Below are 71,229 nucleotides of genomic sequence, written 5' to 3'. Positions count from 1 at the left end.
ATCCTCTCTGCAAGCTGACACCGAATGTGTTTTGGAGATGTGCGCTGCTGCTTTCCCCAGGGCTCCTGTCCGCTTTACAAAGCCCTTGACCTTGGGCTGTCTCTCTGTTAGGGGTCTAGCCCCCCAGGGCTCCACCCAGAGGGTCCAAGTTGAACAAATAAGTAACCTAGCGGGCAGCTTTGCAATTCGTTTCAACCGAACTTGAGGAGAGTGAATCATAAATTTCCACTGAAATTTTGCTTTCCACTTATCAAGATATGTCCCATTGATTTAAAAAAAATTTGGGGGCTGGCGCTGTGGCACAGTGGGCTAACACCCTGGCCTGGGGCGCTGGCATTCCATATGGGCACCGGTTTGAGACCCGGCTGCTCCACTTCTGATCCAGCTCTCTGCTATGGTCTGGGAAGGCAGTAGAGGATGGCCCACGTCCTTGGGCCCATGCACCCAAGTGGGAGACCCGGAGGAAGCTCCTGGCTTCGGATAGGCGCAGCTCCGGCTGTTGCGACCATCTGGGGAGTGAACCAACGGAAGAAAGACTTATCTCTCTGCCTCTCCTCTCTGTGTAACTCTGACTTTCAAATAAGCAAATAAATCTTTAAAAAAAAATTTGCAAGGCAGAGTGACAGAGGAGAGAGAAGAGCGAGCAAGCTTTTATCTGTTGGTTCATTCCTCAAATGGCCATAATAGTTGCGGCTAGACCAAGCTGAAGCTGGGAGCCGAGAACTCCACCTGGGTCTCCCATGTGGGTGGCAGGAACAAGAACTTGAGCCGTCATCTTAGGCTTTGCAGCTGCTTTAGCAGGGAGCTAGATTGCAAGTGGAGTAGCTGGGACTGCAGTCGGGATTCCAGTATGTGATGCTGGCATCCCAAGTTGAAGCTTAACCTGCGGCAAACAATGCTTGCCCTGTGTGCTGATAAGTTTCCTGCTAAGTCTACCAAAAGAATTTTTTTTTAAACACTTAGAGCCTTAAGGTCAAAAGAAGTTTTTGGTTTTTGTTTTTGCTTTAAATAGTCACCTATTTGAAAGGCAGAGTTACGGGGGGGGGGGGGGGGGGAGAGATTTTCCATCTGCTGGTTCACTCCCCAAATGGCTGTAACAGCTGGGGTTGGGCCAGGCTGAAGCCAGAAGCCAGCCTGGAACTCTGTCTGAAGACAGCAATTCAACATGCTGTGCCACAATGCTGTCCCCAGGAAGTGAAGTTTAAAATTTTCAAATTTAAATACTTAATAGTTCATAAATGAGATGATCAGTAATATATTTTCAAGCATAAAAATATATCACAGTTCAATAAATTTCTCTGCCGGGGGCCAGCATTGTGGCATAGCAAGTTAAGCCACCACCTGCAGTGCTGGCCCCCATATGGATGCCAGTTCAAGTCCCCAACAGCTGCACATCTGATCTAGCTCCCTGCCACCGTGCCTGGGAGAGCAGCAGAGGATGACTGAAATGCTTGGGCCCCTGTGCCCACTTGGGAGACCCAGAAGAAGCTCCTGATTCCTGGCTTCCACCTGGCCCAGCTCTTATCACTGTGTCCATTTGGGGAGTGAACCAGCAGATGGAAGATTCTCTCTCTCTCTTTAACTCTACCTTTCTAATAAATAATCTTAAGAAAAATTCTCTGAAGGAAGGGTGAAAGTGTAATTCCCAAAAGAAAAAAAAAGAATATTGCCACATTTATGAGTATTAAAAGCTAGTTTTGTATATATATATTAAAGATTTTATTTGTTTACTTGAAAGTCAGAGTTAGAGAGAAGCAGAGGCAGAGACAGAGAGAGAGGGAGAGAGAGGGGTCCTCCATCTGCTGGTTCACTCCCCAGTTGACTTCAACGGCCAGAGCTGCGCTGATCTGAAACCAGGAGCCAGGAGCTTCTTCCGGGTCTGCCACCTGTGTGCAGGGGCCCAAGGACTTGGGCCATCTTCTACTGCCCTCCCAGGCCATAGCAGAGAGCTGGATTGGAAGTGGAGCAGCCGGGACTCAAACTGATGCCCATATGGGATGCTGGCACTGCAGGTAGCGGCTTTACCTGCTATGCCACAGCACTGGCCCCACTAGTTTATATTTTTTCAATGAATAATGGGAGGTATCACTTACTGTGGTATTTAGATTCCACTGCATTCATTTTAGAAAGTAATGTTTTATTGCAAGATGTCAAGATTGAGACTATTTTGGAAATCACACTTTTGCAAAGACGTAAACTTATGATGAGCCATTATAGATGGAACTGACAAATGTGCCAGGGACAACATACATAAAAATATTCCTGTAAGGTGAAATGGGAAAAGTGTGAGAACTGGCCTGGCTGGATTGCTTGCTTCTCTCTGGTAGGCTAAGGTGATTTATTTTAAACTCTGTCCTTGTTTTCCCTAGGCTTTTCTAATGAGAGAATGCAATGAAACAGAAGTTAATCCATACTCTGATCTGTTTTCAGATACATAAATAATAAATTCTGCAAAACCTTCGATGGTGCTTATGGCAATTGTGTGGGTGTGTTTCCTGTGGTATTTTCTACTGGCTGTCAGAGAAGGAGAAGCAATATGTTTCTATGACACAAAGCCACTTCTGCTGTTAAAGTGGATTAATACAGCTTTATTCTAGTAGTTGTAATTAAATTGTTCCATTCTGATACCTGTATATACTGATACTAGTATAGCTAGTTACTCTTACTGAATTGTCTAACCTAACTCCACAATCTATTTCTTTTTATTTTTTTTTAAGATTTATTTATTTATTTGGAAGTCAGAGTTACACAGAGAAAGGAGAGGCAGAGAGAGAGAGAGGGAGAAGTCTTCCATCTGATGGTTCGCTCCCCAATTGGCCGCAACAGCTGGAGCTGTGCCGATCCGAAGCCAGGAGCCAGGAGCTTCTTCCAGGTCTCCCATGTGGGTGCAAAGGCCCAAGCAGTTGGGCCATCTTCTACTGCTTTCCCAGGCCACAGCAGAGAGCTGGACTGGAAGAGGAACAGCCGGGACTAGAACCAGTGCCCATGTGGGATGCCAGCACTACAGGCCAGGGCGTAAAACCGCTGAGCCACAGCGTTGGCCCCTCCACAATCTATTTCTAACCCTATTAATCCTCAGTTAAAAAAAAAAGTTGGCCGGCGCCGGGGCTCACTAGCTAATCCTCCGCCTGCGGCGCCAGCACCCCAGATTCTAGTCCCGGTCTGGGCGCCGGATTCTGTCCCAGTTGCTTCTCTTCCAGTCCAGCTCTCTACAATGGCCCGGGAAGGCAGTGGAGGATGGACCAGGTCCTTGGACCCTGCACCCGCATGGGAGACCAGGAGAAGCACTTGGTTCCTGGCTTCGGATCAGCGCAGCGCACCATCCGTAGCAGCCATTTGTGGGGTGAACCAGCGAAAGGAAGACCTTTCTCTGTCTTTCTCTCTCTCTCTAACTCTGCCTGTCCAAAAAAAAAAAAAAAAAAAAAAAAAAAGTTGCGAGTTGGTTCCCTGGTGGCTGAGAGGGCTGTGTCAGCGAGAGGCTGCCGCCGGGCGCGAGCCTTGCTTGTTCTCTGTTCTGATTACCGTGGCTCCCATCACTGAGCACCGCCCTCAGCAGCCCAGCGTGTTATGGCCTGTCTGTTTCTGTCTCACGCCAAATTTACGGGCTGAAATCCTCACCCCCAACATGGTAGTATGCGGAGCTGACGGCTTTGAGAGGGGACGAGGGGCTGAGCGTGCAGCATGCATACGTGGGGTTAATGCGTGTGTCAAAGGAAACCGAGAGAGGTCCCCAGCTCCTTCTGCAACAGTTTAGCTGGGTACAGTTCAAGTTGGAAGTAGAGGGTGCTCGCAGAACCCAGCTCTGCTGTTACCCTGATCTTGGGTTTCTGGCCTTGGGAGGTGTTCGTTGTTTAAACCATGCACTTTATGGTAGTTTGTTACAGCAGCCCAAACTGACTGAGATACCAGAACCATCAGAAGTTGATTTTACCTTTTTCAGTTTATAAAGGTAGGGCGAGTAACGTGGCCAAGGACACAAAGTTGGTGGAGAGCTGGATCTTGCCCCTGGAAAGTCTGCCTGGATGCTGTTTTCTGCACGCCACCAGCTGTGGTTTGAGCCTGATGTGGCTCCTCAACTCATGCGGGTGCTTAAACCCCAGAGTCCTATGTTAATGGTCCCAAGGGTGAAGATTCGATCCAGTTACAGAGTCTGGGCGGGTGTCTAGTGGGCAGCCCTTAGGTCTTCAAAGGTAATTCCTGTGCAAGGCTTCGTTAGGAAGCCTGAGTCGCACCTGCTGCCATCTCCGCTCCCGGCCTGCCCTGTGGTAACTCCTCTCCCATCTGCTGGCCCACTAGGGGCCGAACCCATGGGGCTTCTTGCTCTTGGACTGGGAACCTCTACACCTGTGAGCAGAAATAAACCCTCTTTCTTCATAATTTGCCTGCGTCGGGTATTTGATACAGTGATGGAAGGCTGACTGTTACAGAACTAGTACAGACGTGCTGAGCAGCAGTCTAGCTATACTCCACGTAGAGGAGCCTTGGGAATTGGTTAATGGCAAGAGCTTGGAAGACTTTGGAGGAGCGGGCTGGAGAAAGCCTAGAATGCTGTAGGTTGAGAGGGTAATTTTGATGAGGGCTTAGAAGCCCAGAATACTGATTTAAACGTGGACAGTAGGAGCTGGCATCGTGGCACAGAAGGTCAAGCACCTTGTTGTAGTCCTGGATGCTCCACTTCTAATCCAGCTCCCTGCTAATGCACTTGGGAAAGCAGCCGAAGATGGCCCAAGTGTTTGGTTGATTGGGTCCCTGCCACCCACATGGCAGATCTGGAAGAAGCTCCTGGCTCCTGGCTTCAGCCTGGCCCAGCCCCGGCCATTGTGGCTATTTCAGAAATAAACCAGCAGATGGAAGATTCTCTCTCTCTCTCTCTGTAACTGTCTTTCAAATAAATAAAATCTTTTAAAAAATGTTTTGGGGCATCCTGTGCACACTGTGGCAGCCAAGAGAGTGGAGCTGCCAAGGAGACCCCAGAGAGGTAGAGCTGCCAGCAACACGAGATCACGAGATGCCCGCCAAGGAAAGCTGGAAGCAGTGGGCCGGGGAAGCCTGGAGAAGCCACCAGTATCCGCAGTGCAGCTTCAGAGAGCGGCCAGGTGGAGAGACCAGCGGAGGTAGGGAGGCTTCCGCCTCGATTTCAAAGGACAATCTGGGGGGTGGGGCTTAGGCAGAGGCGATCACAGGGGTGGAGTCTGCAGAGCTCCCACTAGGGCTGTGTCAAGTGGGAAGGTGGGCTCAGAGCTGCCTCCCAGAGTGCCCGCCAGGGCGACAGCTAGCGGACCTGCAGAGAGGAGACTGAGAACCGTGAGAACTGAAGCACGGGCTGTGAGCAGCAAAAGCCCAGGTGCAGGGCTGCCCTTGCCCTTGCCCTTGGCCACTGCGGTGTGCCCAGGATGCAGATGCAGAACTTTGGGATGTAGTCTTTGCCCTGCTGGTTTGGGAGCTTGGTTTGCTCCAGTGCATTCTTTCTACCTGTTGGCCCTTTTTGGGAACAGAAATGTGTAACTGGTGCCTGTCTCGCCATTGTATCTTGGAAGTGTCTAACTTTTGATTTCATGGTGGCCTAAGCTAAGGGAGTTAGTTTGCTTTGAGTCTCAGATGAGGCTTGGGAGTTTTGACTAAGTTAAGACTTTGGAATTTGGGGGATGGAGTGATTCTGTGTTGCATGTGAGAAAAACATGAATTTTGGGGAGCCAAAGTCAGGAGGCTATAAAGCCTGAGCACTATTGAAAGCCCCGAGTCCTGGGGTGGTGCTAGGAGGGGTGCTAGGGGAAGTGCCTTAGGTCATTAAAGGCCTGCCCTGGGGAGGTAGTTCTTGGGAGAGTGGTGTTTGTGCAGCCTGCTTGGCCTGGCGTCCCTGTCTCTGCTTCCTGGCTCGCTGTGTGATTGCTCCTCTGTGCTTCACTGGCTTCATTAGAGAGCTGAAACAGCGGGGCCACCCAGGCTCGGACGGTGAGCCTCCAAAACCGTGCAGTGGAAAATAAACCTCCTTCCTTCATATGTGGCCTGTGTGGGGTATTCGTTATAGGGACAAAAAGCCGACTAGTACAGTGCCCCTCCGTGCTCTAGCCCTTGTCAGAGTGTCCCGGAGGGAAGCAAGGAGAGAACATTCAATGGGGTGGGAAGTGTTGTGCTCACTTTCTCACTCCACTTCCTGGTAGCTGTGAGACCTGAGTATCACTTACCAATAGTCTTTCAGTCCTTACTATCTTTGTTGGAAATTTGTAGGATTATGGGGAGACTCAGTCTGTAGGCAATGTTTGAGTATGAAGAAATATGATTTTGTCCTACCTCTTGCTCTTTTGTTCATAGAATAGATGGAAAACTATCACCTTTTGGTCATAGAAGAATTCCCAAAGCATCATTGGATTCTGTGGAATTGGGAACTGAGTTAGTATTTCTATCTGTTGAATGCTAAAGCACATGAATTGTCAAATGTTAGAAGCGTAGTATCCCTGCTTGACCCTGCAGTTGGGGGAAGAACTCATGTAGGTGGTGTGGACACAGGAAAAGTGCAACACACATTTTTAGACAGAGATTCATCCCCGTGTGCATTCCAGATAAGCCATGAAGTGAGTGAGATTGGGTAGAGAATTTCTAGGTTGTTCATGTTAAGTTCTGAATCTAGGCTCCATTGGAGAATTACGTAAGGATAGAGTTCTTAAAAATGACTACATGGGGCCGGCACTGTGGTGTAGTAGGTTAAACTGCTGCCTACAACGCCGGTATCCCATATAGGCACCGGTTCAAGTCCCAGCTGCTCCACTTCCAATCCAGCTCCCTCCTGATGTGCCTGGGTAAGCAGTGGAGGATGGCCCAAGTGCTTGGGACCCTGCACCCACATAGGGGACCCAGAGGAAGTTCCTGGTTCCTGGCTTTGGCCTGACCCCGCTCCATCTCTTCCTTTCTCTCTATAATTCTGCCTTTAATTTTTTAAAAAAGATTTATTATTTGAAAGGCAAATTACACACACACACACAGAGAGAGAGAGAGAGAGAGAGAGAGAGAGAGAGAAAGCTCTTCTGTCTGCTGGTTAACTCCCTAAATGGCCGCAACAGCTGGAGTTGGGCTGACCCAATGCAAGGAGCCAGGAGCTTCTTCCAGGTCTCTCATGTGGGTGCAGGAGCCCAAATACTCGCACCATCTAATGCTGATTTCCCAGGCCATCAGCAGGGATCTGGATTGGAAGTGGAGCAGCCAGGACTTGAACTGGCTCATATGGGATGCAGACACCACAGGCAGTGGCTTTACCCACTAGGCCATAGCACTGGCTCCCGTAACTCTCCCTTTCAAATAAACTAAGCATAAAAAAAAAAAAAAGAAGAAGAAGAAATTTTGTACTAAAAGAAGCTCACTATTTTTTGGATAAAGCGCAAAGAAATTCTAATTCCCAACTTGGTGATCGATTCCCTACCCTGGAGAACTGCGCCACAGCCTGTGCTGACTCAGAATTGTTTGCTGCTCTGTGTATGCCTTGTATGCTTGCCTGCTTGTGTCTGCTTAGTCTTTTTAAAAAAGGAATAAAGAAAATTTCCCATACTAAACATATATAAAGAATAATTAATGAAGTCTCATGAAGGTACTGCTTTGCTTAAGTCAAAGATCTCGACCACAGGGGAAGTGTTTGGCACCATGGTTAAGTTGCTGCTTGGGATACCCCCATTTCATATCAGAGTGCCTGGTTCGGGTCCTAGCTCCTCTACTCCCAATCCAGCTCGCTAATGCGTGCCCCGGTGGGTAACGGATGATGGCTCAAGTAGTTGGGTCTCTACCATCCACATGGGAGACCTGGGTTGAGTTCTAGGCTTGTAGCATGGAGCTAGCCCAGCCCTGGCTGTTGTGGGCATTTGGGTACTGAACCGGTGGATGGACGATATCTCTCTCTCTCTCTCTCTCTCTCTGCCTTTTCAATACAAATGAAAATAAATAAAATTTGAAACATGAATGTAAAAAACACTTTTAGCAATGAGCACCAGTCCAAAGCTTGACATCAAGCACTTCTATCTATTTCTTTATGTGTGGGGGCTTCAAAACATTCATAGAAATTCGAATTAATTGTTTTTCCTATGAACTTTTTGAAGCCTCCACACACTTTTCCTATGCAGATATGTCTCCCTAAATGATGTGTGGAGTAATTTTGCATGGGTTAAAACTTTATATAAGTGGAATAGTACTGAGTGTGTTTCTTTGCCCTCTTGCTTCCTTCAAGGTGAGAATATTTTACATAGCTCTTCATATTGATTCAGATGGTTCTGGTTCATTCATTTTCACGCTGTTTTGGAATTCCACTGTATGAATGAATACGCCCTGACTTTGTTCTCCTGTGGATGGACCCATTTTGTTGTTGCCTTGCTGTCACAGTGTCTGCTCTGAACAAGCTTGCTTTTGGCTGCTGTGTAAATGTAGGTTTCTCTCGGATGTATCTGTTTAGGAATGGGACTTCCATGTCTTGGGGATGCACATCTTCAGCTTTGCTAGGTAATGTGAATTTCTCTCCAAAGGGAGAGTACCAATTTACATGTGGTCCAAAGGTTTTGCACATTCCCACTGCCTTCCATCTTCTCTCCCAGCTAACAGTTACTAGATAAGACAGAGTAGCAATATATGTGGTCAACAGATCAACTTTGCAGGCTTTTGAAGTTGGTGCCCTTTGATGCAAAGGAGCTGCAGCTGTGGAATAAAATCCCAAGCGCTTCCAGTGGCACAACAGCCCTGGGCCTTATGTGACTTCCTCCTCTCTTGCCAGCCTCCCCCTTACACCACGTTCCTCCTCTCTCCCCGTGGCCTCCCTGCTACCACTGGGACATGCAGATAAATGCGTTCCCGTCTCAGAATGTGGTGTCCCTCTGGCCAGAACACTTTTCCCAGCTCGCTGCTCAGGTGGTTTCTTCTCAACATTCGTGTTTTGGCTCCTGCCACCTTCTCTGACCACATAACATTAAATAGTCTGCTACTTATTCCATGATGCTCAGTCACATACGCTTTTTAATTTTTTTTCATTGCACTTATCATAATTTGAAATTACTTGCATAACTGTTTGTTGTGTCTCTCACTGGAATATAAACTATATGAGAGCCATGCGCAGTGGCTGGCACGGGCTAAATGTGTATTGAATGAATGAACGTACACAATGATGCCTTCTCTGCTATTGAGCCTGTTCCTCTTTCCTGTCGCTTCTCCAACATTAACCATCCCAGCATGTTGCCAGCCACTGGTGTATAAATTAGGGTAAGTGCAGAGGATGCTGCTAGTGTCCCAAAGAGAGGCTTTATCCAGGGCTGTGTTTTTCCTTCTGAGATGTCTCCCAGCCTCATGCATTGCCTCGGTCCACAGTTGGACCTCAGAGGCAGGCCACCCTCCTCGCCCCTCAATGCCTGGGATGAAATCTTCGCCTCCATTTCTAACCCTTTTACACTAACCTTATGGTGTGAGCAACTGTTAAAGGAATCGAGCACATACTCACCTGCTCATCATCTGGGCATTTGATTTTATGGCCATCACTTGGGTTGTCTGTGATTCCTCCATCCAGCTGACTTACTCAAGGGTTAATTGTTGCTTCATGGAGACAATTCTGGGATTATGCTGAGAATGGTCATTTGCAACCTCCTCCTTCCCCCCCTGCAGGGGCACCGGGCTCCCAGGCTGCGGCAGATGCTGTCTTTCTGGTACTCCCTGTACTTTTCTGTCACTCCATTTACCATTTCGTCATGGTCTCTTCTTCCCCAAGAACAAGGAGCTATGACTTCTTACTTTGTATCACTAAGTACTTGGTCCAAAGCAGGCACTGAATAAATGTTTACTAAACAGGTGGACAAATGAGTGTATGGAATGAACACGGACCTTGGATGGAAACTTGACTTATTAACGTATTCAGTACATTAAAAAAAAAAAAAAAAAGGAGTACCTGTCATGGTTCTGGTAGAAGTTTGTTACCAGTGGCAGCTCAACTCCAGAGAACAACAGATTTACTATAAAAAGATTGAAGTAAGAATAAGGCTTTGAGATGAGTAGATTTCGGTCTATTTCTTTTTTATTTTAAAAAGATTTAGCTATTTAATTTGAAAGGCAGAGTTAGAGAAAGTGAGAGTGAGAGAGAAAAAGAGAGAGAGAGAGAGAGAGAGATCATCCATCCGCTGGTTCACTCCCCAGATGGCCACAATGGCTGGAGCTGAGCTGATCTGAAGCCAGGAGCTTCTTCTGGATTTCCCATGTGGGTGCAGGGGATCAAATAGTTGGGCCATCTTTTGCTGCTTTCCCAGGTGCAATAGCAGGGACTTGAACTGGTGCCATATGGGATGTCGACACTGCAGGCAGCAGCTTTACCCGCTAGCACCGGCCCCCATTTCAGTCTGTTCTTAACCCACACTGTCATGCGCTGAAGAGAGCAGCGAAGAGAAACTCAGAATTTTGCTCCATGGCCATGTATGAGGATACTCCAAAACATTCATGGCAGAATAGAATTAGAAGTTTATTTTGACAAAAAAAGAATTTTGAAATCCATGCATAGTTTTTTTGTAATACACATTTTCCATGCACTTTTGAATATTGCTTGTGAATCCATAGTAGATTTTTTCCCTTTATTTGTTCATGCATTCATTCGTTCAACACTTGTCATGAGCTCATAGATTTTTCATGTGAGTCAGAGAGCAAGATGTTGATTGCTTTTCCGGTGTATGTTTCCTTTGCTTAATAGCTTATTCATTTAATTTTTAAAACATTTATGTTATCCATTTGAAAGGCCAAGTTACAGAGAGAGAGGGAGAGAGAGAGACAGAGATAGAGAGAGAGCTTTCATCTGCTGGTTTGCTCCCCAAATGGCTGCAATGGCCAGGTCTGGGCCAGACTGAAACCAGGATCCAGGAGCTTCTTCCAGGTCTCTCACATGGGTGCAGGGGCCCAAGCGCTTGGGCCATCCTCCGCTGCCCTCCCAAGTGCACTAGCAGGGAGCTGGATTGGAAGTGGAGCAGCTAGGACTTGAACAGGTGTCCATATGGGATGCCAACATCATAGGTGATGGCCTTTACCTGCTATGCCATAGTGCCCAGACCTGATTAATAGTTTAACACAACGGGAATCCTCTGTGCAACTGGGCATCATTGGAGAGCCTGGGAAGGCATTGCACTGTCATTTTCATTTCCCAGGGCCAGTCCTGTAGAGCCAGTGTGGAAAGAATGGATGCAACTGGAAGGTTGGTTCTTCCCTGTCGTTGTCTGAGACTGAGTTGTGCCCCACAAGCTGTGATATGGACACTTTAGTGGTTGTCCACCTGGCTGTGGACACACAGACAAAATGTTCATGGATGATGGAATTGAGTGATGAGGGTTTTTTTTGCAGGGGTGGGGAACAAAATTTTTTTAAACCCATGCATATGAAATATCTTTTAAAAGTTTTTGAAAAATGTGCATTATGAAAAAACTATGCATGGATTTAAAAACTTTTTGGTATCAAAATATAAGAACTTACCTTTGATTCCAATTGCCCACCAAGTTTTTGAAGAATGCTCTTGTATTTTATAACACCTGCTTTAATTTGCCAGCTTGGCTCAAAACAAGGTGTTCCTAATTCCTGGGTTTCATGCTTTATTATAGAGGAAAAATTGACACAGACACTTCCTCTAGGGAAACACATACTTTGAGGAGGCTGTGATATTGCTTATTGGGACCTGCACTGTGGTGTAGTGGGTAAAGCCATCACCTGCAGTGCCAGAATCCCATGTGGGTGCCAGTTCGAGACCCGGCTGCTCCTCTTCCTATCCAGCTCTCTGCTATGGTCTGGGAAAGCAGTAGAAGATGGCCCAAGTCCTTGAGCCCCTGTGCCCACATGGGAGACCAGGAAGAAGCTTCAGGCTCCTGGCTTCAGATCTGCCCAGCTCTGGCCATTGTGGCCATTTGGGGAGTGAACCAGCAGATAGAAGACCTCTCTCTCTCTCTCTCTCTCTCTCTCTCTCTCACTTTGCCTTTCAAATAAATAAATCTTAACAAAAAAAGATATTGCTTGTCAGTTACCTTTTCATTAGAGATTGTGTTGCCCCAACTGAAACAGGGCATTAGGCATTATGGGATGCATTTTGAAAATAATCTTGTTTCTCGTTTCATATTATGAAAAATTTTAAAAACTTCATTTGAGTGAGAGAGACAGGTCGATCTTCCATCCGTTGTTTCACTCCCCAAATGGCTGCAACAACTAGGTCTGGCCCAGGCTAAAGCCAGGAGGCATAGCCTCCTCCTGGTCTCTTACGTGGGGGCAGGGCCCCAAGGACTTGGGTCATCTTCTACTGCTTTCCCAGGCACATTAGCAGGGAGCTGGATCAGAAGTGGAGCAGCCAGGACTTCAACCAACACTCATGTGGGATGCTGGCACACTGCATGCAGGTAGAGGTTTAACCCACTGTGCCACGAAGCTGGCTCCTAAATTATTTTAATTTTCTGTGTTGAAAATATTTCTAAAGTGTGGCTTCTGTTATTTCTGGAATAAGGCAAAGGATAAGCAAAAAATAAGACATTATATATATATATATATATATATAGTCATTTTCCCATTCAATTATTGCCTATATTCCTGCTAAGCTAGAGTCTTTTTGCTTGGTAAACTTCTTATTTGCTGAGGTATTAGGCCTTTTTACTATAATGTGAATTTAAAATATGTTACCTCAAAAACTCAGTAAAAAAAAAAAGGACCGGGAATATCATTCTATTCTTAGAATTGTATCTATGAACCATACTGACTGTGAGAAATTAATTAAAATTTTAAAAATAAGAAAAGCAGTGTCTTGCAGGGAAATTGAATAATCAAATGAGGAGAAAATTACTTATTTTGAAGTAAAATCTATTTTTGTAATTGCTCTTGGTTCACTTTTTAACATAATTGGAAAAAAATACAATTAGTTTCTGTGTTTTAAAATATCTTTATAATTTTTTGTGACCTCTAAAATTTCTACAGTAAGTTGGCAGTACTTCTGGTAGCAGTGTGAGCCACCAATAAGCATCCTCTAAATATTTTGCTTCTGTGTTCTAAGGTTTGTGTAGGCTCATGCACGGGGCGTTCTTTTGTCTCACTCTCTGCAGAGCTTTGCCAAATACACTTTGTTGCCAACTTATCCTGGAGCAAAATATTTTAATTTCTTTTCTTTTTAACCAATGCATAAAAGATTGTACATGTTTATGGGCACGATGTAAAGTGTCTATATGTGTATGTCAGGTGTAATGTCCAATCAGAGGAAGCGTATCTGTCTCCTCAAACATTTCACATTTCTTATAGTGAAAACAATCAGAATCCTGTCTTCTAGGTTTTCCTTTTAGAGAGACATACAGTACATTGTCATTATTTGTAGTCAGTCTGCTGTGTGACAGAAGCACAGAACTCACTCATAGCACACTGTAATAGAGCTATGGGGCCCGGTGCCGTGGCGCAGTGGGTTAAAGCCCCGGACTACAGTGCTGGCAGCCCCATGTGGGTGTCAGTTTGAGTCCCGGCTGCTCCCCTTCCGATCCAGCTCTCTGCTGTGGCCTGGGAAAGCAGTAGAAGATGGCCCAAGTCCTTGGGCCCCTGCACCCGCGTGGGAGACCCAGAAGAATTTCCTGGCTCCTGGCGTCAGATCAGCCCAGCTCTGGCTGTGGCAGCCATTTGGGGAGTGAACCAGCGGATGGAAGGCCCCCCCCTACCCACTTCTCTCTGTAACTCTTTCAAATAAATAAAATAAATCTTTAAAAAAAAAAATGAAGCTATGCCCATCTCTCTCTCGCCACTAATACCTCCTGTCTCATGGTGATCATTATACTCTTCTGTGAGGTTGGCGTTTTAGGCTCCTTGTATAACGTGAGGTCCTGCGGTGCTTGACATTCACCAGTGGGTGGACGGTTACGTTGTTTCCCCTTTCTCGGCTGTTGTGGCTGGTGGTGCGATTCCTGCGGCAGTGGGGATGTCTGAAAGGGAGCTCATAGCCTTCGACACACACCCAGCACTGGCACTGCAGGGTGGGCTGGCAGTTCCCCGAGGTTTTTGAGCAACCTGCATGCTGTTTGTCACGATGACTGTGCTAATTTCCATTCCCTCCAGCGGAGTACAAGGGCTCCTTTTTCTTACACCCTCAGCGGCACGTGTTACCTTTAGTCTTTTTGATAATAGCCAGTCTAACTGGAGTGAGCTGGTGTCTCACTGTGGTTTTGCCTTATATTTTCCTTATGAGTATGATGTCGAACATTATTTCATGTGGCCCTTCTGACGTCTTCCTTTGAGAACGGTCTGTTTAAGTTAGGCGCGTTTTTAAACTGTTGTTTTTTTTTTTCTATTAAGTTATTGGAGTTCCTTAAATATTCTAGTTACTAACTTCTTTTTTAAAAAATTTTTTGACAGGCAGAGTTATACAGTGAGAGAGAGAGAGAGAGAGACAGAGACAAAGGTCTTCCTTCCATTGGTTGGTTCACTCCCCAAAATGGCCGCTACACTGATCCGAAGGCAGGAACCAGGTGCCTCCTCCTGGTTTCCCATGCGGGTGGCAGGGCCCAAGCACTCCCGGGCTACAGCAACCGGGACAGAACCGGCACCCCAACTGGGACTAGAACCCGGGGTGCTGGTGCCGCAGTCAGAGGATTAGCCTAGTGAGCCACCTCGCCGGCCTAGTTACCAACTTCTTGTCAGAAGTATAACCTGCAAGTATTTTCTCTTTACTCTGTTGATTCTTTCCTTTTGCTGTGCAGAAGCTCTCTAGTTTGATGCAGTCCCATTTGTCTGTTATTTTGTTTTCTGCGTTTTTGTGTCTAATCTTACAAAAAAAAAAAAAATCCTTGCCCATTCCGATGTCTAAAGCCTCTCTCCATGATTTCTTATAGTAGTTTCAAAATTTTAGGTCTTACATTTGGGTTTTTAGTTCACTTTGAGTTTATCTTTGTGTATGGTGAGAGGTAGGTGTCTGGTTTTTTTCTTTAGTGTGTTTTTTCAGCACCATTTATTGAAAAGATGATCCTTCTTCAATGCATGTTCTTAGCACCTTTCTCAAAGGTCACTGGCTGTAGATACATGAGTTTAATTGTAGGGCCTCTATTCTGTTCCATTGGTCTGAGTGTCTTCTTATACCAATACCATGCTATTTTTATTACTATAGCTTTGTAATACCTTTTAATTTCAAGTAATGTAATGCTTTCTGCTTTGTTCTTTTTGCTTAAGATTGCTTTGGATATTTGGGGACTTTTGTGGTTCTGCACAAATGTTAGCAGTGGTTTTTTTTCTAGTTCTATTAAAAATGTCACTAGTATTTTTATAAGAAGTTGCATTGAACCTATAAATCACTTTTGGTGGTATGGACAGTCTGACAGTGTTCATTCTTCAGTTCATAACATGGCATGTCTTTTCATTGCTTTCTGTCCTCTTCAACTTCCTTTATTAGAGTTTTCTAGTTTTCTTTGTAGGAATCTTTTACATTTTTGGTTAAATTTATTCCTAGTTTTAAAATTTTATTTTTTTTAGCTATTGCAGATGGAATTCCTTTATTGATTGCTTTTTCAGATGATTTGCTATTCTTATATAACAACACTGCTGATTTTTGACTTTATATCCTGTAACTGCTGAAATTTTTTCTAATAAATTCTGATGGAGTCTTTGGGTTTTTTTAAACTTTTATTTAATAAATATAAATTTCGAAAGTGCTTTTGGATTATTGGAGTTTTTTAATATATAAGATCATGTCATCTGCAAAGAGTGACAATTTGACTTATTTCCAATTTGGATACCCTTTCACCCCTCCCCCATTACTATTATTTGAGACAGACACATACCCAGAGAAAGAGAGAGAGCGCACACTCTCATCTGCTGATTCACTCCCCAAATGCTGACAGCCACTGGGACTGGAGAGCTTGGAACTCAATCCCAGACTTGCATGTAGGTTGCAGGAACCCAGCTACTTGGGTCACCACCTGTTGCTTTTAGACATTGGCAGGTGGCAGGAATTGGGAATCAGCTGGGATTGAACCCAGGCACTTAGATGTGGGATGCAAGGCCAAATGCCTGCCCCCGGATGTCCTAGATTTCTTACTTTTGCCTAAATGCTCTGGCAAGGATTTCCAATCCTGTGTTGAGTAAAAGTGGTGAACGTGGGCATCCTTATCTTGTTTCACATCTCCAAGAGAAAGCCTTCAGCATTTCCCCGTTCGGTGTATTGGTTGCTGGTTTGTCATGTATGCCTTTATTATGTTGAGATGCATTTCTCAACATTTTTTTTCAGTTTTTTTAAAAAAAGATTTATTTATTTATTTGAAGGCAGAGTTACAGAGAGAGGGGGAGGGAAAGAGAGACAGAGAGAGAAATAGAGATCTTCCATCTGCTGGTACACTCGTTAGATGGCTGCAATGGCCAGAGCTGGGTAGGTCCAAAGCCAGGAGCCAGGAACTTCTTCCAGGTCTCCCACATGGATAACAAGGGCCCAAACACTTGGGCTATCTTCTGCTGTTTTCCCAGGCACATTAGCAGGGAGCTGGATTGAAAGTGGAGCAGCCAGGACTGGAACCAATGCCCGTATGGGGTGGTGGTGCTATAGAGACTGCACCACAACACCAGCCCCTTGTTCAGAATTTTTAATGTGAAGAGGTTTTAGACTTTATCAGTGCCTCTTCTGAATTGATCATATGGTTCTTTATCCTTCATTCTGTTGATGTGGTATATCATGTTTATTGATTTGTGTATGTTCAACCATACTTGCATCCCTGAAATGAATTTCATTAGGTCATGGTGAATATTTTTAATGTACTATGGGATTTTGTTTGCTAGTATTTTGTTGAGAATTTTTTACATCTCTGTTCATAAAGGATATTGGCCTGAAGCTTTCTTTTTTTAATTGTCTCCTTTTGTGGTTTTGGTGTCAAGGTAATGCTGGCCTTATAAAATGAGTTTGGAAGAATTCCCTTCTCTCCTATTTTTGGGATTAATTTAGAGGAATTAGTGTTAATTCTTTAAATGTTTGGTAACATTCACCAGTGAAGCCATCTGGTCCTGGGTTTCTTTTTGTTGGGAGATTTTTTTTTTATGGACTTGATCTTACTATTTTTTATTGCTCTGTTTTGATATTCTATTTCCTCTTGCTTCAATCTTGGCAAGTTGTATAAGACCAGGAATTTGTCCATGTTTTCTAGATTATCGAATCTGTTGTTGTATAATTGTTCATAATAGTCTCTAATCATCCTTACCCACAACAGCTGGGGCTGGGCCAGGCTGAAGCCGGGAGCCAGCAACTCAATCTGTGTCTCCCACATGGGTGACCGAGACCCAACACTTGAGATGTCACCTGCTGTCTCTCAGGATAAGAATTAGCAGGAAGCTACAGTGGAGCCATGACTTGTGCTTAGGCGCTCCAATATAGAATGCAGGTGTCCCAGCCGGCATCTACCCTGCTCCTACGTGCCCACACCACCAGTGAGTTTTCTACCCTCTGATATTTATTCTTAACTTATTAGCATCCCTTTCTTTGATTTTGAAGAACTCCTTTAGCATTTAAGAGAGGTCTCATTCTCTAAACTTTTGTCTGAGAACACCATTGTCTTTCCTCGATAGCTAAAGGATAGCTTTTCTGGGTGCCATATTCTTGGGTGCAGATGGCAGCTTTACGCAATACGCCACAGCATCGGCCTCTCTGTTTGATTTTAAAAATAACTTTCAACTCTTTGTCATATCTCTCTATTAGACTAATAAGTGTTTCTTTGTGTTGTCTTGAAGTTCATTGAGTTTTAAGAAAATAGCTATTTTAGAGGCTGGTGTTGGGGTACATGAGTTAAGCCACTACTTGCGACCCTGGGATCCCATATTGTTCAAGTCTCATCTGCTCTGCTTCCAAGCCATCTCTCTGCTAATGTCCCTGGGAAAGCAGCAGAAGATGGCCTGAGTACTTGAGCTCTGCTACCCGTGTGGGAGACTTAATGTGGTGTTCTAGGCTCCTCGCCTTGGCCTGGACTACTCCCAGCTGTTGCAGCCAACTGGGGAGTGAACTAGCAGATGGAAGATTTCTCTCTGTTTCTCCCTCTGTCTGTCACCCTGCCTTTCAATAAGTGAAACAAATCTTATTTTTAACCAAAACTCAACTACCTAAAATTTATTTGACAATGTCAGATCCTAGGTAGTTAGTTTGTTCTTTGGGTGATGTCATGGTTCCCTAAGCTGAGTCCTAAGACAGTCCTGCGATTCCTTGCTGTTTGCATAAGGATGGGGAAGGGTGACAAATACAATCTCTTGGCCACGTAGACTGCCATTAAATTGGGTCATACCTGGCTCTCAGTCTTCAGGCCCTGCAAAGCCTCAGGGGTGCGCAGCAGGCCCCTGGGAGGCAGTGTGGCACGCTCAGGCTTCCCGACTGGTGCAGGTGTCTTCCTGATGCCGAAGCCAGGCTAGAAGCTCCACCTGCAGGCATGGCCTTCAGGATCTGTCCAGCGTCGGCTTTTACCAGCTCGACACTGAGTGCCAGGTCCTGAGGTTCCTTGCTGCCTACTCAAGATTGGGGGTGGGGGGTGATAGAACACCCCACCTGTCACTGCCCAAGGCGACCCTGAGCGGCATTTCACACTCACCAGGCTCTGTGCAGTCTCAGTACACACAGTGCCCAATTGCACTGATACATGTCTCAACATGGCTGTCCCACGGGGCCACAGATCTCTGTGGCAAGGGCCACTCCAGAGGCTCCATCTGGGAGCATTGGCCCAGGCGGTAGAGGCCTCCGGGTTTCCCCAGGCTCCGAGTCTCACCGTGCTGGTCCAGGCCTGAGCTCCAAGGCAAGTGTCTGAGCGTCCTTTCTTGCCCTACTCCCCGGCAGCTGGAGTCTGGCTCTGCTGTCTGTCAGAGGTTGGGAGGGGGCAGGTGGAGGCAGTTTCTTAGCCACCTGGTTAAGGAAGTCCAAAACCTCAGTCTGCAAATGGGAGCCTGGAGGGAAGGAAGGGGGGGCACAGGGCCCTGCTGAGCCCTGGTTTATATCATGGCAGGCCTGGTGCTGGATTCCAAGTCTAAGGGCAGGTCTTGGTTCCCTCTTCCTCCCTCAAGCTTGGAACTGGAGAGGGGTGACACAGGCAACCCCTTCCTCCCTGCCTTCTCCAGCGGGTCTCATCTTATTGTTTCAGTAAAACCGGACACTGGCTTCCAGATCTCTTGTGCAGGTGACTTAAAGTGCAAATAGCTGTTCCGATTGGTGTCTGTGGGCCAGGTGGTCACCCAAGCATCCCTCTCAGCCGCTATCTTGGTCCTTCTCTCCAAAAGGTTTAATTTCTTGACCTGTCAGTTACAAGGGAGTGCATTTATCTATGTTCTTGACAGGTGATCATTTTATCTGTCTAAAAATAGACACATAGAATCTAAAATATGTGTAAGCAAAATAAAACCAGGGATGCGCGTTGGGGCACACAGGGCTCTGCTGCCTCTTGGGGTGACTGCATCCCATAGCAGAGTGTGGTTTGAGTCCCGCTTATTCTGTGCTTCTGATCTATCTTCCTGCTAATTGCACTTGGGAGGATGACGATGATGGATGGCTCAACTGCTTGGCTGCTTGGGCCCCTGCCCCTCCACGGGACTGACTTCAGGGCTCCCTGGGATTCCTTCAGTTCCGGCAGGTGGTCAGGGTTTTACTTCCCCAGCCCTCCCAGTGGCTCAGTGAAGCCTCTAACCCCGCCCTGCTTTCTCCTTCCCTCGTACTTTGGCTGAGTGGCTGGTTTCCTGGTGTCAGGCAATTGAGTTGTAGTTTTCTGACCCAGAGTGTTTAAACCAGAAACGACCTCAGATGCGGGTTCTGAGTTTATAATGTCCCATATTTCTGCGTAGTTCCTGGTTACACTGTTAACTGTTTTGTTAACCTCCCAACTCCCTCCCTTCCTCCCTTCCCTTTCCTCCCTCCCCCTCCCCCCGCCAATAAAAAGTAAAATTCCAACAAAACAACGAAAGCGCCGTCGTTCTTAAACATTTTCATTGATTATGTTTCGTATGGCCGTCATGATCTCCCGCTTTATGCCCGAATTGTGACAGAGGGCAATTAGTTTTAGAGAAAGCGAAGACAGGTAGGAAGGTTGCTTTAGTTTTCCCAAAACCTGGCTTGAGGGAAAATTCATACATCCTTCAAGTTTATGAAACAGGCGTCGGATCTTTATTAACTTGGCCAGCAGAAGCAGGTCGTCTCCGTTCAGGTACCGGAAGATCGGAATCTCCTCGGGGTGCAGCAGCTTTTCAGCAAAGAGAAGGAGAAGGGGTAGCTCAGAGACGGGAGTGGCACTGGGGAGATGGGAGGAGCCAAATGGTGGCACTCATTTGGGTTTCGGTTCCCTAGGTTCCCTACCGAGGAGCGAGGAGCGGCAGTCTAGTCATCTGTAACCAGGGGCGATGGTGTTATTCTAACCTAAGAAGGAGCTGAAATGCTGTGGAGACCTGAGAAATCACCCAGAGCTTGAAATGTAATCAAGTAAGGTAACCGGCATCTACTGAGGGAAGAACACAGATGCTTCAAATAGCCGCTTTCCCGGGAAGCACCTGCCGGGGATGGTGTGAGGAGTGCCCACTGGGAAGGCGCTGAGGGGGGCAGTCTTCTCAGAGAAGGTAGGACCAGGGGTCGTTTAAACTCCCTTTCCAAGGCAGGCGTTTGGTCAAGCAGTGGAGACCCCAGTTGGGATGCCTGCATCTCCTATCTCAGTGCATGGGTTCACATCCCAGCCCGGCTCCTGATTCCAGCCTAGGGAGCTAAGCACAGCCTGTGATGTGGTGGGGAGCGAGGGAGAGCAGGATCCTGGAGGTAAGGGAAGGTAGGCTTCCAGGCAGAGGAAGTGGTGGACTGAGAACAATGTGCCGAGAGCTCATTTGGTTTAGCATAGATCAGCTCCAGGACACGTGAAATATTATGTAACAATTTAAAAAAGATTTTCAGTGTGCCAGAAAATGCAGACATGGAGAAACCTTCTGTATTTAAGTTGAAAGCAAAAGTAAATAGAACTGCCTCCAACTATACAGTCAGTATAGTCTGATCTAATTCTTATTTTTTAAAAATGTATATGAATAATTTATAAATACCCAGCAAGCGTGGGATGGCGATTACTTTGGGAAAGGGAGTTAAAATAGAAGAAGGTATGAAAGGGAGTCTCATTTTTTAAAAAGATTTATTTATTTATTTGAAAGTCAGAGTTACACAGAGAGAGGAGAGGCAGAGAGGGGGAGAGTTCTTCCATCCACTGGTTCACTACCTAATTGGCCGCAAGGGCCAGAGCTGCACTGATTTGAAGCCAGGAGCCAGGAGCTTCCGGGTGCAGGGGCCCAAGGACTTGGGCCATTTTCTACTGCTTTCCCAGCTATGCCACAGCATTGGCCCTGAGGGAGTCTCATTTTTATCCTCTATATATTATTTGAATAATCTTCAAATATGAGGATATATTCACATTTTATTCATTTTCAGAAACCCAAAGAAAGGGTGATTGTGACAACAGTGCATAAAGTAAAACATTTTAACATCAAATTCTTCTTTTTGCATCAAAATGACTTAAGTTGGTTAAAAGTTCATTTCTAGTGGGGAGGGATCAGGAAGAAGGAATCCCAAGCATCAGACTGAGAACACTGTTACGTTTCAGGTCAGGATGTATTTACTATGAGTGTAATGTGTCACGGGAGGCTATGGTCCACGCTTCTAATCAGGAAAGAAACTTGTCTGGAGCCCAAGCATCTGACTGCCCTAGCTAGACCAACAGAACATAGCTAGAATAGTGCTTGGCACATCGCGGACCATCACTTCATGTTAGCTGCATCTGGAACTTCCTTTTGTTTGATATTCATAAGATAGTCCTGCTCGTGCTGAACATTGAGATCGTCTTTCTATGCACGTAAAAGTACGGGCTTTTCAGAAGTTGAAGACACTTCTGAAGTTGGAGCTACATCTTCCTTTAAAAATCGGTTACACTGGGGCCAGTGCTTGGCGCAGTAGATTAATACTCCACTTGTGGCAATGGCATCCCATATGGGCGTTGGTTCTAATCCCGCCTGCTCCTCTTCCAATCCAGCACTCTGCTATGGCCTGAGAAAGCAGTGGAAGATGGCCCAAGAGCTTGGGCTCCTGCACCCATGTGGGAGATCCGGAAAAAGCTCCTGGCTTTGGATCAGTAAAGCTCTGGGCATTGCAGCCATTTGGGGAGTGAACCAGCAGAGGGATGACCTTTCTCTTTGTCTGTCCCTCTCACTGTCTATAACTCTACCTCCCAAATAAATAAATAAAATATTTTTTAAAAATTGTTACACAAAGGTCTTTAGAGTTCCAGGGACTTGTCCAAAGTCACACACTATATCATTATAAATGTAGATACATACACATCAATCTCTATTTATGGCCGTCTCTGTATCTGTGTTGAGTTACCATTTACTAAGTGCTTATTCAGTGCCAGGTACCACATCTGGTGGTTTGCATTCTCATTGAATCTTCACAGCAATCTATAAGTTAGGAATCAGCCCATTTTATGAACGAGGGACTGAAGTGCTAGTTCATTCACTTTAGCCAAGTGGCGGAGCTGGGGTCTGAACTAGAGACTCTGTAAGTAGCCTGAAGTCCATATTCATGCTGGTGCACTCTTGCCGGTGGCTGAGAGTGTGTTCTGGGCCATGCCCTGCGCAAGGCACTAGCGACAGAGCAGTCAGTAAGACAGGGATTCCATGCTTCAGGAACTCACCGGCCAGGAGGAGAGGCAGCCATGGGGCCAAGTGAGGCAGCATGGCTCAGCAAGCACATGGGTAAAGGCAGGTTCTTGGACAACCCTGAGGATGTGGTCAGTGCTAACTGGGCAGAGGACTAGGAGAATCAGGAAGTGTCTTTAGCAGGGTGAGCCCCATGTTGGGTCTTGAACATGATTAGAAGAACCCCGGTCTCCTGGAACAGTCCAGGACTTTCTACGACAGCCTGGAACAGTAGCAAATCCTAAGACAAAGCCCCCAAAGCGACACCACTACCGGTCCCAGAGTAAACACTCATTAAGTGTTACTTGGATCCAAGTCTGAACTAAGGAATTTCAGAAGAGGAAAATTAGCAGTGTTGGCCCAATCCCACATGAAGCTTTCACTGTGTTTTTTCTTGAATTCCAAAATTCTTAAGGGATAGTAGGGTATATATATGTAAAATATATCAGTAATAGTATGAACAGAAGTTACTTCACTCATACTGTAAATGCTTTAGAATGTTTTCCAAAATGTGCTTACCTTCACTTTGGTTCCAGCATTGATTCTTGCTTGTCGGCCCATTGCTAGAAAAGTGATAGAAATCTTGTCCTGTTCTAAGATGCGAATTCCAACGTAACAGTTCAAGGCCAGAAAGACAGGTTTAAATGAAACAAAGGATGCGGAAGCAAGGACGCTTGACCAATTCCAAGCTCTCACTCTGTTGCCGGCTTGGTCTGAATATTGACCTCCCAAGATATTGATGTACACCCTGGGGAGGAAGAAAATAAAAAAATCACAAGCAGTAACTACAATTCCATGCTGAGATGAATCCTGTCCCTGGCTAGACAAGGAGAGTGACAGTTCTGCTAGCTAATGGCATATGAGCAGTGGGAACATCAGGGGTTCTCAGGAGTGATAATCCCAGCACTGCGTCCCACACGCATCTGAAGTGCTGAGTCCAATGTAAAGCCCTACTGATAAATTGAGTCCAAAAGATGGAACCAAGATGGGTAAGCATTCTGCAAGGAGGAAGAGGGAGCAGGAAAAGTTTTGGTCTGGGAAAGAAGAGATGTAGGAGAGTAGACCATTTCTGAAGGCAGGAGGCCAGAGCTCAGATTTTTGCCCATGGGTGTAAGTTCCGGAGAAGTCTGAGCCAGCCTCAGTACAGGAGAGCTGTTTCTAACAGCCCACCAATTCCAACTGAGGACCAGGAGGCCTCCCCCGAGGGCTGGGTGAGAGCACCTGTGATCATTTGGAGGGAAGAGCTCTGTGAGGGAGCAGAAACTGGAAGAATGCAGACCAGCTGGGGCTCCCCAGTCTCCAGGACTATGGATGCCCCACATTTTATTACCCTGCATACAGAGGTAGCCCTGTACACGCTGAGATCTGGTGGCACTAACTGTGCCATTCTCCTCAGTTATCTCAGCAGACTCTCCAATCTGGATCACAGGCCCTACCTTGAAGAGAGAACAGGTACAATTCTAGAGACTTAGAAAGTTGGCTGGGGCGCCGCTGTGGCGGGTTAACGCCCTGGCCTGACGCACATATGGGTGCCGGTTCTAGTCCCGGCTGCTCCTCTTCCAATCCAGCTCTCTGCTATGCCCTGGGATAGCAGTAGAGATGGCCCAAGTGCTTGGGCCCCTGCACCCATGTGGGAGACCCAGAGGAAGCTCCTGGCTCCTGGCCTCAGATCAGCGCAGCTCCAGCTGTTGTGGCCATCTGGAGAGTGAACCAGCAGATGGAAGACCTCTCTCTCTGTCTCTACCTCTCTCTATAACTCTTTTCAAATAAATAAAATAAATCTTAAAAAAAAGAAAATTGGCTTAATTTGCTAGTGAATTATTTTGTTAGGCAAGTTGGCTGAGCGTTTGGTGCAATGGTTAATTAGCCACTGGGATGCCTGTGTCCCATGCTGGAGTACTAGGTTCTCAAGGCCTGGCTACTTCACTTCTAATCCAGCTTCCTACTGATGTGCGCCCTGAGAGGTGGCAGGCGATAGCTAAAGTGCTTGCGCTCCCTAATGGGAGGCCTGGATGGAATTCCAGGCTCCTGGCTTCAGCCTGGCCCAGCCCTGGCTGTTACAGACCTTTGGTGAGTCAGTGAGTGGTTGGAAAATCTCTGTCTGCCTTTCAAATAAAATAGAAAGAAACAGAGAAAAGAAAGAGACAGACTTGGTCATGTGGGTTCCCCAAAAATAAGATTAAAAAAATCTTATCTTGCCAGTATTGATTAGTGATAGGAACCTTTTAGCAAAGACACAAAGGAGGAATTGAGATGATTATCTTAGCAGACCTAGGAAAGGAGAAATTTAGTTTTATCTTGAAATATGAGTGAAAATCATACGTGGCTGACATGATCTGGGTAAGCTGGTCGTTTTTTAATTTAATATACATTCTTTGCCATGCACAGACACATTGCCAGGTGGTGGCACAGGTTCAGGGTGTTTTTTCAAGGGACTTGGCGTCCTGCAGGAGAGGGAATGTACTTGCTGCTCAAGAGGCAGATACAGGGGGTGATGAGCGGATCAAGGAGCCGCCAGCCTGCCAGAAGTGTGGTTTGTGGGCCAGGGGGCTTCATGCAGTCAGTCTAGAATCTGTAGTCCAGCTCTCAGTGACTTCGGGTGACAGTCAGTAAAGCACTCCACCAAATGTAGCATAGAATTGCTACAGAATTCTGAACGTTAAGTCGAAATTTTTCCAGTATGTTTGGTGGTAATGGACTGACTGCTGGGTAAACATAAATAAGTCACTGTATCTCAAGTACTGGCAGGGGCCCAACTGGCCAATTATTGGCAAGATGAGACTCTTGACACCTGTAACTAATTTAGAGGGACAAATATCTCTTGCTGAAAAGCTCAAAAGGTGTTAATCATAGTGAATCCAAATTTCACTTTGTTAGGCTACACGATATAATATGAACCCATAGAGTATGTATGTTAGTTGATCAAAATGGGATCAGGAACTTAATTCTTTTAGAGATTTTGTGTATATGTTACTATTGTTGATTGTGGCTAAAGGAAGCTTACAAGTTAGGAATGTATCTTGGGGCTGGCACTGGGGCATAGCAGGTTAAGCTGCCATCTGCAGTGCTGGCATCCCATGTTCTAGTCCTAGCTGCTCTAATTCTGATACAATTCTCTGCTAATGTGCCTGGGAAAGCAACAGAGATGTCCTGAGTGCTTGGGCCCCTGCACCCACATGGGAGACCCAGATGAAGCTCCTTGCTCCTGGCTTCAGCCTGGCCCAGCCCTGGCCATTGTAGCCATTTGGGGAATGAACCAGTGGATGGAAGATTTCTGTGTCTCTCCCTCTCTTTCTGTAATTCTGACTTTCAAATAAATAAATAAATCTTTTTAAAAAGAAGATTTAAAGGAGGGAATGTATCTCAATAACAATTGCGCCATTATATAGTTCATATTTTCTTTTTCTTTTTTTTAAAAGATTTTTTTTATTTGAAAGAGTTACAGAAAGAAGTAGAGACAGAGAGAGAGAGAGAGAGAGAGAGAGAGAGGTCTTCCATCTGTTGGTTTACTCCCCAAATAGCTGCAATGGCCAGAGGTGAGCCAATCTGGAGCTAGGAGCTTCTTCCGGATCTCCCACAGGAGTACAGGGACCCAAGTGCTTGGGCCATCCTCTGCTGTTTTCCCAGGTGCATTAGCAGGGAGCTGGATTAAAGGGGGAGCAGCAGGACTTGAACCAGTGCCTGTTTGGGATGCTGATCCTTCAGACTGGGGCTTTAACCCGCTGCACCACAATGCCGGCCCCAGTTCATATTTTCTTACTACCTTTATAGAAAGAATATGATGAGCCTTGTTTTGTGTAGTTGCTTGGAATTTTCCCATTGAGTTGCATATGGAATGGCAAAAGCCAGAGAAGCTTCTGGAGCCAGCGTTGTGGCGCATTGGGTTAAGATGCTGCATGTAACACCAACATGGCCATATGGGCTGGTTGGAATCCCCATTGCTCCACCTCCGCCCCTGCTCCCTGCTAAAGCATCTGGGAAAGCAGTGGAAGATGGTCTAAGTACTTGATTCCCTCCCACCCACATGAGAGACCCAGGTGGAGCTCCTGGCTCCTGACTTTGGCCTGGTCCAGTCCCCTAGACAGTGTGGCCATTTGGAGAGTGAACTAGTGGATGGAAGATCTCCCTCCCCATCCCTCTGACTCTCTCTCTCTCTCTTTCTTACTTTGCCTTTCAAATAAATAAACAAATCTTTAGAAAATGCTTCTTAGTTGACTATTTCTACCTAATGACCCTAACTTAAATAGATCACTTAAAGCCATTCTTATCATTTTTAATTTTTTTCCCACAAAATAAAAAATAAAGTGGAGGTTGGCATTAGCCTAGTGGTTAAGGATCCTGCATCCCATGTCAGAGAGCCTGGGTTTGATTTCTGGTTCAAGCTCTTGACTCCAGCTTCCTGCTGATGTGGACAAATGGCTCACGTAATTGGGCTCCTGCTACCCCTGGGAGATCTTGATTCACTTCCTGGTTCCCAGCTCCTAGTTTCAGCCCCAGCCCAGCCCTGGCCATTACCAGCACTTGGGGAGTGAACCAGCTGGTGGTGGCTCTCTCTCTCTCTCTAATAAAATAAAATACAAGAAACTAAAAATGGCAGCAGGAGGAACCTAGACACCTACCAGACATTTCCATTGGGATGATAGCACGAACTTTTGCCAGAGGAGTCCAACACTGCCAGGATGGAGGCGTTAGTAGACATATCTTCTTGAACTATACTAGTGAAACCATTTATCCTGTTGGGCACTCGGACGATGGCTAGGTTTCCAGATGGATAGCTGAACTCAGATAAGGTTGTATGAGTTGTTCTAATGGTCCTCGACTGTTCTGGGAATAAATTCAGTTTATGAAAGAGTACTTTCTAACTATATAGCATTCTGAAAATAAGAGATACTATTATTAACCATTTTTATGCTTTTTATGTGGATTAAAATGTATTTATTTGTGTGTGTGTGGGGGGGCTGTTCTGTGGTGTAGTGGGTTAAACTGCAGCCCGTAGTGCTGGTATCCTATTTGGGCGCTGGTTCCAGTCCTGACTGCTCTACTTCCAATCCAGCTCTCTGCCATGACCTGGGAAAGCAGTGGAAGATGGCCCAGGTTCTTGGGTCCCAGCACCTGCGTGGGAGACTTGGAGGAAGCTCCTGGCTCCTGGCTTCAGATCAGCCCAGCTCCAGCCATTGTGGCTATTTGGGGAATGAACCAGCAGTTGGAAGACCTTTCTCTCTCTCTCTCTCTCTCTCTCTCTCTCTCTCCCTCTCTCTCTCTCCCTCTCTCTCTCTCTCTCTCTCTCTCTCTCTCTCTTTCTGCCTCTGCATCTCTGTAATTCTACCTTTTAAATAAATAATATATATATATATAAATATTTATGAGATACAAGAATACTCAAAAAGCACCAGCAAATGGAATCTAACAATATTAAAAAGAATTATGTACCATGATGAAGTGGGATTCATCTCAAGAATGCAATGTTAGTTTAATATCTGAAAATCAATTAATGTAATATATCAATAAAGAGCAAAAACACATGATCATCTCAATAATCACAGAAAAAGCATTTGGAAAAACCCCAACACACTTTTGTCAAAAAGACTCAGTAGACTTCAAATAGAAGGGACTGTCTTCAACCTGATAAAGGCATCCATGAAAAACCTACGGCTAAAATCATACTTAATGATGAATGATTGGATGCTTTTCCCCAAAGATCAGACACTAAACAGAGATGTCCCCTCTTTCCACTTCTAGTCAAGATTGTTCTGGTCACAGAAAGTCCAGGGAAGAAAACGAAGCGAAAGGCATCAGCTTGGGAAGGGAAGTACAGTGGTGTCTCTGCAGATGACATGCTCTCGTATACAGAAAATCCTAAGGAATTCAGAAAACAATAAATGACTTCAGAGTGGTAGGCTCCAAGATATAAATAGTATTTCTATACATGAGCACTGAACATTCTGAGAATGAAATTTAGAAAACAGTTCTGGGATGGGTGTTTGGTGCAGCATTGTAAAGAAGCTGTTTAAGGACACCTCCATCTCACATCAAGAGAGCTTGGTTTTGAGTCCTGCCTGGCTCCACTTCTGATCCAGCCTCCTGCTGGACACCCTGGGAGACAGCAGATGATGGTTCAAGTACTTGGGTCCCTGACACCTACATAGGAGATCTAGATTTAGTTTCTGGCTCCTGGCTTTGGCCTGGCCCAACCGTTGCAATTGAGGGCACTTGGAGGGCAAATCAGTGGGTGGAAGATCTATCTTTTTCCAGCTCTCTGCCTTTCAAATAAATAAAAATAAATTAAAAATTTTATAATTCCATTTATAATAGCAGCAAAATATATACTGAGGCTAATTCACTATTAATACTCATACTCAGTCCATGTTTAGGCTGATGAGAAATCCAGAGATAAAATAAATACAAGATTGACTCTGAGTCATTTTGAAAATCCATCACAACCTTCAAGAGAGTTAAGAATTACAGTCAGGAGCTGGCACTGTGGTGCAGTGGGTTAAAGCCACTGCCTGCCGTGCCGGCATCCTATATGGGTGCCGGTTCGATTCCCTGCTGCTCCTCTTCTGATCCAGCTCTCTGCTATAGCCTGGGAAAGCAGTAGAAGATGGCCCAAGTCCTTGAGCCCCTGCATCCACATGGGAGACCGGGAAGAAGCTTCTGGCTCCTGGCTTCGGATCAGCACAGCTCCAGCGGTTATGGCCAACCGGGGAGTGAACTGGCAGATGGAAGACCTTTCTCTCTCTCTCTCTCTCTCTCTGCTTCTCCTTCTCTCTCTGTGTAACTCTGACTTTCAAATAAATAAATGAATAAATAAATAAATCTTAAAAAAAGAAAGTCAGGGCAAGAAATGATAACTAATAAAATTGGGAACATCTCTTCAGGTTTTTTTTTTTTTTTTTGACAGGCAGACTGGAGAGTGAGAGAGAGACAGAGAGAAAGGTCTTCCTTTTTGCCGTTGGTTCACCCTCCAATGGCTGCCACGGTAGGCGCGCTGCGGCCGGCGCACCGCGCCGTTCCGATGGCAGGAGCCAGGTGCTTATCCTGGTCTCCCATGGGGTGCAGGGCCCAAGGACTTGGGCCATCCTCCACTGCACTCCCTGGCCACGGCAGAGAGCTGGCCTGGAAGAGGGGCAACCGGGATAGGATCGGTGCCCCAACCGGGACTAGAACCCGGTGTGCCGGCGCCACAAGACGGAGGATTAGCCTAGTGAGCCGCGGCGCCGGCCAAGGTTTTTAAATATATATGGGCCTAAGGAACTAAAAATTCATTTTGCATCCTGTGTTGTGAAAGCCATTTTTTTGGTTTATTATTGATAATTATAGTTAAACATTTAGGAAACTATGACTAAAAATTTCCTCTAAAAAGGAAGGCCATGAAAAATGGTGCCTCATTTTTTCTTGCTTGTTTTTACTTTCCTCAAGATATTAAGTGAACTTTGTGCCAAAATATCAAATGGCCTGGCCATCGGGCAGCAGTCCAAGCAATCAGTAACTTAGCCTTCCATAAAAGGATGTTGAGTTTTGGTGTTAAAAAGTAACAAACTGCTCAGGCTTGTGTAAACGTGTATCCATTTGGGAGGCAAAACTATCAAAGCTTTAAAATGCCTGAATTTCTTTCCTGTAATTTCTGCTCCTAGATATTTAATTCAAGATAATACACAGTAAGTGTACACAAAGCTGTTCATTTAGCTATTATATATAGCAGCAAAAGTGTGAAACCATCTTTGTTCAGTAATGGGGGACAGGTTAAATGGATGATATAGTACAAGGGTAATTCAGAAAGTTCATGGATGGGAATAAAGAATATGAACATTTTCCATGAACTTTTAGAAATATCCTCATACATTGCTATAATGAAATACTATGTGATTATAAAAGTACTGTCATATCTATATTTATTGCATATTATATACTCATAACATATTATATAAAAGGACCAGTTATAAGATATGAATATATTGCATAACAGTTGATTTTTAAAGAACTATATGGGCATACTTAAAACCATTTGTGGAAAAATGAAAATAGAAGTATTAATTTATTTGGGTGCAAAAAGACTTCATGATACATGGGAAATGTGTATTATGAAAACAATATGCAAGGATTTCAATTTTTTTGCACCAAAATAAACTCATACTTTTAATTCCATTTTTTCAAGAACTTCTTGAAGCACCCTTGTATATGCTCATAGGACAAAATAAGGAAAGGTATGTCTAAAAATGCTACCAGCTTTCCTCTGGGCACTAGAATTTGGGGGTAATGCTTTTTCTGTATATTTTTTTCTGTTTTTTAAAGAAAGTGAAGCTAACAAAAAATAACTTGTTGGAAGAAAGGATACAATATTTGCATTGTGCCATCTGGAAACGAAGTCAGAAACTTGCTCCCATGTTTATAGCGCTTCTCCAGGAACTCGTCCTCCACAACCTGACACCAGAGAAAAGAGCAGAACACGGACTGTTACTTGTTTCACACACGAAGCACTAAGTGTATCAGTGTACACTGTTGCCTGCCAGTTATACAAATCATTTCTTCTTCTTCTTCTTCTTCTTCTTCTTCTTCTTCTTCTTCTTCTTCTTCTTCTTCTTCTTCTTCTTCTTCTTCGACAGGCAGAGTGGACAGTGAGAGAGAGAGACAGAGAGAAAGGTCTTCCTTTTCTGTTGGTTCACCCCCACAATGGCCGCTGCGGAGCCAGGAGCCAGGTGCTTCTCCTGGTCTCCCATGCGGGCGCAGGGCCCAAGGACTTGGGCCATCCTCCACGGCACTCTTGGGCTATAGCAGAGAGCTGGACTGGAAGAGGGGCAACCGGGATAGAATCCGGCACCCTGACCGGGACTAGAACCCAGGGTGCCAGCACCACAGGTGGAGGATTGGCCTATTGAACCGCAGTGCTGGCCCATTTCTTAATATCAGTTTTTGGCCCAGCTTCAACATGAGTTGGGAGTCCTTAGCAATCTTTTAAAGATTGAACTTTTCATATAAAATAGTTTAGCATGTCTTTTTTAGTATAACTGATACAACCTTTCTGGTTGAAGTCTGCCATTACGTATCTATTTGAAGTTTGTTTCCTTTAAGTATTTATTTATTTAGAAAGGCAGAAAGAGAGAGAGAGAAAGATGGTGGGAGGAAGAGGAGAAAAAAATCTCCTATTTGCTGATTCACTCCCCAAATGCCCACAACAGCCAGGCCTGGATTAGGCTAAGGCAGGGACCTGGGAACTAAAGCCAGTTCTGGAAAATCATAATTTATTAACTCTTTAAATATTGCCTCTGCCTGATTATCTTATTTATGGAATTTTGCATAAATACATTTAGACCTTTCACATTCTGTGTACTTTATCCTTTGTCCTTTTTTATTCTTTTAAAGATTTATCTGTTTGAAAGAGTTAGAGAGAGAGAGAGAGAGAGAGAATCTATCTTCCATCTGCTGGTTCATTCTCCAATTGGCTGCAATGGCCGGAGCTGCACCGATCTGAAGTGAGGAACCAGAAGCTTCTTCCCAGCCTCCCACATGAGTGCAGGGGCCCAAGGACTTGTGCCATCATCTACTGCTTTCCCAGGTCATAGCAGAGAGCAGCCAGGTCTTGAACCAGTGTCCATATGGGATGCCAGCACTGCAGGCATTAACTTCACCCACTATGCCACAGTGCAGGCCCCCTTTTGTCCTCTTAATGATTTATTTCTTTAATCTTTCTTCCAGGGAATTAATTCTCTCTTTAGTTAGGTCTAACCTGCTTTTTAACTCTTATCCTGTAAACTTTTACATTCAATTTTATATTTTCATTTCTATAGGTTCATTTTTTTCTTTTCAAATATTATAGTTTCCTATTCCCTCCATATATCTTCAAACTCATCCTTTATTGTCAATAAATAAATATGAATAAATATAGCTGTATTACTTCAATTTCCAAAGTCCTTGCAGGTCCTTCCCTATTGGATATTATCCCTCTGGGTTTTTAGTTGTGATATTGAGTTTCCTTATGTTCTTGGCTATTTTTCCACTATGTGCCAGTAATGTAACTTGAAAAACAATTTGTATGGGTACTGTGAAAGTTGAATGAATGCCCTTTCTCCAGTGAGAATTTGGATTTGCTTCAGTCAAGCACCTGGGTTTACTGTATCATTCAAGAGAAACAAACCTGAGCTCAGTAATTTAATTTCTGGAAATCTATCCTGGGGAACTATACTTACATAGAAATGTATGTATTTATTTATTTTAAAGGTTTTTTTTTTTTTTAATTGAAAGGCAGAGTGACACAGAGAGAAACTGACATACACATAGATCTTCCTTCTGCTAGCTCCCTCTCCAAATGACACAAGGGATGGGGCTGGGCCAGGCCAAAGCCAGAAGCCTGGGAACTTCTTCCGGGTCTCCCACGTGGGTGCAGGGGCCCAAGCATTTGGGCCATCTTCCACTGCTTTCCCAGACATGTTAGATTAGAAGTAGAGAAGCCAGGACTTGAACTGGTGCTCATAGGGGATGCTGGTGTCACAGATGGCAGCTTAAACCACTATGCCATGACACTGGCCTTGAAATGTATTTATACACAAAGACATTGAAAGCAATCCTATTTAGCTAAAATCATTGTTTTTTGGTTTTTTTTCAGATTCACTTATTTATTTGAAAGTCAGAGTTATATATAGAGAGGAGAGGTCTTCCATCCAATGGTTCACTCCCCATTCGGCTGCAAGGGCTGGAGCTGTGCAGATCCAAAGCCAGGAGCTAGGAATTCTTCTGGGTCTCCCACACGGGTGCAGGGGCCCAAGGATTTGGCCCATCTTCTTACTGCTTTCCCAGGCCATAGGAGAGAGCTGGACTGGAAGAGGAGCAGCTGGGACTAGAACTGGCACCCATATGGGATGCTGGTGCTTCAGGCCAGGGCGTTAACCCGCTGCGCCATAGCACTAGCCCCTAAAATCATTGTTAATAACATTTGTGCCAATAACATGGGAATGGTTAAATAAACTATATGAAAATTTATGTAGGTATTAAAATAATGATAGTAAATGTTAGGTCCTTGGGGCTTTATGCCCCAGTAAGGCAGAGAGGCAAGTGTTTGAGGCAGGGGAGTTTTATTGAAAACAGAACATCAAAAAAGGAGGAAGAGGGGGAAGAGTACTAGATCGTTGCAGTGGTGGGGGCAGGGGACAGAAAGAAATCTCAGCCCCTGAGTGATAGGCAGTTGTCTTTTTATACCCTGGCCTGGGAAAGGGTCGTGTGTACATGCAAGACCACATCTGAAGTGAAAAGGCGGGGCCTCACCTGGCAGGATGGATTGGATTCGATTAGCTAGTATTTTGTTGAGGATTTTTGCATCTATGTTCGTCAGGGATGTTGGTCTCTAGTTCTCTTTCTCTGTTGGATCTTTTTCTGGTTTAGTCATTAAGGTGATGTTGGCTTCAAAGAAGGAGTTTGGGAAGGTTTCCTTCCTGTCAATTATTTTGAGTAGTTTGAGAAGAATTGGAATTAGTTCTTTAAATGTCTGGTAGAATTCAGCTTGAAGCCATCTGGTCCTGGGCTTTTCTTTGTTGGGAGGGTTTTTATTACTGATTGAATGTCCGTCTTGGTTATTGATCTGTTTAGGTTTCCTGTGTCTTCATGACTCAATTTTGGTAGATTGTATGTGTCTAGGAATCTATTTATTGTAGGCTTCCCAATTTGTTGGCATATAGCTCTTTGTAATAATTCCTGATGATTCTTTTAATTTCTGTGGTATTTGTTAAATTTCCTTTCTTATCTATGATTTTATTGATTTGGGTCTTCTCCCTTTTTTTTTTTTTGGTTAATTGCACCAATGATGTATCAATTTTGTTTATTTTTTCGAAAAACCAGATGTTCATTTCACTGATCTTTTGTATTTTCTTTTTGTTTCAATTTTGTTTATTCTCTAATTTTAATTATTTCTTTCCCCCTACTAATTTGGGGTTTGGTTTGCTGTTGTTTTTCTAGGTCCTTGATATGCACTGATAGCTCATTTATTTGGTGCCTTTACAATTTCTTGATGTAGGCACCAATTTCTATAAGCTTAGCTCTTACCACTGCTTTTGCTACTTCGTATAAGTTTGGTATGATGTATTATTGTCTTCATTTGTTTCCAGAAACTTTTTGATTCCTCTTTTGATTTCTTCTATGACCCACCATTTAGGAGCATGTTGTTCAATCTCCATGTGTTTGCATATGCTCTAGAGATTCTTGAGTTGTTGTTTTCCAGCTTCATTCCACTGTGGTCAGAGAAGATGCATGGTGTGATTTCGACTTTTTTTTTTTTTATTTTGTTGAGACTTACTTTATGGCCTAGCGTATGGTCTACCCTAGAGAAAGTTCCATGCGCTGATGAGAAGAATGTATATTCTGCAACTGTAGGATGAAAAGTTCTGTAGATATCACTTAAATCCATTTAGTCCATAGTGTTGATTAGCTCTGTTGTTTCTTTATTGATTTTCTGTCTAGTTGACCTGTCCATTGATGAAAGTGGGGTATTGAAGTCCCCCATTACTATTGTATTTGAGTCTATGTCTCCCTTTAGATCCATTAACATTTCTTTTAAATAGCCAGGTACCCTGTAATTAGGTGCATATACATTTATTATAGTCACATCTTCCTGTTGAATTGATCCCTTACTCATTACATAGTGCCCTTCTTTGTCTCTTTGAACAGTTTTTGTATTAAACTCTATTTTGTCAGCTATTAGGATGGCTACACCTGCCCTTTTTTTGCTTTCCATTATCATGGAATATCTTTTTCCATCCTTTCACTTTCAGCCTGTGTCTATCTTTGTTATTGAAATGTGTTTCTTGTAGGTAGCAAATAGATAGGTCTTTTTTTTTTTTTTAATTCGTTCAGTCAATCTGTATCTTTTAACAAGAGAGTATATAGACTATTTACATTCAAGGTGACTATTGATAATTAATGACTACTTGGTCCTGCCATTTTCCCATAAATATTCCTATTGTTTACTTTGGATTTCCTTTATACTTTTACTGGGAGATGTTTCTGCCTTCATATTCTTTCATGATGATGACTATCTTTCTGTGTTTCTGTTCTTAAGATCCTTAAGCATCTTTTGTAAGGCTGGACAAGTGGTGACAGATTCTTCCAATTTCTGTTCATTATGGAAGGTCTTTATTTCACCTTCATTTTTAAATGAGAGCTTTGCAGGGTACAGCATTCTGGGTTGACAGGTTTTTTTCTCTTCAGACTTGGAATATATCTTGCCATTCTGTCCTAGCCCGTAGGGTTTCTGATGAGAAGCCACCTGTGAGTCTAATTGGTGATCCTTTGAAAAATAATCTGGCATTTCTCTTGTGCAAAATTTTAGAATTTTTTTCTTCAGGGCCAGCACTGTAGTATAGTAGGCTAAGCCTCTGCCTACAGTGCCAGCATCCCATATGGACATCAGTTCTAGTCCTGGCTGCTTCCCTTGTGATCCAGCTCTCTGCTATGGCCTGGGAGAGCAGTATAAGATAGCCCAAGTGCTTGGGTCCCTGCAGCCATGTAGGAGACCCAGAAGAAGCTCCGGGCTTCAGATGGGCCCAACTCTGGCCTTAGTGGCCATTTGGGGAGTGAGCCATCTCTCTGGCTGTAAATCTACCTCTCAAATAAATAAATAAATAAATATCTTACAAAAGAGAGAATCTTTCCTTCATGTTTTACTGTTGAAAGTTTGACTACAATGTGTTGTGTTGAAGATCTTTTATGCTCAAGTCTATTAGGAGGTCTTTTTTTTAAGATTAATTTTTTATTTGAAAGGCAGACTTATGGAGAGGAAGAGGCAGAGAGATACAGAGAGAAAAAAAAAAGAGAGAGAGAGAGAAAGGTCTTCCATTTGCTGTTTCACTCCCCAAATGGCTGAAATGGCTAGAGCTGAGCAGATCCGAAGCCAGGATCCTGGAGCTTCTTCCAGGTCTCCCATTTGGGTGCAGGGGTCCAAGGACTTGGGCCATCGTTCACTGCATTTCTAGGCCATAGCAGAGAGCTGGATAGGAAGAGAAGCAGCTGGGACTTGAACCAGTGCTCATATAGCACTGTAGGCAGTGGCTTTATCAGCTATGCCACAGCACCAGCCCCTATTAGGAGTTTTATGTGCTTTGTGTACTTGGACATCTCTTTTTCCAAATTAGGGAAGTTTTCTGTGATTATTTCACTAAAACAGCCTTTTAATCCATTCTCTCTCTCTCTTTATTTTAACGCCTTCAGAAACTCCTAAATCCTGTATGTTGGTTGTTTGATGCTCTCCTGTACATCTCCGACACTGTTTTTAATTTTCCCAATTTCTTCTCCTCCTCCTCCTCTTCTTCTTCTTCCACTTCCTCCTCCTCCTTCTTCTTTTTCTTTTTCTTTTTTTGGCCAAACTGAAAAATTTCCAAAGATTGGTCTTCTAGCTCTGATATTCTTTCTTCTGCCTCACCAAGTCTGTTGTTTAGGCTTTCCACTGCAATTTTATTTGATCTATTGAATTCTTCATTTCTAATATTGCATTTTGATTTCTCTTTAAAAAATCTCAATTTCATGGGAAAATTTTCATGAATTTATTTAATTCATGGATTTGCTTTTGATAGCTTTGGAGTAATCTTATGATAAACCTTTTGAATTCCATTTCAGGTGTTTCATCAATCTCTTCATCACATTCTAATGTTGAATTGTTGTTATGTTCCTTTGGGGGAGGTCTGTTGTCTTTATTCTTGTTTCTTGAATTTCTGCATTTGTTTCTAGGTATTTATGAAGATACTTGTTAGTTTTTTCCTCTGATGGCTTATACAAGAGAACTTTGAACTATTCATCTGTGGCTTAGCGGAATGTCTGCACTTTCAGTGAATACCCAGAAGTGAGTGCTGGGTGTGGCCAGGGAGCTCTGGTCAGTGCTCCAGGGTGGGGTGAGTATCCAGGGTGACGCCCAAGTTGGTTGTGGTAGATTTCCTCTTGTTAACAGAGTTGGGGGTATGGTCAACTCTATTGGTGTGATCACACCCTCACCTCCTCTCCTCCAAGGTGGTCAGTGTCTGGGTGTTAGCCCCCAGCGGGTTCCGCCCTTGTCTACATTGCCATATGAATCACACAAATGATCTGCACAGTCCTTACTCCAAGCAGAGATCCCATTGCAGTGACCTACCCCAAGCATCAGGGAGCTGTAAGAATGTGATGCCACTCACAATGATTGCCCCAGAGACCCAGCTACACCCTGCACCCTCTTGTGCAGCCACATAGTCCCCAAAGTCTCATCACATTAGGCTCCCACAGTCACAGGGTGCAGAGGATCCATTCCACCCTGATAATGTAAATGAGTCTGGCTGGGGGGACTGATGGGGACTGGGCTCCCATGTAAGACTGGGAGGTGCCCCCCGCCTCCTCAGCTCCAGGGCTCAAGCCGCCTAGGCAGAGCACCCAGAGGAAGCTGGCTCTGGGAACATCTGCCTCTCTGTGGACCAGGTCCACAGTGGCATGGATTGCTGCAGTGGGATCTCACCTCAGTCTCCAAAGCTGGCGCTTCCTCCAGCTCTTGGCTGCTGGAGTCGTGTGTTGTGTCTGTGTCTGTGCTGCGTGTCTGAACCTTCCGTGGTGCACACAGGTCCACGGCGTTCCTCTTCCTTTTGTAGAATTTCTACTGTGGTTTTCTAATTCTTGATTGACAATGCACTTCCTGCATTTTTTTTTTTTTTTTTAGCTATTTGTCCCAAGCCTAGTGCTGTATGTTGTTCCTTATTCTGCCATCTTGGAGGTTTTTTAAATTTTTTTTTAATTTTTTATTTTTTTATTTTTTTATTTTTGACAGGCAGAGTGAACAGTGAGAGAGAGACAGAGACAAAGGTCTTCCTTTTGCCGTTGGTTCACCCTCCAATGGCCGCTGCGGCTGGCACACAGCGCTGATCCGATGGCAGGAGCCAGGTGCTTCTCCTGGTCTCCCATGGGGTGCAGGGCCCAAGGACCTGGGCCATCCTCCACTGCACTCCCTGGCCACAGCAGAGAGCTGGCCTGGAAGAGGGGCAACTGGGACAGAATCTGGTGCCCCAACCGGGACTAGAACCCAGTGTGCCGGTGCCGCAAGGCAGAGGATTAGCCTAGTGAGCCGCGGCACCGGCCATTTTTTTTTTTTTTAAATGAGAATCTTTATTATTATGTATAGGGAACTAAACAGTGCACATTTATCCCAGCTTCATGGCGAGTTCTTTAGCCTTGGCCTTTTCCAGCCTGGCAGTGTGATCCACGGACTGGTTAATGGCAGGAGGCACCTTTAGCCAGATATAGCAGGGGCATTTGACAAAGTGGGCGAGGTCCCTCTTGGGCTGGATGTCCTGTCCAATGCCAGAGTTCTCAGGCCTTTTCTCAAACGCAGGACTGCCCACCTTCTTGGCCTTCTGCTTCTTCACGACAGCAGGGGCTGGGGCCACTTTCTGCCCCTTGGCCTTCTTTCCTTTCGACATCTTGGGTGGCTGGAGAGAGCCCTTGATAGTCACCCATTTATGATGGATGCCTTTATTAGCCCAGGATGTCCCAGACAGGCAGGCTTGGTGCGAGTCAGAAGCAGCAGAATCATAGGCCACAAAATTCCACCATGGGGTTTGGCACTCTTGTGTAGTGGGCTAAGCCTCTACCTGTGGCACTGGCATCTCATATGGGCCCCAGGTCCAGTCCTGGATGCTCCATATTTGATCCAGTTCCCTGCTATTGCACCTGGGAAAGCAGCAGAAGATGGCCCAAATATTTGATCCCCTGCACCTGTGTGGGAGACCCAGCAGAAGCTCCTGGCTCCTGGCTTTGGATTGGCTTAGCTCCAGCCTTAGCTGCCATTTGGGGAGTGAACCAGCAAATGGAAGAGCTTTCTCTCTGTCTCTCCCTCTCTCTCTAACTCTGCTTCTCAAATAAATAAATCTCTCACACACACACACACACACACACAAATTCCACCGTGACATCTTCAGAGTCACTCCTTGGGACTTGGTTTGCCAGGTATGAAGTTAACCATTTCTGTCTCAGTGACCTAGTGAGTCCTAACAATGAATACTACATAATACCTCAGAAGGCCGGTGCCATGGCTCAATAGGCTAATCCTCCGCCTTGCGGCACTGGCACACCGGGTTCTAGTCCCGGTCAGGGCGCCGGATTCTGTCCCGGTTGCCCCTCTTCCAGGCCAGCTCTCTGCTGTGGCCAGGGAGTGCAGTGGAGGATGGCCCAAGTGCTTGGGCCCTGCACCCCATGGGAGACCAGGATAAGCACCTGGCTCCTGCCTTCGGATCAACGTGGTGCGCCGGCGCCGGCCGCAGCAGCCATTGGAGGGTGAACCAATGGCAAAGGAAGACCTTTCTCTCTGTCTCTCTCTCTCACTGTCCACTCTGCCTGTCAAAAAAAAAGAAAGAAAGAAAGAAAGAAAGAAAGAAAGAAAGAAAGAAAGAAACCCTCAGAAAATGTTTTTGAAGGATTAGTTTGCTTTCATTAGCTATTCACAAATTTTTTTTTACTTATTTATTTTTATTTGAAAGGCAGAGGGACAGAGACAGAACCCTTCCTTGGCTCACTGCCCAAGCTCCTGTAAGAGCTGGGTCAGAGCTAGGCTGAGTCAGGATTCTGGAATCAATTCAGGTTTCCCACATGGGTGGCAGGGACTCATGTACTGGACTCACCACCTGCTGCCTCTCAGCTGTACATTAGCAAGAAACTGCACTTGAAGGCAGAGCCAGCATTTGAAGCCAGGCACTCTGATATGGGATATGGGCAACCCAAGCTGCATGCTAACTGCTACAGCAAGCGCCCATCCTGGAAAGCATATTTTTACAACTAAGTTTAAGAATAGATAAAAGTTAACATACACAGGGGCCGGCACCTTTGGTGCCTGCATCCTATATGCGTGACAGTTCAAGTCCTTGCTGCTCTACTTCTGATCCAGTTCTCTGCTATGCCCTGGAAAAGCAGTAGAGGTTGGCCCAAGTGCTTGGGCCTCTGCATCTGCATGGGAACCTGGAAAAAGCTCCTGGCTGCTGGTTTCGGATTGGCCCAGCTCCAGTCGTTGCAGCCATTTGTGGAGTGAACCAGCAGATGGAAGACTTTTCTCTCTCTCTCTCTGCCTCTGCTTCTCTGTAACTCTGCCTTTCAAATAAATAAATAAATCTTTAAAAAAGGTTAACATATATAATATGATTTCAAGGATGTTAACAGAGACCTATGGAAGGAAAAAGGTCTAGAACATTGCTATCTACTAGAACTTTTTATGACAAGAAAAATATTCTATGTTGGCACTGCAGTGTGTAACCATTAGTCACACACCGCTGTCTAGGACTTGAGATACACTTAGTGTGACTGAAGCCTTACATTTTAGATTTTATTAATTTTAATGAATTTAAGTTTAAATAGTCATGTATCATATTGCTACTATATTGGGCAGTGCAAGTCTAGCACAGTGCAAGTTCTAAAACATGCAGCTATTGCATTTTTTAATAGTTGGCTTTTTTTTTTTTTAAAGATTTATTTATTCACTTGAAAGGCAGAGTTACAGAGAGGCAGAGGCAGAGAGAAAAAGGTCTTCTATCTGCTGGTTCACTCCCCAGGTGGCCACAACAGCCTGGGAGCTCTGCTGATCCAAAGCCAGGAGCCAGGAGCTTCTTCCAGGTTTCCGACGTAGGCACAGGGGTGCAGAGGCTCAGGGATTCGAACCATTTTCTACTGCTTTCCCAGGCCACGGCAGACAGCTGGATCGGAAACGGAGCAACTGGGGCTCAAACCAGCGCCCATATGGGATGCCAGCACTGTAGGTGGCAGCCTTACCTGCTATGCCACAGCGCTGGCCCCCAGCTATCACATTTAAAGTGAAAAAGCTTTAACCAAAACATTTGTTAAGACATTGTTATAAAACCTAGAAGAAATCACAAAGCTGAGTCTGTACCAATTCTTTTGAAAAACAGTTAAATGTATCATGTTCACTAAGCTTCATGAGAACTTTTGCAATTTTAGGTAAAACGGATAGCAGGCTTTCTCTTGTGTGTGGAATTTACTACTTAGCATAAAGTGTGGATGTCATCCTATTTGGTACATAGTTATAAATACTTTCTTCATTGAATTACACTACCCACATGACAATACACTCCTCTTTCCTCACTTTATGATCACTGTCATGAACCCCATGTTATATGATATTAATAGCCTTGTTTTCAAGAAAAACTGTATGTGTATACATATAGTATCTACATATGAAGTGAATATGGCAAAGTGATCTTGAAACATTGACACTTAAAAATAGTGAGTACAAATACTTCCATTACCTTTCCACATACACTCTTAGAATCACAGCAAACAATGGATATGCTACTGCTTAGTTGTAGATCAAATAGACTCTCATCAGCTCTCTTTTTTTCTGGGACATCCATGGAAAGTTGATAGGAAATTGTTTTTAAATGCTTTGGATCTAATGGGAAAATAATTACATACATGTTTAGCATTTAATAAACCTTCCTTCTAAAGCAAAATTCCAAACGCCATTACAAACCATTGATTCATCAGAGTTTTTAAGGGAAAAAATGAGGATCATCATTATATTAGCAAGGGAGTGCTGTTGATTAAATGTGAGAAGAGCGGCAGGCATTTTTGGCAAAGCAGATTAAGCCACAACCTGTGACACCAACAGCCCAGATGGGCACCAGTTTGAGTCTCAGCTGCTCCACTTCTGATTCAGCTCCCCAATAATGGCCTGGGAAAGCAATGAACGATGGCCCAAGTGCTTGGGCCTCTGCACCCATGTTGGGAAACCTTGGAGAAGCTCTGGGCTCCTGCTTTCAGCCTGGTTCAGCCCCAGCCATTGTGGCCAATTGGGGAGTGAACCAGCAGATGGAAGATCCCTCCCTCACTCTCCCCCTCCCTCTCTCTTTCTCTCTCTAACGATGCCTTTCAAGTAAATAAAAATAAACCTTTAGAAAAAAAAGTGAGAACATTCTTTTGTTAAAAGATGAAAATGATCATTTTCATTAAATGACATTTTTTGGCCTTTAGTTTTGCTAAGAAACAGTAGACTATCAAGAAACTTGGGTAGTATTAGGGATTTAATTACAAAAAAAATGTGCCTTCTCTAGGTATTTTAAAATTTTTATTTAGTTGGGAGGCAGAGAGAGCAAGCAAGCACGTGCTGTTCTCTATGGTTTATTCCCCAAAATGCCCTCAACTGCCAGGTCTGAGCTGCAGCCAGGGGCTGAGAGTGCAGTGCAGGTCTCCCATGTGAGTGCAGGAGCTCAACCGGAGGAACCAGGACTGCTGCCTCCCAGGGGCTTCACTGCCAGGAAGCTGGAGCAGGGATCCGAAACCAGGAGCTAGAGCCTGGAACGGAACCCAGGCACTCTAGGGCGGGGTGCAGGCATCTTAACGCTGGGCTACACTCCTGCTCCCTAAGTGTTTGTTCAATGACTGAGCAGTAAAGGAGGAGCCTGGTGCTCAGAAAGGATAAGTAATTTACCCAAAATCAGACAGCCTGTAAGAAGAAAAGCAAGGATACAAATTCTAGACTTCTGAGATTTGTTTTTTTGTTTGTTTATTTGAAATGCAATAAACAGAGAGAGAGAGAGACAGACAGAAACCTTTCATACACTGGTTCTCTTCCCAAATGACCACAATGGCCACTGCTGGGCCAGGCTGAAGCCAGGAGCTGGGAACTCCATCCAGGTCTCCTGCATGGGTAGCAGGGGCCCACTTGGGTCGTCTTCCTCTGCTTTCCCAGGCACGTTAGCAGGGAGCTGGTTAGGTAGTGCAGCAGCCAGGAATCTAATTGGCACCTGGGTATGGGATGCTGTCATTGGAAGCATTGGCTTAACCTGCTGAGCCACAACATGAGCAGCACCTTCTCCTAAAATCAATGATTCTTCAACTGTACCAGTACTACAGCTATTCTGGCCAGTCAACTGACAAAACCAGTATATGAAGAAGTAATCTGATTGATTTTTGACATTTTCCAGACCCAAACTTGAAAACAAAATGGAATGTGTGCATAATCAAACAGGAGCTGATGAACTTGAAAACTCTGTGGCCATCTATGAAGTGCTCTATAAATGTTGCTAGTTGAATTCAATCAATAACAACAATTAGATGAAGACTAAGAACACCACAATCCAGATGCCTGAAACACCAGATTTTCTGTCCCACTTTGAGTAATGCTTAGAAGTGAACATTTTCAATATTTTTTATAATGTATAGATTTTATCTCTTTTTCAAACATCTTTCTGATGCTGTGCAGATAGTCTATAATATCAGCATTGATAAACTCACCTTCAGGGAAATTTGTGTATTCAGCTTTTTTTGCAAAATTTTTGGCCATTTGTTGCTCTTGTTTTCTACAAAATCAAAAAACATGGATCAATCAGAGAAGTGGTTTAAACTTAAAATAGAATATACAAATTGTTTTAATCCTTTCACATTTTTATCTGTTATTACTTGTGAATCCAGCCTATCAGGACACAGAGGGTCCCTACTCTGCTTACTGGCCACATTTCCCCAACATAGGACTACTGAATTATCCTGCTGGTTTAAGGTTCATAAACTACCACTTTCGGTCAGTGAGATCACTGCTTTTCTGAGAGCTTTTCAATCTCATGAGATCTGCCAGGCACTGTCATCTGTTTGCTTTGGCCAATTTTTACTTCTTCACGGGGAACACATCTTCAAAATGACGCATTCTTAAAGAGCAGGGTTCATCGCACACAGGGCTCTTCCGCGAAGCTGGCCAGTGGCAGGCTCCCTGTTACCTCCGCAGGGCCTTCTCCTTTGCCTTGAGTCTATCAACTTCACTGCCGTGAGATGCGTGAGGGTCGATGCAGATTAATTCAAGATCAGGGCTTTTGTCTCTCTGGTTTTCCTCGTAGATGTAGTCAATCAGATTTTGGAAACGGAGACAACAGCAGTCCTGAGAAACAAAGAGGTCATTTTCCTATCATTAGCCCTAGATGAAGATGATCAGAGGGAACAGGTGCCACACACAATTAAATCGCTCTATCATCACTTCTTTTTTCTTTCTGGTAACAGCTTTATTGAGATATAATTCACATCCCACACAATCCACTCTTACAAAAGGTACAGTTCCTTGGTTTTCAAGTATGTTCACAATATCAGCACAATTTTAGAACGTGAAACCTCTAGCTATTAACAGTCACTTCCCCTCCGTCTCTCCTCCCAGACCCTCAGCAACCACAGATCTGCTCTCTGCTTCTCTAGGTTCGCGTATTTTGTACAGTTCCTATAAATGGAATCATAAAACATGTGGCCCTTTATGACTGGCTTGTTTCACTTAGCAAAATGTTCTCAGGGTGCATCCACATTGCATTACATTTCACTACTTCAGCTTTTGTTTTCTGGATGACTATATTTCGTTCTATGAATTACCACTCTTAGTTTATTCATTAATCAGTTACTGGACAATTAGGTTCTTTCCACTTTGTGGCCATCATAAATGATACTGTTATGAACACTTATGCATAAGGTTTTGTATGGATCTATGTTGTCAACTTTCTTGGGTACAGATGGGGACTTCAAAAAGTTCATGGAAAATGGAATGAAATGATAAGTTTATTTTGGTGCAAAAAATTTTGACATTTATGCATATAAGGAGTCTTCAAAAAGATCATGGGGGCAGGTGTTTGGCAGAGTGCTTACCATATCTCTTGGGATGCTGGTATTTCCCATGAGAGTGTCTGGTTCAAAGTCCAGCTCTACTTCTGATTCTAGCTTCCTGCTAATGTGCATACTAGGAGATGGCCGGAGATGGCACCAGTATTTGAGTCCCTGCTACCCATGTGAGAGACCTGGATAAAGTTCTGGGCGCCTGGCTTTGGCCTTGCCCAGCCCAGCTATTGCAGGCATTGGGAGAGTGAACCAGAGGATGGAAGAGCGCTGCCTGTTCTCTTTGCCTGCTTAAACAGATTTTAAAAGCTCATGAAAAATGCAAATCATGGAAAAAATGCCCAGATTTCTGTATCATTGACAATACTTGTTATTATCCTTTTAATTATAGCCCTCTGATGGCTGTGAAGTAATATCCCATTGTGGGAGTGATTTGCCTCTCCCCAGCAGCTGTCATATAATTCTTCTGAGAATAGCAATGCAGGTGAAAGATACAAGAGAAAATACTACATGTGTTTCAAAATAGTGTTTATAAAAAAAAACTTCCTCATTAAACCTGTTTCAAAACTCACATATTTTTTTGGTTCAGTGCAACTATAGTCAGAGTAAATGTCCAAATTGGAAAGAAACGCTTTTAGATCGCTTCCACAAAATTCACACTCAGGCGATTGCTCCTCCTCTTCATCCTTCAGAGAGAGAGAGAGAGAGAGGAGTGAAGTGGTCCCAGGAGGCCCAGCCGCTGTGAGAGCAGCAGCAGCAGGCCCTGAGCAGGGCCGGTGAATGTCCCGTGGGACATCAGGGGGGATGAGGGAGGTGCCAACTTGCTTGTGAACCCTCAGACACCGCGGGCACTCCCAGAAATACTTGGTGGGGAACTTTCAGAGGACTAAGATTTTAGAAGGCACTAAGCTGTGAGATCAGTGATTCCAGAGTGTGCCAGGCAAACACACACTGGGTTTTATGCAGAGGTTCTAAGGTGTTCGAACACCACGGAGTCTTCTTTTAAAAAGGGCCAAATAAGAAAGCACCCTGGGCCCTGTGTTGTACTTGAGCAGTGGCCTCTTGGGATGCCTGCACTCCGAATTGGAGTGCCTGGGTTCTAGTCCCACTCCACTTTCTTTTTTTAAAAAAATTGTATGTAAGTTATACAAGTTTCATGTATTTTATATAAACATATTTAGAAACATAGCGATACTCCCTACCCACACTCTCACCCTTCCTCCTCCCTCTCCCATCCCCACTCTTAATTTTTACAGAGATCTGCTTTCAGTCCCACTGACTCTCAGCTCCCCTTCCTGTGAGGCAGCATGATGACCCAAGTATTTTGGTCCCTGCAGCACACGTAGGGTAACTGCATGAAATTCTTGGCTCTTAGCTTTGGTCTTGCCCAGCTCTTGCCCAGCCCTGGCTGTTGCGGGCATTTGGGGAGTGAACAAATAGATGGAAGATCTCTCTCTCTCTCTCTGTGTTGCTCTTCCTCTCAAATAAATAAATAAAACTTCTCTCTCTCTTTTTAAAGTTTATTTGACAGATAGAGTTAGTGAGAGAGAGAGAGAGAAACCGAGAGAAAGGTCTTCCTTCCATTGGTTCACCCCCCAAACGGCTGCTATGGCTGGAGCTACGTCGATCCGAAGCCAGGAGCCAGGTGCTTCCTCCTGGCCTCCCATGTGGGTGCAGGTGCCCAAGCACTTTGGCCATCCTCCACTGCCCTCCCGGGCCACAGCAGAGAGTTGGACTGGAAGAGGAGCAACTGGGACTAGAACCCAGCACCCATATGGGATGCAGGCACCGCAGGCGGAGGATTAACCAAGTGAGCCATGGTGCCTGCCCCCCCCCCTTTTTTTTTTGTAACAGAGAAAGTCTCATAACTACCATGTAGGCCACCATGTACAACCATTAACTCTGTAACATAAATGAGAGCCCTTTCTCAAAGAGATCTGCAGGTTGCAGCTCTGAAATTTCCCTGTGCGGCCTGAGAAAGCAGTGGAAGATGGCCCAAGTGCTTGGGCCCCTGCACTCACATGGGAGACCAAGAAGAAGCTCCTGGCTCCCAACTTCAGATCAGCCCAGCTCTGGCCTTTGCGGCCACTTGGGGAGTGAACCAGCAGCACATGGAAGACTTTTCTCTCTGTATCTCCCTCACACTGTAACTCTACCTCTCAAATAAATAAATAAAATCTTTTTAAAAAAAAAAATGCCTGCATCATGGTAAAAAAAAAAATGAAATTCTGTCATTTGCAACAAAATGGATGAAACTGGGAACAACATACTTAGTGAAATAAGCCAGTCCCAAAAGGACAAATACCATATGTTCTCCCTGATCTGTGATAACTAATAGAGCACCTGAAATGTAATATATAGAAGTGAAATTGAACTTTGAGATGCAATGACTTTGAACAGCCCTTGTCTTGACTGTTGAGTGGCAGTTTTCTTTTCATACAATTTGTTGAACTCTTTACTTAGTATAGAGTTAATCGTATGTGTATAAAGTTGATTTAAAATAGATATTAGTAAAAAAAATAAGAAGGAGAAGGAGGAGGAAGAGGGGTGGGAGTATGAGTGGGAGGGTGGATACAGTGGGAAGAATCATTGTATTCCTAAAATTGTGTTTATGAAATGCATGAAGTTTGTATTCCTTTTTTTTAAAAAAAGATTTATTTATTTATTTGAAAGCCAGAATTACACACAGAGAGAAGTATAGGCAGAGAGAGAGAGAGAGGTCTTCCATACACTGGTTCACTCCCCAATTGGCCACAATGGCCGGAGCTATGTTGATCTGAAGCCAGGAACCAGGAGCTTCCTCCAGGTCTCCCACGTGGGTGCAAGGGCCCAAGGACTTGGGCCATCTTCTACTGCTTTCCCAGGCCATAGCAGAGAGCTGGATTGGAAGTGGAGCAGCCAGGACTCGAACTGGCGTCCAAAGTTTATATTCCTTAAATAAAAGGTTTCTGGGGAGAGGGGGAGGATGCCCGCATCACATTTTGAAGAGCCTGAGTTTGAGACCTGGCTCTGGTTCCTCATTCCAGCTTCCTGCAAGTGTAGACTCTGTGAGGCAGGGTAGCTCAAGGAGTTGGGTCCCTGCCACCCGCGTGGGAGACCTAGAATGTGTTTCCAGCTTCTAGCTTTCTCTCCAGTCCAGCCCTGACCATTGTGGGCATTTAGAGAGTAAATCAGCAAATGGGTACTCTCTCTCTCTCTCTTTCTCTCTCAAATAAATAAAATAAATTCATTTAAAATAACACTCCTAGAAATATTTTCATCTTGAGTCTGTAGGGTGATCAGAAAGTTTGGAAACCTGGCCAAGTATGTATTGATTTTACATTACATGAATGTTTACTGTGTTGCCTCATCAGTATTGGGTAGTTCAGTGTGCTGTACAACGTGTCAGTGAACACCACCGTAATGCAGCCACAAAGCCTTTCCCCCAGTCCATGCACATGCATCTGACACGTGCTGTCTCTCATGACTGGCGTCTCTTATTGTCAGTGTATAAACCTCTCCTTTAATGCACCCCAGAAGAAGTCAAGGATTCAGACCCGGGGAGTGTGAAATTCTCCCCACAGGGCTAGGGTGTCCAAACTAGGTTTGAAAACAGCCATTCCACCAATAAGTCAACACACATGAGTCTGGTGTAGGGGATGGTGCACTATCTCTTGGAATTATGGAAGTGACTGTTCCCTTGCAGGTGTTAAATTATCAGATTCTGTAACTGGGTGTGGCAAACATTCACCTGTGTTTCCAGGCTCTGTGGCCACAGTTATTGGTTGAATTGTGTCCCAAAAAAAGATATGTTGAAGTCCTAAGCCCTGATACCTGTGAACGTGACTATGTTTGGAAATACTTGTACAGTCTTTGCAGATGTCACCAGGTTAAAATGAGGTCATTAGAGTGGGCCCTAATCCGGTAAGATGGGTGTCCTTAGGTAGGGGGACGTTTGGACACAGGGAACGCCAGGGCAGCTGAGGCAACTCCACAGGGAGGCAGCAGCAAGCAGAGGAATGCCAAGGATGGCCGACTACCACCAACGTGAGGAAGGGCGAGGACAGATCCTGCAGCGTCGGCCCTGTCCAGACCTTGATTTTCCACTTCTGTCCCCTCTTGCTTCCGTTGGTGTAGGCCATCCAGTTGCTGGTGCTCTGTTTCACATCTATGGAGACTGAAACAGCCACCCTAGGTGTTATTCCAAATGAATGAGCTCTCCGCTGTGTTTTTTTTTTTTCTTTAAAATATATTTAACATCCATTGTGCACATCATGATGTGGCTTTTAGGTTAATTTTTTAGAATAATAAGGCAAACTATGGATTGAAATTACCTTGAAGTTAATGTCTAAGTTGGAAGTCTCCTTTTTGTAAGCCAGAATGGGCGGCAGCCCGATGCTGGGTAATGTTCTTAGAGAAGGCTCAAAGAGTGTCATGAAGTCTTCCTGAAACTAAACCAGAAACACGCACACAGAAGCCGAGGAGTGAGCACGCTGTTTTACCGTGAGAGCAGCGAACAGGCTGATGTGATGAACACTTCTTACCTCTAGCTCATTTAAAATATTGAGTTTTGACTCTTCTGGGTTAATCACCCACTTTGCTGAAGAGAAAGGATACATTTAGCAGGAGAGTTTGACGCCTTTGTGCTGCGCACTTCATTTTCTCTGGTTTTCCTCGCCACCCCACACTCTTAGCCCATCCCATACTCACTGTTGAGAGACCCTGGCCCCTGCATGTCTGCACACATTCTTGCAAGAGTGCTCCTCGGGGCAAGTTAAGGCTGCTTGCCCACTGCTAACTGCCTTTGCCAGCAAAAGGGGGACGAAGCCCAGCACCCGTTTACCTCTCAACTTAGCAGCCTGGCTTTCAAGTGCAGCTTCCTTCTCTGCCTGGGCTTTCTTCTCTGTAAAGAGAGTGTACGTTTGTCATCAGTCCTGACAAGACAGAAGAGGAGTGAGACACACAGGAGGAAACACATGGCTCACACAGATCGATGTCCTGCCAGTGTGTGTTTCTGCCTTGTCCCGTTAACATTGTGCCAACAGTAAGGATCGGAGGAAGTTCACCACACTCTGCATCACATGTAAAATTGCTTCCCCATTCCTTTTGTCTAAAGCAGATTTACTTATTTATTTGAAAGGCAGAAATACAGAGAGAGAAGGGGAGATAGAAAGAGAGAGAGATTGAGAGAGAGAGAGAGAGAGAGAGAGAATCTGCCATCCACAGTTCACTCCCCAAATGGTTATAAGGGCTAGGGCTGGGTCAGACTGAAGTCAGGAGCCAGGAGCTTTTTCTGGGTCTCCCTCATGGTTTCACAGGCCCAAGCACTTAGGCCATCTTCTGCTGCTTTCCCAGCTGCATTAGCAGGGAGCTGGATCAGAAGTGGAGCATCTGGGGCTTGAACCAGCATCCATATGGGATGCCAGCACTGCAGGCAAAGGCTTAACCTTCCCTATTTCTTTCTAGCCCTAGGCTACCACAAGGGTGAATATATATATATATATATATATATATATTTTTTATTTTTTGACAGGCAGAGTGGACAGTAGAGGGAGACAGAGAGAAAGGTCTTCCTTTTTGCCGTTGGTTCACCCTCCAATGGCCGCCACGGTAGGCGCGCTGCGGCCGGTGCACCGCGCTGTTCCGATGGCAGGAGCCAGGTGCCTATCCTGGTCTCCCATGGGGTGCAGGGCCCAAGAACTTGGGCCATCCTCCACTGCACTCCCTGGCCACAGCAGAGAGCTGGCCTGGAAGAGGGGCAAGGGGTGAATATTTTAATTGTTTTAATATTCTAATTGTTTTGTGCTTTTTTGAATTAAAAAATATTTTATTTGAGAAGCAGAGAGAGAGAGAGAGAGAGAGAGAGCTCCCATGCATTGTTTCACTCCCCAAATTCCCACAAGCTGGGATTGGGCTAGGCCAAAGTTGGGAGATGGGAACTCAGTCCTGGTCTCCCATATGAGTGGTAGTTGGGCCATCACCTGCTGCCTCCCAGGGTCTGCCTTGATGGGAAGCTGGAATGGGAGCCAGAGCTGGAATCAGGTACAGGCACAGATATGACACTCAGGCACCCTCACAGGTGTCTTAACCACTAAGCTACACACCCATTTTTACTTTCTGCTTATTAGAAGTGCCACATGTCTACTTTATGCCTGTTATTCTGATAGGTTTTTTTCAGGTAAGGGATTTCTGGGGATGGGTAGGGGTCCAGTTCAAGACAGTGAGTCAAACCACCAGGATTACAGCCTTTGTAGATTCCAGAGAGGCAATGGAAATGAGGAGAAGGCCATCAACACATCCACAACTTTGAACAAATGTCTGAAAGATTTAAAACAAGTGGGACTGGCATGAAGAAAAACTAATCAGAGCAGCCTCCAAGGCCAGAGGCAAAGGAGGGGGCTACTGAGACATAAGGGACCCATTTTCTCAGGAGTTCAAGTTTGCTGTTGGGGAGAGAGGCTTCAGAAAGTTATCCATGTGGGGTGTGTGTAGGTGTGTGCATGCATGTGGGCAGTGTGATGTGAAGAATGTGCAAAAATTTTAAACCTGTATTAGGCATCTTGTCCCACAGAAATGCCACGCACAAAGATTTTCACTAAAACATTATTCACCATAAGTACTGCTTCTCTTTCAATTAGCGATTCTGTCTTGAAGTCATCTCTCCCTCTTTTCTTTATAAGCTTACAAAAGCAGCCAAACTGCACCTTCAACACTTATTTTAGAAATTTTTCAGCCGGATACCTAACAAGTTCTAACTAGTTGTACCTCCCACAAAACACTGGAACAGAAGCACGATTCCCCTGAGTATTTGTCACTTTATAACACGGCTGGCCTTTCCTCCACTGCCCAACAATACGTTCTTCATTCCCATCTGAGACCACGTCAGAATGGTCTTAGCCATGCGTAGCGTTACTGTTCTGATCTTGACCACTCAGACGTTCTCTAGGAAGGGAAGGCTTTCTGCACAGCTTTCTTTTCCTGAGTCCTCATGAGAATTGACTATATGAAATAATTTCCACCTACCCTACTGTCAAAAAATTTAAAAGAATGACAGTATCAAGTATTGGGAAGGGTAGGGAAAAGGAAGCCTTAATATCTCTCTTTTAATAGAAACATATATGGAGTTAGCTCTTTGGGAAGGTGATGATTAAAATGCGTAACTGTTCACCCACTAGTACCACTTTATTGGCACCTGCCTTAGAGAAATTCTTGGATGCATACACAAAGAGGAGTAAAACAGTGTAACACTGTGGAAGTGAGAATAGAGGAGTAAACAGTGTAACCCTGTGGAAGTGAGAATGTGGGGAGTGACTTTATGTATTGGCTGAGAATCTTTAAAGTTTTAAATTCCGAGAGAGAAAGCGAGCGAGAGAGAGAGAGAGAGAGAGAGAGAGAAAGCACTTCTATCTGCTCTTCACTTCCCAAATGTCTGCAACAGCCAAAACCGGGCCAGGCAGAACCAGGAGCTAAGAACTCAACCCAGGTCTCCCGTGTGGGTGACAGGGAAAGTGGTGTCCAGCCGCTCCCCGTCACGGTCTGCATTGGTAGGAAGCTGGAACCTGGAACCAGAGGTCGGAACTGATGTGGAACCCCAGTATGGAATGTGGGCGTCTTCATCAGTATCCTCACTGCTAGGCCAGATACCCTTCCTGGGAATCGTTAAAGACCCGCACATCTAACAACGGCACGTCCATTCTACACGCTGTTATGCAACAATTGAAAGGCTCGAGGAGGATCTGTGTGTACCGACCTGATACAATTTCCAAAGTGTGCTATTTAGTGGAAAAGCAAGCGGAACAACACCTTCGGTGGGATACCATCTATGTAGATAAAAACCAAAAAGGACCAAACTACTGCCTGTACTTCTGTGAGTATGTGGATACAAAAGCTTAGGAAAGAAATACACCAATAGGATCATAGTGATGACTTCTGAATTTGGGGGTAATGGTCAAAAGAATCAATTTTACTAAAAAAAAAAAAAAGACTACATTTCAGTATTAGTTGTACAACTGTACCATTAAGAGCTTACCAGTGAAATGGAAGTGGAGGGCATGATTCCATTTCTGCTCTGTACTTATTTCAATTCCCTGCTCCCCCGTCCCCTGTGATCATCCAATCAGGTGTCTATTGCCATAATTCCATAGAGGCAGGTGCTGTGGGCATCACCCTAGATCTACCAGTCAGCCCTGGGTCCTCACCTCCATGGCCGCTAAGTAACCTTTGACCCAGCTGATCATTCCCTGCTCATTAAGACACTTGTTTTCTTTTTTATTTTTAAATGATTATTGATTTAATTCAGCATATGATATTTTAAATGATTATCGTATAATTCAGTTTATGATATAATCTACCATAATATTTATTTCTTTTAATTCCATATTTTGTCAACCCATCCTGCTTTATTTTTGATTACTATTTTATTTATTTGAAAGAGTTACAGAGGGAGGTAGATACCGAGAGAGAGAGAGATATCTTCCATATGCTAGTTCACTCCCCAGATGGTCACAATAGCCAGAGCTGAGCTGATCTGAAGCCAGGAGCCAGGAACTTCTGGGTCTCCCACACAGGTGCAGGAGCCCAAGCACTTGGGCCATCTTCTACTGCTTTCCCAGGCCATAGTAGAGAGCTGAATCTGAAGTGGAGCAGCCAGGACTTGAACTGGTGCCAATATGGGATGCCGGTGCCGCAGGCCAGGGCTTTAACCCCTTGAGCCACACCGCCGGCCCCATTACACTTGCTTTCTTGGCTTCCAGGACCCTTTACTGGGTTTCCTTCTGCATCACTGGAAGCTGTTCTTAGTCTCCATCTCGTGTACCTGACTTCACAATGCAGTGCCCCAAGTCTCCATCCTTGGATCTTTGCCCCTTCGCCAACTTTCCTGAGCAGTCAGTCAGTCATTAAAATTCGCTGGAGAGTGTCATTCCTCTGCGCCCCCCTCCAGGGACTTCTGACTTCACTCCCATGGAGATTTGGTCCTCACTGTCTCCGCCGTCTCATGCCCTGGGATCTTCCTGCTGCCACAGTGGCCTCCTTACTCTAGAAGGAGGCCCTCACTGTTCACCGGCTGGCTCATTCTCTCACTTCCTTCAGGTTTTTTCTAAAATACTGCAGCTTCTCAGAGATTGCCCTGTGCACCCCATGTGAGCTAAGAGCCCTTCCGTGCTGACACTCCACCCCCTTCCCTGATTTTTCTCTTTTGTACTTACGTCATCGAATGTATTATGTGTATACTTACTTATTTTGTGTGTTATTTATCTCACCCTTGCCTCCACCTCTCACACTGTAAGATTGCTGAGGCAGGAGATCTAATTGCTTTGCTCACTGCTGGTTTCCTAGAACAGGGCTTGGTGGATGGTGGGTATTCAATAAGCATTTGCTGAATCAGTGCCATACCATAAAACCTGATATAGAGGTTGAACGGAAAGGCTTCTCATAATTATTACACCTGAGGAATATATGGGCATGTGTTAAATTTTTAAATTTTTACATTATGTCTTAATGGTTTGATATTTTAAAGACAATGTACATACAAGGGAGCCTATTTTTTTTTAAAAGCTTATTTATTTAAAAGGCAGAGTTACAGAGAGAGAGAAAAGAAGATACAGCAAGAGAGATCTTCCATCCACTGGTTCAATCTCCAAATGGCCATAATGGCCAGTTCTGGGCAAAGTGGAAGCCAGGAGTTCGGAACCCCATCTTCATCTCCCACGTGGGTACAAGGGCCCAAGCACTTGGCCCATCTTCCACGCTTTCCCAGGTGCATTAGCAGGGAGCTGGGTCAGAAGCAGAGCAGCTGGGACTTGAGCTAGTGCTCCAGTATAGGATGCTGGCAAAGCAGGTGGTGCCACAACACTGGCCCCACCACGGAGCTTCAGAATGTTCATAGAAGAATGGAAGGAAAAGATAAGTGGGGGCAAGTGTTTAGTGTGGTGGTTCAGACTGGGTTTGAGTTCCTGCTCTGCTCCCATCCCTAGTTTCCTGCTAGTGCACTTCCATGTGGGAGACCTGGATTGAGTTCTGGCTCCTGGCTTCAGCCTGGCCCAGGCTTGGCTGGTGCAGGTATTTGGGGACTGAACCAGCAGAGGGGAGCTCTGTCTTCCAAATAAATAAAATAAATTTCACAAGATATTGTGTATTTTCTATGAATTTTTTGAAGCCCCTTGTGTATCATTTCTGTAATAAGAAAATAAAGGTATGTATAAAAATATAGGAGATTGGCTGGCGCCACGGCTCAGTAGGCTAATCCTCTGCCTGCGACGCCAGCACACCCGTTTCTAGACCTGGTTGGGGTGCCGGATTCTATCCCAGTTGCTCCTCTTCCAGTCCAGCTCTCTGCTGTGGCCCGGGAGTGCAGTGGAGGATGGCCCAAGTCCTTGGACCCTGCACCTGCATGGGAGACCAGGAGAAGCACCTGGCTCCTGGCTTTGGATCAGCGCGGTATGCCGGTCGCAGTGCGCTGGCCACAGCGGCCATTGGGGGGTGAACCAATGGAAAAGGAAGACCTTTCTCTCTGTCTTTCTCTCTCACTGTCCACTCTGCCTGTCAAAAATATATATATATAGGAGATTATTTCTTGATGTGAGCAGAAATACGGCCATTTGTCAGTAGCAATGCCGTGGTGTTTAGAAGTGCAGTCTCATTCTGATCCTCATAGCAACACCGTGATAATGTGACTGTTACCAAGAGCAACAGATTCAGGGAGGTTAAGCAGCTTGCCCAGTGTCATTGTACTGGGGTTGGGATTCAAACCTAGATCTCCTGACCTTCCACAACTGTGATGTTTCCAGTGCACAGGCCCACCTCCTGGAGAGAGCTAAGAAATCAAACTACTCACGTGTGTGCTTTTTGTCAGCCAGGTCTTGAAGCCAGCTTTCTTCTGTTTGAACTGATGTTTCAATTCCCGTATACAAATTCTGATAAATAGCACTGGAATTTAAGCACAACATTAGTTTCCAGTATATACATATGGTTGTTAGCAAGTCTTCTAAATATACTATGTTTGACAATCAAATAACAAGTGCACTTGGAAGGGCCTAATTCTATGTTCTCTGAAATATTTTCTTACATTCTTATTTCTTCTGTAACACTAGGCACAGTGCATTTGCATCACATCTATTCTTTGGAAAGTATTCCTTTCTAAATCCCACAGGCTTCCAGTACCATATCATCTCCCTTGGGGAGTGAATTACTACTACTGTGTCTGTGTGAGGGTGGTGGTGGTTGTAGTAGTTACTTGAACTTAAACTATTCACTTTCAACAGCTTAAAAATACTACAAACTTTTAAAAGAGCTATTAAATTATTGTAATTAGACAGCCTATTATTTTTGTAAGTAGTTATTTATTAATGATGCAATAGGAAAGTAGACATTTGCTGACTTTACTAGTTAAAATAAGTCTTACATGATAATAAGGAAACAATATTGCCTTTAAAGCTCCTTTGCCTGTTTGAATTTCAAGTTTTTAAATAATTTGTTGGATCTTTAAACATTGCCATGTTTTTTCGGTTTGGGATCGCTAGCTTTTCACCTTTCTCAGTTCTGTCGTGTCTCCACCTTTCTTTTTCATACTTCATCTCATGGCTCCAGGAGATCCAGCCCAATTGGTCTGAGCCTGCCAAGGCAGCCACAGGTGGGACTCGAAATCCAGTAAATCTATAACAGGGTAACTTTCCAGGTGATAATTTTGTATGGCCTGGCAGTGCTGTTATAAAGATCCAAACTGTCCTTGGCAGAAAGATGTCCCCTGCTCCTGTCCCTTGCTCCATTGCATCAGTGAAGTGCTCTGTTTTGTTTTTCATCCTGAAATGAGTGTGTCTTCTAACAGGGGAAGAACTCCTCTGTGGAGGCCACCTGTGCCAGTCTCTGGGGGATTCCTGTTTATCTCACCTCTCAGAGAAATAAGCTATGGGGATGCCAAGTTAAGAGGCATTAAAGAGGAATCCCTAGGCAACATTTAATGTTTTTGTTTTTGTTTTTTCCAAATCAATGGTTAACAAAATTAACATATTATTTGGTTAGGTATCTGCCTTCCTTAAACCAACACCAAAGACTGTTTCTGGGCCGGCGCCGTGGCTTAACAGGCTAATCCTCTGCCTTTCGGCGCCGGCACACCGGGTTCTAGTCCCAGTTGGGGTGCCGGATTCTATCCCGGTTGCCCCTCTTCCAGGCCAGCTCTCTGCTATGGCCCGGGAAGGCAGTGGAGGATGGCCCAAGTGCTTGGGCCCTGCACCCACATGGGAGACCAGGAGAAGCACCTGGCTTCTGGCTTCAGATCAGTGCGAAGCGCCGGCCGCAGCGGCCATTGGAGGGTGAACCAACAGCAAAAAGGAAGACCTTTCTCTCTGTCTCTCTCTCTTACTATCCACTCTGCCTGTCAAAAAAAAAAAAAAGACTGTTTCTGAAATTCTGTGTAAAGATGGAAGACAGAAAGAAGAGTATAACAAAATTTAGCATTTACTGAGAAGGTACTACCCAGTGTGTTGTGTGTGTTTACTATATATATAGTAGTTACTTTATATATATACATATATATATATAAAGTAGTTACTTTATATAAATATATATTTATATATAGATACATATATATATAGGTTACTTGATATGTGTAACTTCATTTATCTCTAGAAAAGGAAATCAAAGAAACTATTAACATTTCCTTTCTTCAGGCAAGGAAGCTGGAAATCATGGAGTTTAGAGAAACTTTCAAAAATCACAGGGGTTCTTGTTTGGCTCCAAAACCTGTGTTTCTCCACATTTTTCTGCCTCTTAAAGATTGCCTAGTTGTCTACCAAAATAGTAGTACAACAATGAAAAATAGAAGTTGCCCAACATTGATCGCATTTTAATGAATTTTTAGGACATATTTATTTGAAAACACTCCTAATCTCACCAAATTCACCAGAGAATGCTTTCAAATATAAAAACACTTTTAAAGGAAGATTTGTAGTGAGGAAGCAGGGACTTGGATCTCAGAAAGAGGCTCCCACAGATCAGAAATCATGTAATAGGCACTCCAGGTCAATATGGCAGCTGAGCGCACAATCCTCCCCTGCCTTCCAAGATCTTACTGAACAAACAGCCCCAGAAAACATGAGTAGACAAGTGATACTGAAGGAAAGAAAGCCTTCTAAGGAAGAAAATAATAAGTTGCTGTAGGCTGATGGAAAAGCAGAGCAGAGTATACCACAGCTCATGACGAGAGAGGTAAGGAAGGTTTTTCCAAAGGGAATCCCTGAGAAGCTTCCATAGCCATTCAACCAAACACAGCGAGGAAGGATCTGGGGACTCGTCTGAGTAGTTCAAGGAGTAAGCTTGGGGCAGCTGGCCAGGCAGGCCCTTGTCTCTCCCCTTCTACAGGCAGATGGCAGCAGCTGTCTTTACTTACAAAGGGGACCAAAGAACAGCTTCTGAAAATAGTGGGCAACCTTCCTGGAAAGATGTTAGCCCTGAAAGAGAAGCAGACAGAGTATGAGCTTGCTTGGGGTTTGCCCAACAGGGTTGGGTGTGAAAGGAGGGACATTGCACCCATGAACAACTCCAGCCATACAGAAAAAGTATCCTTGTCCTAACTCCAGTAATAGTAGGGGCCCAGCTTGACTGTTTACTACCCAGACACTGCAGGAAGCTGGCCTTGATATGCTGCACCCAGCTGCACAAGGCTTCTAATAAACACTTCCCTGCCAGGCCTGCCAGGAAGCAGGACCACTCAGCGGCTGGAAGCTTCCAACCATTCACCTACAAACATGAATGGAAGACCAAGGATTACCAGTTACGTAAAGGGAGCCAATACCATGGAAGAGGAGGAGCAAGATAAACACACATAACAACTAACCCTTAGAGGAAAAAGAACCAAGATAAAGAACAAAGGAGAACTTTATAGTATAGTACCTTCAAATAGACGAAGCACACACACACACACCCCAAAATATTTTGAACAGCATCCATCTGAGAACAGGAACTGATTATTGGAAATTATAAATACAAATTCCCAAATTAAAAAAAAATTCTGTGCACAGGCTACATGCACACAAATGTCGTAAAGTTTGAAGATATGAAACATATAAAGACAAAATTGTGAAACAGAGAGAATCTGTCCACGAGACCTGTCAGCCACTAGTAGGGGCTCTGAAGGGAAGGAGAGGCAACGAAGGGCAGGAAACACTCAACTCTGAGAAGGGTTTGAGAAGCAGACTGGTCAGCGAAACTGGACACGAGTGGGCAAGGAAGCAAGATCTGCAGAGCTTTGAGGGCAAATGAAAGGCATATTTATTTATGTAAAAGGCAGAGTTACAGAGAGAGAGAGAGAGAGAGAGAGAGGGAAATACAGAGAGAGAAAAAGATCTTCCACCTGCTGGTTCACTCCACAAATGGCTGCAATGGCCACAATGGCCTGGGGCTGGGCCAGGCCAAAGCCAGGAGCCTGGAACTCCATCTGGGTCTTCCATATGGGTGGCAGAAGCCCAAATACTTGGACCATTTTCTGCTATTTCCATGGGTGAATTAGCAGGGAGCTGGTGCTCTTATGGGATGCCAGCATTGCAGGTGGTGGCTTAACCTGCAGTGCCAGCCCCAAGACTGGTTTGTTATTAATAAAATATCAGGGCAAATGAAGAAATCTCCAAGTAGACAGGAACTCGGGAATTTGACTACCTACGAGACCCAAAAATACCTGCAGCATTTTTCCAACAGAAAGAAAAGGAAAAGAATAAAGAAGGTAATATGGGAATCAAGAAAGTGTGGCCATTGAACCCACACTAGAGAAAGCGAAGCCAGCTAAACACAACTGAGAGTTGAAATGTTCACTTTTTAGGAGACAAGTTTTACAGACATAGCATTAAATTTCTTGTCCATGAATCCAATCATATTTCTTTCTTTTTAAAAAAATGTTAATTTTCAGGGCTGGCGCTGTGGCGCAGTGGGTTAACGCCTTGGCCTGAAGCGCTGGCATCCCATATGGGCGCCGGTTCTAGTCCTGGCTACTCCTCTTCTGATCCAGCTCTCTGCTATGGCCTGGGAAAGCAGTGGAAGATGGCCCAAGTCCTTGGGCCCCTGCACCCACGTGGGAGACCTGGAGGAAGCTCCTGGCTCCTGGCTTCGGATTGGCACAGCTCCAGCCGTAGCGGTCAGTTGGGGAGTGAACCATCAGATGGAAGACACCTCTTTCTCTCTCTGCTTCTCCTCTCCCTGTGTGACTCTGACTTTCAAATAAATAAATAAATAAATAAATAAATCTTTTTAAAAAAATGTTAATTTTCATCAGCTCAAAAGAGAGAGCTGAAGAGCGAGTTGCGAGAGGGCAAACACTTTCAACCACTGGTTCATTCCCCTAATACCTGCAACAGCTAGGACTAGACCATGCCAAAATCAAGAGCCAGGAACTTAATCCAGGTCTCCCACATGGATGGCAGGGGCCCAAGCACCTGAGCCATCATCTCCTGCCTCACAGAATACATTAACAAGAAAATACTCTGGAAGTGGAGCAGCCAGAACAAGAACTCTGATGTGCAACACAAGTATCCTACAGGGAGGTTTAACCTACTGCAACACAATGTCTGTCCATCATACTACTGGTTTCTTTCTTTTTTTTTTTTAAAAAAGTTATTAATTCATTTGAAAAGCAGAATTAGAGAGAGAGAGACGCACACACACACACACATACACACAGATCTTCTGTCTGCTGGTTCACTCCTCAGATGGCCACAACAGCCAGGGCTGAGCCAGGCTGAAGCCAGGAACACGGAACTCCATCCAGGTCTCCTACATGGGTGGTATGACACAAGTTCTTGGGCCATCATCTACTACCTTCCCAGGCACATCAGCAGGAAGGTGGATCAGAGGTGGGGTTTAGCCTATGGTAGAACTAGCATTCTGATAAGGGACACTGGCATTCCAAATGGCAGCTTAACTTACCCCAATTTTTCACTTTTTATACTTGTCATTACTACTTTTACTTCAAAAGGCAGAGAGACATAAAGGGTTCCCATCTTCTGGTTCACTCCCCAAGTTTCCAAATAGCTGGGTCTGGGCAAGGCTGAGCTGGGAGCCAGGAACTCAGTCCAAGTTCCCATGTGACAGGAACCCACTTACTTGATCCATCACCTGCCTCCCAGAATGCATGTTATCAGGAGCAGAGCTGAGGCAGAGCTGAGACCTGAACCTGGGCACTCCCAGGTAGGACACAGGTGTCTTAAGTGACATCTTCATCACTAAACTAAACACATGTCTCTATACTTAAATTTTTAAACTATAAATATATTTAAAAAGTTGAGCTAAAAGGATAAAAAATGTATAAGTGGGACAGAACAATTCTGCTTAAAAATCTAAAAGTTGCTTATAAAAGTTCAGGAGCAGTCCTGGTGGTGTAGCAGGGTAAGCCACTCCTACACCTGAGGATTGGCTGGGGTGTGGCTGCTCTGCTTCTGATCCAGCTTCCTTCTGGTGCGCCTGAATAGGCAGTGGATGATGGCCCACACGCTAGGGTTCCTGCCAGCTACATGGGGCCTGGGATGGAGCTCCTGGCTTCAGCCTGACCCAGCCCAGCTGTTGCAGGCATTTGAGATTTCCCTGCTGTGTCCCTACCAAACTGTCAAAAGGCTAACAGCAACAATCAGGAGAGAGTGAGCGAGAGCAAGAGAGAGAGAGAGAGAGAGAGAGAGAGAGAGAGAGAGAGAGAGAGAGGCTATGATTACTTTCCCTCACCAAAGGGTGAACACGATCATTCTTGCATGTAGTCTATAGAGACCTATGTTCTAAACCTTCACAGCACTTCCTAGTCTATAGATACCTATGTTCTAAACTTCCCAGCAGTTCCTGTCGTCTACATGGCATATATTATACATGTGACACAGATAAATTGACATGCTAAGTCTATAGCCATGTAACAAGCTAGATAGACAGGAGCTTTCTAAAGTTTCTAACTGTAGATTTTTCAAAGTGTTATTGAGGGTTTTTTACTTGAAAGGCAGAGAGAGAGAGAGAGAGAGAGAGAGAGAGAGAGAGAGAGAGGTCTTCATATGCTGGCTTTCTCCCCAAATGCCTTTAACAGCCAAGGCTATGTCAGGCCAAAGCCAGGAGTCTGGAACTCAATTCCAGTTTCCCATGTAGGTTCAAGGTACAACTACTTGAGTCATCACCTGCTGCCTCCCAGGGTGTACATTAGCAGGAAGTTGGAATTGGAAGAAGTACTAGGACTTGAACTCAGAACTGTGGAAATGGCAATGTGGGCACCACAAACAGTATCTAACTGCTGGACCAATCGCCTGCCCCAGTGTTCACTTAAAAAAAAAACTTTTTTGAATAAATGGTAAATGCCCTGTGTTATTTGATTCTATATTCTAAAATGTCTATACACGAGGTAAACATTGTCAGCTTGGAAAAACAACGAAATGGAAAGTGCAAACATTCTCTTACCTATCTAAGTTCGAATCAGACATGTCTTTCCTAAATGTATGAAATATTTTAGGAACACCTGTTGAAGGAAGCAGGTAAGCATTTAACCTCTTCCTCTAAACCCGTGGTTCTCAAAAGGGCAGTCTTGCCTCCCGCCCTGCCCACCAAGCCCCGGAGAAGCAGTGTCTGGATGTGTGTGTGTGTGAGCAGCTGCCAGAGACGCAGCTACACTTTCTGTTAGCACAGAACTGGCCCCTGTCCTCGCCCCAACCAAGAACTTTCCAGAGCAAAATGTCGAAACCCGGGAGCTGGAGAAAGCGCTCGAACTGCCCTGCCTGTCTTTCCGAGGGACTGTGGTGATTCCCGGGAGGGAAGTTAGACACCCCAGGGAGGAGCTGTGCGTCTTTGCAGGGCTGTCTAACAGCACAGCACCCTTAAGGGATTACTGCTCTCAGGAGGGACACGAGCGCTTGGTACAGAAGTGTGCAAGGGTTTCCAGTTTTTTATGAAGCATTTCACCCATATCCTAAAGGGTAAACCATCTCGGCAGCTCAGCAGAGATCTGAGGGTCTTTGCGACAAGGCTCTGTGTGTGTGTGTGTGTGTGTGATCTTGGGTCTTTGCGACGAGGTTGTGTGTGTGTGTGTCTTTGCGATGAGCCTGTGTGTGTGTGATCTGCGTGTCTTTGTGATGAGGTTGTGTGTCTGTGTGTGTGTGTAATCTGCGTGTCTTTGCGATGCGATGAGGTTGTGTCTCTGTGTGTGTGTGATCTGCGTGTCTTTGTGATGAGGTTGTGTGTCTGTGTGTGTGTGTGTGATCTGCGTGTCTTTGCAATGAGGCTGTGTGTGTGTGTCTTTGCGACGAGGCTGTGTGTGTGTGCGTGTGTGTGTGTGATCTGCGGGTCTTTGCGATGAGGCTGTGTGTGTGCGTGTGTGCAGATCTTTGTGATGAGGCTGTGTGTGTGTGTCTTTGTGATGAGGCTGTGTGTGTGTGTATGTGTACTTGCGTCAAGGCTCTGTGTGTGTGTGTGTGTGTGTGTAGCAACCAGAGCCGGCTCAGCAGCGCACCACCCGGCTGCCCTCCAAGCCCAGGTGGACCGGGGCGGTACTTCTGTGCACGGAGCCGCTGGAGGACTCGCTGGGCGTGTGGCTCCACGTGAAGATCGAAGCCTGGCTGGGCACGGGCGTCGGGCTCAGGCTGGGGCTGGCCACGCTGGGCAGGCGCGGGCAGAGTTCCAGCTGGTTGTAGTCTTTGACCTTGTCGAAGTTCAAGGCCGTCCAGAGGTACTCATTGAAGAGCATCCCAGGCACAGTCTGCACAGTGTCCAGCCTCTTCCCAGCCCGGGTGCCTGCCTCCGCCTCCGCCTCCGCCTCCCCATCCTCCACGTCCTCCTCCTCCGACCCCTCCTCGGACTCTTTCGGGCCCTCCTCCTTCTCCTCCTCTTCTTCCTTCTCCTTCTCCTCTTTCTCTTTCTCCTCCTTTTCCTCTTTCTCCTCTTTCTCTTCATCTTCCTCCTCTTCCTCCTCCTCCGGCTTGCCGGAGCTGTGACGCGAGGCCATGGCGGGCGGAGGCAGAGACCGCAGCTGCTCAACTCGCAGCCCTCGCCGCAGCGGTGGCGTCCTGGGGCGCGCGCCTGGCTGTGCGTCCGTCTCCCAGGGCGACGGCCTGCGCACGGATTTAAAGCGGCAGGCCCCCTTTTGCTGGAGGAATATAATAATGTCTGGGGCCCCTGGGCAGCTAGCGGGGTAATGAGCTTCCTTTCCTTTCCTGAGAGCTGGTCCCTTTTTTAAGTTTTCAGTGGTTGGGGCCTGGGGTGCTTCGGTGGATGCCTGTCATGCCACTTGGCATTGTGGGTGCTGGGATTTGGCTTTTAAGTAGATAGATGCCGGGCGGGACTGCCAGTGAAGCCAGATTTTCAAAATCAGAAGCCAGCTCTTGGGCCGAGGTTTGCGGGTTTGGTTTATTTATTAAAGCACTGCCTTAAATATTAAGTGTCTTGCTGAGTGAGATTGCTGGCATCCCTTGCCTTGGCACCTGACTCTGGTCCCGGTCCTGCTTCCTCTGTTCATCCTTCCTGGAGGTGGAGAAGGCCTGAGGCATCCCTGGCCACCTGGGTGCCACCGTTGTCCTTCTTGGACTTTGTTTTCATTTTATGACACTTGAAATTTCTGTAAGATTTTAAAAAAATATATTTATTTCTTTATTTAAGAGGCAGAGTTACAGACAGAGAGAGGAAGAGACAGACAGAGAGGTCTTCCAAATGCTGGTTCACTTCCCCTGGGCCAGACTGAAACCAGGAGCCAGGAGCTTCTTCCGGGTCTCCCACGTGGGTGCAGGGGCCCAAGGACTTGGGCCATCTTTTGCTGCTTTCCCAAGCATGTCAACAAGGAGCTGGATTGGAAGTGCAGCAGCTGGGACTCGAACCAGCACCCATATGGGATGCTGGCCCCACAGGCAGAGGTTAAACCTGCTATGCCACAGTGCCGTCCCCATATCTTTATACACACAAAGAGGTACCCAGAGTACCGCAGTGGGCACCTGCGCGACTGACCCTTACAGGAGGTGACGGGGTGGTTTCAGCTGCATCACTGACCTCCTTTCGGATTCAGTTTCCCTGGGTGTAAATGGGAACAGCAATCCCCCTAGGATGGCTGTGGGTGTCGGGGAACATGGCTCAGTTGCCTACAACTGTCAGCATGTTTCATCCAGAGACTGCCTGTAGTGACATTGGGCTGGGTTTCTTATTTATTGCAACGAAATGTCTTAAACGGTTTAGGCTTCATTTTGAAGATTTGGGAGAGGCGCTCAGGAACCAGGGTTTCCTTTGGACAGCTGGGCAAAAGCACCGGGACCAATCTTTTGTCTGTGCTTAGACAAAACTACGAGGTGGTCTTGTTTGATTTCATCTTATCGCGATGGCTGAGTTATGTTGTCTGGGGTTGTTGTTCCTTAAGAAGGGGTCTGTGCGACAGGAGAGCACGTGGCCTGGCTGTAGGCTGCACACTAACTTGTTCGTGACAGGTGGTCTGCAGGTGTCAGGGGCTTCCAGCTGTGAGCCTCACATCCTGGGGGACTTGTACTGCCCAGGCTGTCAAAAGAACTGGAGAAGTTAGTGTTTAGATTGGCCAAGTAATATTTAATGACTGTCAAGTCATAGATGTAGGGGCAGCTGTTGTGGCACTGACAGGGACCCCTGGCATCCCATGCTGGTGTCGGCTGGAGTCCTGGCTGCTCCACTTCTGATCCAGCTCTCTGCTAATGCACCTGGGAAAACAGCAGAGGATGGCCCCAGTCCTTGGGACCCTACACCCATGTGGGAGACCTGGAAGAAGCTCTAGCCTCCTGGCTTTGGCCTTGCTGAGCCCCAGCTACTGTGGCCATTTTCGGGGAGTTAACCAGCAGATGAGGTTTCCTCTCTCCTTCTCTCTTTATCTCTGCCTTTCAAGTAAGTAAGTAAATAAAGAAATCTTTCTTTTACAAGCAAAACAAAACAAAATACCAAAGACACAGTTCTTGAGCACCCCCAGCCCTCATTCTCAGCCTGGGGTGCTGGGCCAAGGCACGGACAGGAGAGGTGTAGCTCTGGCCCTCACCCACCAGCCGCCCCAGCCCCTGAGCACCCTGGCGGGAGTCCAGCAAGCTACAGGGTTCAAGGGCAGAACTTTGCCCCATGCACTCCAGGAAGTCAGGGAGAAAACGCACGGAATGTTTCTGAAAGTCCGCCCGGGGAGAGGGGCTGTTTGAGTTGCTTTGGAAAGAAGGGCGGAATGCAGGGGGCTGGAGAGGAAAGAGCAGCATCGTGGCAGATTTAGGGCAGGACTGGAACGGTGCACAGCACCCAGCACTGTGGGGGGAGGCACAAATGCGATCCGGGGGATTTAAAAGAATAAGACGAGGCCCAATCCCTTTCTGGGATCTTGATGCTGAACGTGCTCTTAGCAGTCTTAGAGCTGGCTAGGGCAGGTGGCCCAAGAGAAGGCCAGAGTGCTTCTGACCCCAGGCTTCTCAGACAGCAGGTGTGATGGGGCCTGGGAAACAGCAAGGGGGCAGTGTTTGTGCTTACTCTGAGCTGTCTGCCTCCAGCTTAGTGTGTGACCTTTGGGACACTTTGTCAACTGACCTGTGAATTAATTTGTTAAAGTACCCCTTGTGGTGCTGGCACTGTGGCACCAGCATCCCATAAGGGTGCTGGTTCGGTCCCGGCTGCTCCACTTCTGATCCAGCTCTCTGCGATGGCCTGGGAAAGCAGTAGAAGATGGCCCAAGTCCTTGGACCCATGCACCCACGTGGGAGACCCAGAAGAAGCTCCTGGCTCCTGGCTTCCGATCCGCCCAGCTCTGGCCTTTATGGCCACTTGAGGAATGACCCAGCAGGTGGATCTTTGCCTCTGTCTCTCTGTAACTCTGGCTTTCAAATAAATAAATGTTTTTTAAAGTTCCCATTCTTTGGAACCTTAGTTAAGCTTTTTGGAAAGTCTTGGGAAATTTCCCTTGGACCCTTTTTTCCCCAAGAACCGTGCCTTCCTTCCCCATCAGGGGGCGTCGGGCGGGCACCACCCCTGACTCACTGCACCCCTGTGCGACTTTGAGGCTGTTCAGCCTCGGTTCCTTCCTCTGTAAGATGGAAATCTAAGTACCTTCCCTTTACTGAGGAAGTTCAAGGCCATCAAGAGGTACAAGGCCATTTGGAGAAAAATTTAATTATTAATTTTCTTTTTGAGAAATTATCTTGTTTGTGTTTTTTAAAAAGACCACATAATTCTGTTTAGAAAATTAATTGTCTCTACCTCTCTGTAACTCTGCCTTTCAAAATAAATGAATACATCTTAAAAAAATTAACTTCTCTAGTCTGTAAAATAATATCTGGAGTATTGCAGCTAAGTGCTCAGCTGGATTAAAAAGAATTGTCGCTATAAGTGCATACTGTATTAGGTGTTGTCATTTGGAATGTTGTTTCCCTTTCTAGTAACCGTTTTCCCTCTAAAGACTGCTATGAATACCACCAGTTTGAGAAAAGCAAGAGAATGAGTTTGCACGCAGCATATTTTGACCAGGCGGTGGCCCGCAGCAAGCGGGTCAGGCAGGAGGCAGGTGTCTCTTCGGGATGCTTTTGTCAGCAGGGCTGAGTGAGGTGGAAGGAAGTGCAGCCTCCCAGCCCTGCTGGCTAATTAAGAGCTCGCCTGGCAGCACGAGTACGAGGGCATCTTTCTCAATGTCACATCCTGCCCTCCCCGCACGTTCCTTCCAGGAGGTGATTTCTGAAAGCCCAATTATGCCTCATAATTAGCACTTTTATCGTTGTCCTTAACATCTTCCGTGTGACCGCCTTGGGGAGGGTTGGTAGGAGAAAGGAGCCAGGTACCACACAGTCTTCTCTCCTACCCGAGTCTCTGACGTCTCCTCACTGCTCCCTGGTGCCCCGTCCTCACACAGCTTCCTCTGGGGTCAAGTGCAACCTCATTGCCGTTTGGCCCCATCCCTTATCTTCAGACTGCGGCCCTCAGTCGTGGAGAAATAGATGCTCCCCATCCCTGTTGAGATGAGCAACCACAGGGCCTTGCCTCCTCCTCTACCTCCTACAAGAGATTTCATTCATTCGTTGATCCAGCCAACTGAGCAAATTCGTTCACTTAACAATAATTATTGGGTGTCAGCTCTGTGGCAGGGCCTGTTTTTGGCTCTGTGAAAATATCAGAAACAAGAGTTCTGGGCTCGCTCTTTATTAAAGATTTATTTATTTGAAAAGCAGAGTTACAAAGAGAGAAGGAGAGACAGACACAGAGAGAAAGAATCTTCCATCTGCTTTTCTCCAAATAGCCACAAAGCCTGGGGCTGGGCCAGGCCAAAGCCAGGAACCAGGAGCTCCTTCCAGGTCTCCCACATGGGTAGCAGGGGCCCAACTACTTCAGCCAGCCATCTTCTGCTGCTTTCTCTGGCACATTAGCAGGGAGCCGGATCGCAAGTGGAACAGCCAAGTCTTGAACTGGGGCTCCTATGGGATGCAGACAGCAGTTTATTTATTTATTTTAAGTTTTTATTTAATGAATGCATTTTTTCATAGGTACAACTTTAGGAATGCAGTGGTTCTTTCCCCCATACCCACCCTCCCACCTCAATTCCCATCCCACCTCTCTCTCCCACTCCCATCTCCTTCTTCATTATGGTTCATTTTTAGTTTGATTTTATATACAGAGGACCAACTCCATGTTAAGCATAGACTTCAACAGTTTGCACCCACGCACACACAACATATAGAGCACAGTTTGAGAACAAGATTGCGGGCGATTCTCATAGTACAACTCATTAGGGATGGAGGTCCTGCATGGGGAGCAAGTGCACAGTGACTTCTGTTGTTCCTTTAACAATTAACACTCTTATTTATGATGTTGGTGATCACCTGAGGCTCTTGCCATGGGCTGCCAAGGCTATGGAAGCCTTTTGTGACCATAGACTCCATCAATATCTGGACACAGCCATAAGCAAAGTGGAAGTTCTCTCCTCCCTTCGGAGAAAAGTACATCCTACTCTGATGGCCCCTTCTTTCCACTGAGGTCTCACAGAGATCCTCCATGTAGCAGACAGCAGTTTAACCTGTTGGACCAGAGTGCTGGCCCCTGTGCTCACCCTTGGGGTTTGCACTGGAGAAGGCCCACGCAGTAAAGAATCAGTGTGTTAGAAGGTCAGAAATGGGCCGGCGCCGTGGCTTAACAGGCTAATCCTCCGCCTTGCGGCGCCGGCACACCGGGTTCTAGTCCCAGTCAGGGTGCCGGATTCCATCCTGGTTGCCCCTCTTCCAGGCCAGCTCTCTGCTATGGCCCGGGAAGGCAGTGGAAGATGGCCCAAGTCCTTGGGCCCTGCACCCGCATGGGAGACCAGGAGAAGCACCTGGCTCCTGGCTTCAGATCAGCGCGATGCGCCGACCGCAGCGGCCATTGGAGGGTGAACCAATGGCAAAAAGGAAGACCTTTCTGTCTGTCTGTCTCTCTCTCACTATCCACTCTGCCTGTCAAAAAAAAAAAAAAAAAAAGAAGGTCAGAAATGTTGCAAAGAAAAAAAAGTGAGTGCATGTGGGGGGAGGAAGTGCAGAGTTGTGGGCGGGAAGTTTTGCTTTTTTTTTTTTGTTTATAGAGGTGGCCAGGAAGACCTCGGGAGCAAGCTGGTATTTGAGCAGCCCCTCGCAGGGTGGGAAGGAGCTGCCTACCTGTCTCTGGGTCACGGGCACAGCAGGAGCTGGTGCGGCCAGAATGAGGGCGCACACACTCAGAGGTGTGGGGTTGTGGCTTTTCCTCCCAGTGGGGTGGGGAGTTCTGCGAAGCTTTGGGCAAGACGTGGTTTATGTCTTAAGCAAGACCCTGCTAGGCTCACCTAGACTGGTCTATCCACTGAGACTCAGTAGATTTTGTGGGAGCAGAAGCTTGGTGAGTAGGAAGACCTGATAGAAGGTTATTGTACTCTTGGGCAAATGTGTTTGAAGTGGGGCCAATGCTGTGGCGCAGCGGGTTAACACCCTGGCCTGAAGCGCCGGCATCCCTTATGGGCGCCAGTTTGAGACCCAGCTGCTCCACTTCCGATCCAGCTCTCTGCTATGGCCTGGGAAAGCAATGGAAGATGGCACAAGTCCTTGGGCCCCTGCACCCACGTGGGAGCCTGGAGGAAGCTCCTGGCTCCTGGCTTCAGATCAGCACAGCTCTGGCCATTGTAGCCATCTGGAGAGTGAACCAGCAGATGGAAGACCCTCTCTCCCCCGCCACCCGCCTCTCCTCTCTCTGGGTAACTCTGACTTTCAAATAAAAACAAACAAATCTTTAAAAAAATGTGTTTGGAGTGCAGTCTCAAAAGCAGAAGAAATACAGCTGGGAGCTCACAGACCTTTAAAGAAGTCCCTCTGCCCTCAAGAAGCCAAGTGGGAGAGGAGAGGGGACAAATTGCCGAATAACTATACAACAGGGTGTCTCAGGGTGGGTGTTTGGCAGACAGGTTAAGATGCTAGGGGCTGTCCACATACTATATTGGGGTGCCTGGGACTGAGTTCCAGCTCTGCTTCCAATTATAGCTCCCTGCTAGTGCACACTTGGGGAGGCCACAGGTGATGGTTCAAGTACTCCCACCCTTGTGGACTGAGTTGACCTAGATTGAGTTCTGGGCTCCTGGCTTCAGCCTGGCCCAGCAGTCACTGTTATAGGCATTTGGGGAGTAAGCCAGTGGACAGAAAATCTCTTATCTGTCTCTGCCTCTTACTCTCTATCTTAAAAAAAAAGAAAGAAAGAAAGAGGAAGGAAAAAAGGAAACCCAGAACATACAAGATGTCTTGGAGTTCGATGGGATTGCTCCTGGGTGAGGTGAAGAATGAGGAGAGGAGAATCTGAAGACTGTCGGGAAGGAGTTAGCCATTACTTAGGGTTATTATATGGGTTATTTCCAACCCAAGGCCCTGAATGTTATAAAAGTAACCCATACTCATTGCAGAACAGTTTGGAAGTGCAGAAAACAAAAATAAAAGGGAAAAACACTTATCCACAATTCTAATATCTTGAAACAAACCCTATTATCATGTTGAGATATCTTCTTTCATTCATCCTTTTCTGTATATTTGCTTTACGTCTTGTAATTATATATATTTACCTTCTATTTCC

The 71,229-nt window shown here is 45.5% G+C and overlaps 1 protein-coding gene across 1 annotated transcript; it reads right to left on the bottom strand.

The window, feature by feature from the left end:
- Positions 1–19,913: 19,913 nt before the first annotated feature.
- Positions 19,914–62,666, bottom strand: ERICH6 (glutamate rich 6). Its single transcript, XM_062178522.1, has 13 exons — positions 62,620–62,666; positions 56,045–56,136; positions 50,054–50,113; positions 49,755–49,810; positions 49,545–49,661; positions 45,804–45,917; positions 44,361–44,518; positions 43,885–43,949; positions 41,898–42,040; positions 30,992–31,077; positions 27,276–27,431; positions 23,176–23,404; positions 19,914–20,177 (listed from the first exon to the last, which is right to left on the bottom strand). The coding sequence occupies exons 1-13, from the start codon at positions 62,640–62,642 to the stop codon at positions 19,914–19,916; spliced, it is 1,563 nt and encodes a 520-aa protein (XP_062034506.1). The 5' UTR covers positions 62,643–62,666.
- Between the last annotated feature and the right edge of the window lie 8,563 nt (positions 62,667–71,229).

This window comes from Lepus europaeus, chromosome 2, assembly GCF_033115175.1.
Source record: "Lepus europaeus isolate LE1 chromosome 2, mLepTim1.pri, whole genome shotgun sequence".
Classification (NCBI taxonomy): domain Eukaryota; kingdom Metazoa; phylum Chordata; class Mammalia; order Lagomorpha; family Leporidae; genus Lepus; species Lepus europaeus.
Note: the sequence above shows the minus strand (reverse complement) of the source record. Positions and strands in the feature narration are given on the sequence as shown.

Bases quoted from the DNA above. Each gene is read 5' to 3' on its own strand.
- ERICH6 (XM_062178522.1), bottom strand. From the start codon at position 62,642: ATGTCTGATTCGAACTTAGATAG. The intron at 27,432-30,991 runs GTATCCTTTCTT...ATCTGAGTTCAG, and splicing joins GATGGCACAATGCAAATATT to CTATCCATCTGGAAACCTAG. The intron at 20,178-23,175 runs GTAAGCACATTT...TTTGCTGAAAAG, and splicing joins ATGCTGGAACCAAAGTGAAG to CTGCTGCACCCCGAGGAGAT.